The sequence below is a fragment of the Lissotriton vulgaris genome, chromosome 4_1, assembly GCF_964263255.1.
Source record: "Lissotriton vulgaris chromosome 4_1, aLisVul1.2, whole genome shotgun sequence".
Lineage (NCBI taxonomy): Eukaryota > Metazoa > Chordata > Amphibia > Caudata > Salamandridae > Lissotriton > Lissotriton vulgaris.
This window is the reverse complement of record NC_141691.1, coordinates 780,731,724-780,803,812: the sequence shown is the minus strand read 5'-3', so window position 1 is coordinate 780,803,812 and position 72,089 is coordinate 780,731,724.

Genomic DNA, 72,089 nt, shown 5'->3' with positions numbered 1-72,089 from the left:
CACCCTGGAATGCTCATCCTGTTTGGAAGAGGTGTGAACACCTCTGCCCAGGGCAGACTTTGGTCCTAGCCTCCAAGAGCGTTGGCTCTCACATCAGGTCAGAAACCTGTCTAGGGTGGCTTGCTGGTTGAGACCAGTCAGTGAGCACACTAGTAGTTAGTACGGTTTCAGAAGACCCCTCTAATGGGTCCTCTGTTGAATTTATTAATAAATCCAGCACTGGCATCAGTGTGGGTTTATTAAGAAAGGGTGTTTAGTACCAACCGCCTTGGGGTGCAGTGAAGTCATCATGTTGCTGGGTAACTCATTTTGACGAGGTATGCCTTCCCTGTGCACTTGTAATATCTAAAGGTTTTGCTTAGATATTACTGGGATGCATGGGGTATAGTGCACCCTGCTTATAGCACTCAATGTGTTGCTGGCATGGAAGACAGGCGTGTGTGCCATGTTGACTCTTTGATTTTCTCTGCAGCAACACACACAGGCTGCAATGGCACAATGTATGCTGCAGCCTTTAGGGGCCCTCTTTAGGTCCAATGCCCTAGGTTTCAGAGGTACCAGTTACAAGGGACCTGCATGGGGCCTAAAGGGTGGCCATGTCTGAGCTGGGGTGGTGTGGAATGCAAAAAAACCGATGGATTTAGGCCCAGATCTCTGTACTGGGGTGAATGTATGACATTGTTCTGCATTCTGTCCATCACCTGTGGTTTTTGCATTTGTCACCCCGAGTGGGATGGGTATGCTCAGACGTGAGTCCCATGAACTCCACACCACTGGATTCAAGCAAGCCGGGCTGAAGACGGCTGGAATGCCAGAAACCGGTCCTCGGAAGCTTGTTTCCGGTCCAGGGAAGGCATGGCTTGGCAGTTCGGGCTGGACTATTCCCATGAGGCACAGGGTCAGACTGATTTGCATATGGCCATGTCTGAGCTGGGGTGGTGTGGAATGCAAAAAAACGACGGATTTAGGCCCAGATCTCTGTACTAGGGTGAATCTATGACATTGTTCTGCATTCTGTCCATCACCTGTGGTTTTTGCCTAAAGGGTGGTGCCAATTGTGGAGTTAAAGGTACAGTTTAGGAAAATAACACTGGTGCTGGGGACCTGGTTAGCAGGAACCCAGCACACTTTATTCAAAGTTTCACCAGATACCAGGCAAAAAGTGGTGGTGGAGGGTACTGTAACAAAACCCAGTTACCTGCAGAAGGTACCAGAGTGAAAACGACTGATTGAGGCAGCATGTAAGTGTTGCAGTGTGAGTCGTCACTCTAAGTTAGGCATGCTGTATGTGTGAGTTTAGTGAAGAGAAGTTCTGAAGCTTTACTCCTTTATCTAGAATTAGCTGTTTAAAATTTACAAGGGATAGCAGTGTTTGAATCTGAGCAAAGAACATACTGATCATAAATCCCTTACTAGATCAAGGGAGGAAACCCTAACTGTTTCCTTTTAGATCATTTAAAACAAGAACATTGCTTTCTGGAAAGGTTAGAACTTTTAGTGACTGTGGTTCTAAAACTAACTCTACTACAACAGACTTTGAACTGTGGAATGAAATGTTGATGGTAATTTGCAGCTACTGAAGACTCATTGTGTATTAATAATGATGTTCATGTAGTTTTAATGTGATCTATGGTTTTACTTTAATCAAAGTTTAAACAGTAAACCCAAGACATTAAATAAAACTCTCATAGCACAAACATCTCTCTAGTAAGACGAGAGTAGGGGGGGAGCGAATCAAATCCCAATCCTTAAGGTAGGAAAGCCATGGGGGGTTTCTTAACAGGACTTAGCACAATTACAGTATTATGTGAGGGTCAATAGAACAGAAAATAATCAACTGTAACTTGTTTCACAGGTCTCCTTCCTCATAAATCACAATACCATATCCTTCCTTTCACTCGGCCACATTGTTTTGTTTCTTCAGTTTTATATGGTGCAAACTAGATCCGAAGGTATTGGAGAACTTTACCTCAAGCACGTTAAATGGAGCACTTAGCATGAGTGTGTTACATTACAGAAGGACACTTCATTTTTTTAGGCACGGGAAGATACAGTGATTTGCCCAGAATCACAGGATGGTGAGCCGACACTGAGGCCAGAACCTTGTCCCAATGTTCCAAAGTCAACAGCTTCAGCCATTACGCCACATCCTTTCCTGGTTACGTACAGGATTTAGCAAGCTGCACTATTTGAGCTGGGAAGTCGGCTCCTAAGATCATCACTCACTTCCAAGGAAGACGGACGTTCTCAGATCTTCTTGGTAGGTTAACAAAATAATACTGTGCATGGAAATCATTTAAATGTACACCGCAGAGAATGAAAATTATATAGTACGCATATCTAATGGACAATGCAAGTTTCTAAGGCTTTCCCCCTGTTCAGGCGCCTGCTGCAAAGACAATTCCACCCTTGAGGCATATTGATGTTCTGAGTAAATTCTGGGTTCTTAGAAGTAATCTGCCAGGAGAGAGTTCAGTCAATAAGCTTACGGTTTACAGCAAATACACGTTTAATTGAGCAAATATAAGAATATACAAGAAATGTCCAAACTGGACTGTGAGCCTCATCTTTCTTCAAGGCTCTTAGATATGGTAGTATTGTTATGATGTACATGTGGGGTGTATTAAAGCGTTTTAGTGTTTAGAACGTCTTTTACCCTTTGCTGCATTTCTGAAAGGAAATTCGCACTTATATCAGATTTACCATATCTGTATTTTCTGTAAAGGATGAGATTGTGGCTGTTTATGAGTGGGTTGTTCTGCAATCATAGATAAGTACCCACTAACTCTGAATTTGTCGGTATTCACATGGCCTTTGCAGAGTTTCCAAATACGTCAGTCTGGTTCTCTTAAGAGTTGGCTGAGTGCATTTCCTGTATAGTAGAAAACAAAGTCAGGTGTGCAAAAGCATAATTTTGTCACCGTTGCTTACTTTGCAATTTTCCATCCTGTTCTAATTCCACTTGAGTAAATGTTAGGGAATGAAATACTGCTGGAAGTGTACTACTGTTGTACATTTTCTGGATTACTCCATGGATCCATTGCTTGTCACTGCAAACCTGCATATAAAAAAAATGTCTGACTTCTCACCAGAGGACTTAGCTGATCAGCATATGGGCAGCAGGCACACATCTCTAGCCTTCTGTGAGCATCCTGATTTGAGCAGAGACTTTGAGCAGTTCTAATTCCACCTGACAAGTTGAACGAAGTTCACAATTCAGCAATTTAATTACACTGTAAATATGGTACATTTTTACAGACCTTCTCTAATTCATGGAGATATCTTCAAAAAGAAAAGATTTTGCCGGTGATGTTTTTCACAGAAACTTGTTTTCTCTATAAAAAGCTACTGCATTGAGATTTGTCGCAGATTTTTTCCTCGCATTTTTGTTGTCTTCATAAAGACCACAAAGTTGGCAAATTTTGAAGACAAGCTTGTTAAATTGTTTGGAAGCAAAAAAGCCCAACTTATCACTCGTTAGTGTAAGGACAAATTAACATAAGTCGTAAAGTAAACATACCTTCTAGGCTCTTCTTCTGAGTCAGCCAGAGTTATACTCCCGAGGGGAAGGGTTACTGCTTAGTCAGTTCTGAGTGGTCTGTTGTGTCCACACCTCTATCTTCTGGATGCAAGAATAACAGCCATTGTCTTACCAGAAATGCACTTGATAACACCATTTGGGCTCCAGGCCATCTGCATTGTCTTCCCCAGTCCTGGAGCATGCATATAGATTATGCCACACACAAGAGCTGCAATTAAACATATCTTTCTTCTCCAACATTCGTTCATGCTCTTTTTATTATGTTATACTTCACAGAACCACACCGTAATATTTCCGCCCGCATATCAAGTATTTCCTGTTCAGAGTCTGTCCAGAACCACAAGGGTCCTAGTGTGCATGGCATCATTATACTGCAAAAAGTACAGTTGATGGACAGAATACAGACTAATGTCATACATTCACCCCGTTACAGAGATCTGGGCCTTAATCCATCGTTTTTTTGCTCACCATGTTATTCCAGTTTGGACCCAGCCATATGCAAATCAGTCTTGACCCTGTGCCCAATGGGATCAGTCCAGCCCGAACTGCCAGGCCAGGTCCTCCCTGGACTGGAGATAAGCATCCTAGGACTAGCCCTCATCAGCCAGGATGGCTTGACTCCAGTGGCATGGAGAGCACAGGACCCACGTCTGAGCATGCCCGTCCCACTCGGGGTGACAAATGCAAAAAGAACAGTTGATGGAAAGAATGCAGAACAATGTCATACATTCACCCCAGTGCAGAGATCTGGGCCTAAATCCATTGTTTTATTGCTCACCATTCCATTCCTGTTTTGACCCAGCTATATGCAAATCAGTCTTTTTTTTCTTCCTCATTTGCCTCTAACCCCAGCTAACTGGAGATCCAAAGGTGGCCACTGTTACTCACTTAAGAGAAGTAGGTCATTGGGGTAAAACCCCACCAGTCTGTCGCCCGCCTACCAGTAGCAAACTGATTTCCTTCTTGTTACTGACCTCTCGTTGTTTATGAGAGGGTGGTTACGCTCTGTACTGATTCCTGAGAACTGTAAACTGTTGCTGAGAACCCACCTTATATCGCAGTAAACTGGGGCCCCAATGGTAGTAGTGAGGTCCAGCACAGTCTGAGAGCTTCCCGTGAGGCTTAATCTTTGGACAAAAAAGATTTTTACCAGCATGATTTATCAAAACAAAAAACAACAGTAATGGCTGTCTAGGCTGGAATCTTATTTAACAGGCAGTCCCAAGTGGCTCTCTTCTTGTTGTCTTTTAATCTGGCCAGATCAGTCTTAGATGTTTTATACAAGTAGGAAAGCCAGTCCAAATGTGTGGGAGATGAGGACTCGACCCGTCTCTTGCATATTTCCTATTTGGCCAGCAATATAGCAAAAAATAAGAAACCTCTATTGGGGCCTGTGATTTCACCTATTATGCAGAAAATGATTAAACTGAGGGAAATGTGTATTGGGTGTCCCAAGATAGTCATTAAGGTATTCCCGACTTTTTCCCAAAATTCCAAAATGGCAGGGCAAGTCAAGAACATATGTGTAGCAAGGGCGTTTTCCATATCACATTTTTTACATCTAGCAGGTGGACTATTGGACATCCTAGAAAGTCTCGCCGGGGATAGATAGGCCCTGTGTGTGGTGAAGTAATGGTTTCTGCTCAGCCAGGCTGGCTTCACAACTGAGAACAAAGTACTATAAGAAGCTTGCCATAGCTCCACCCAATCGATCTCTAGACTGGGTTCTTCCCACAGCTCACCGGCTAATCTAAAATTTTCATCAATGGCCTCTTCAATTGCCCAGTAAAAAAATGATACCTCCTTCTTCCCTGCTAGCTTTTTTACCAGATCTGTTTCTAGATCATTCCCCAACCCAAATGGTTTTTTAAGATTCTGGGACCAACTCTTGTAAGTTTTTAAATCTGGACATGCCCTCTTCCAGTTTTTTATGAAGTGTTGCCCAAGGTAGGAGAGAGCCATCTACACTACAGCTAAATCTCCCCATGTTGCTAACCCTGCTGTTTTTAAAGGTACAGCCAACATATCTTTCAGGCAACTTGGTGTCCCCGGGCTATCCCACAATGGAGCAAACCTTGAAAGATATTCTAGACCCGTTAATTTTTTAATTCTAGCCCATATTTAAGATACCTCCCATAAAACCTTCAGCCTTACTTTTTTGAAAAAATGTTGCCTCCATATTTGAAAAGAAAGCCTTCATGTGGAATCCCCGCCTGTCCTAACATAGCTGTAAACATCTTCCCTCTACCTGATGAATCTTGAGATTTTACCAACATTCTTGAATGGGATAATTGAAACGCCCACGCATAATACTGAATATCTGGGAGTGCAAGACCACCTTTTCCTCTTCTCCGTCTTAGCTTTTTCAAAGATATCCTAGTTGCTTTATAGGCCCACACAAATGAATTGATAGATTGATGAAATCTGTCAATTATTTGTTTCTCAAAATGTAATGGGATGGTGCTAAAAAGTAATGTTGCTTTTGGAAGAATTATCATCTTTATCAAATTAACTCTACCTAAGATAGTCAGGGGAAGGTGGGACCACGATTTCATTAGTTGTTGGCTCTCTTTTAGAATATTCATACGATACACCTTGGCTATCATCTCTATATTAGGGCCAATTTTAACTCCCAAATCCCTCATGTCGCCCCTTCGGCAGGTTCGAAGTCATAGTCTCAGTCTTATCTGCATTGACTTCATAGCCAGAGACTCAACCAAACTCCCTGGCTAAATTAATAACCTGAGGAAAAGATTACTATCTTCCTCTCCCATGTACCACTCTTAAATGATAAAATAGTGGACTCCTCCCTAAGATGCTGAGTAAATGGCTCTCTATACAGGTCGAAAAAGAGGGGGGAGAGGGGGCAGCCCTGTCTGGTTCCTCTCTTAATACTGAAGGGTTTAGTAAATTTGCTGTTCACCACCAGTCTTGCGGAAGGATCACTATATATCAGGTTGATGGTTCTGCGAAAGTTTGGCCAAAAAATCAATTTCTCAAGCACGGCAGCAAGGTAGTTCCAGTTAACCCTGTTGAAGTCTTATGTTGCGTCCAATGTCATTGCTGCCAAAGGGAGTGTAAAGATGGAGGCGAAGTCAATCGCATCTATGAAATTGTGCGTAAGATCAAAAAGATTTCTACCTTTTAAAAAGCCCTTCTAGTCGGATTGCAGCAAATCTCCAGCAACTGCTCACAACCTGTCGGCCAATATCCTGGTAAATACCTTATAATCTGAGTTTAAAAGCGAGATAGGTCTATATAACCCACAGTTTGTAGATGGTTTGCCTGGTTTTAGGATCAGTGTGATGTTAGCTTCACCCCAAGAGGTAGATGGATTAGCCTCATTGACCAGAATTTTATTTAAAGTAGTGGTCATAAATGGAATTATCTCTTCTCCCAGAATTTGATGCACATCTGCAGGTAGGTCGTCAGGCCCTGCCGCCTTAAATGTAAATGTGGGTGTACTTGTAAAGCGCACTGCGACTCCATGGAGTATACTGGCGCTGAAGACTGCTAGGGAACCCGTCCTGGTTTTCCCTGTGAGATGGTCCCTTTCTGGGTATCTCCAAGGTGAAACCAGGCATCCCCGGCATCTGTGGGGGGCCGTTGTAGAGATGAGGCAAGCTTAATGCCCAGAGTTGCTGAGTGTGTTCCCTGGTTAGAGTAGGCACCGAGGTGAGAATTATCGAATCCGTTTTGACCCTGGTCCACGACCCTGCGGCATCGGGAATTGAACCCTGGTCCCGTACCGTTCTCTGCTTACGGGTCTGCCCCCTCTAACCAGTAAGCCACACCACTTACTAGCCTTACAGGCGCAAAGTGCCTTCCTAACCTCCTGGAGTGATATTTCCACTTCTAGATTTTCTCGTTTGGTGAATTCCAAGACTGGGAGATGGATTGGATTTAACCAATCCCGTGCCGATGAGCTATCTATGTCGTTGTCCTCGTCGTATAGGTCCTTAAAAAAAGTGTGAAAAGCTTCTCCTATCTCTTCTTCTTTGATTGTTGGTATGCAATTCTGAAGCTTATAAAGTGCATGGTTACACTTACAAGTGTGCCCCCGCGCTGAATAAACGACTGAGGAACCCGTCCTGGCCTGTTCCTGTGAGGCGCCCAACTCCTGGGCACCCCCCTGGTGAAGCCAGGCATCCTTAGCAATTAGGGCCGGTGTGGAGACTAAGCAAACTATTGTCCAGAGTTGCAGCGCGGGACCCCATGATTAGAGTAGGCACCGTGCCGAGAATTATCGGGTCCGCGGACATTTGAGCTCAAGACCCTGCTGCAACGGGAATGGAACCCTGGTCCCGGGCCAGACCTCTGCATCAGGGTCTGCTGCTCTAATCAGTGAGCCACACTCCTCCACTAATGTGTGATATCTATTTGTTTTATCAGATTACACACTCTGTCCGATTTGGCCTTCCAGGTTAGTAATCTACCGGCCCCCTCGCCATACTCAAAGTGTGCAAGCTTGCTTACCTCCCACCTATTGGAAATTCTAGTCTGAACTATATTATCCAAAAGGGCTTTCAAAGATTCCTGTTTGGCTGCTAGTGTTTGGATATGGTCTTGATCGGTTTCATTAATAATCTTTTTTTCCACCTCCTTCATTTGACGCTCCGTTGACACAATTTCCTCCCTGTACTGCCTATTTTTATTAGAAGTCCTATTTGTAACTAAACCTCTCAAAATTGACTTCAGAGTGTCCCATACTACCAAAGAATCTGCTGAACCTATGTTAATGTTTAAGAAGGATTTTATCTCCTGGGATAAATAGCCAGTTTCAGCCTCATCTAGGAGGAGTGTACGATCAAATGTCCAGACCCTCTGCTGTTCGTTACCTGTAAAATTAGAAAATCCATCCATACAGCTGCATGGTCCAATAGATGGGGTGTCAGATAATCTATATCTTTGATGTTACCTCTTAAATCATTGCTAATTAATATATAGTCGATCCTAGATTTGTATCTACATTTTTTTATTATAGAAAGACACCCCCAGTTGAGTGCCCAACCTTTCCCTCCAGATATCAGATAACGCATTCTGCCTCATCCTAGTTTTTAGGTAAGTTCTAGATTTAGATAGGACATTGGTTGGGTATTTGTCCAGCCTAGGATTTAATGCTATATTGAAGTCCACAGCTAAGATTGTTGTGCCCGGGAAAGGTTTAAAAAGATTGTTTTCAAAGTTGAGGGGTTGTCCTGATTGGGTCCATAGTATCCAACTACTGTAATGAGTTTCCACAGATATCTTGGCTATGACCCATCCGCCACTTGCATCAGTCATGACATTCAGGAGGCTAGCATTTGCTTGTCTTTTAATTAAAATTGCAACACCCCTAACATTGGCAGATTGACAGGAGCAAAGACAGAGTTCGACCCACCTAAGCTTCCCACATATTCCAGTAATTTCCTGTTTTAGGAGGTGTGTTTCCTGTAAGATAATTATATGTGCTGGTGAATCCTTCAAATACTGGAAAAAAACATTCTCTCTTGCTCTTAACTCGGAGGCCATTGACGTTCCAAGATAAACATTGTAAAGTTCTCATGGAGGGTTGAAAAGCCGCGATTTGACTCTGCCCCGTCCTGCAGAGTAACAACACCCAACCAAAAACAGTGAAAAATAGAACGTAACTGAGTTAAAAGATTAATGAGATGTACTTTTTTCTTCTTTTTTACCCCTCAGCTACCTCACCCGTGCTACCCCAACCCCACCCTTGCACCCCCCCGGAGAACCCTACTTCAGGGGAGATTGGGAGAACATGGAGGCCGTGAGCTGAGCAGTTGCTTTCCGATGCCGGTAGCTCTCCTGCTCTGCCATCACGCAGTATGCTATAAGCATCCATGATGCTGTGGTTAACTTTCCCTACTTTCCTTACTTTCTTAAGAGTTTAGTCAACCTATTTCCTGCGCAATCTACTCAGGGATGTGTGTGGGAATTTTGCCGGACCTTCCGCGCTGTCTTGTGGCTGCCCTGGAACTAAGATGGGTCTGGAGGTCTGCTGCTCGAGGGCTGCTCCGAAAGAGGTCTCTCCAGAGGCTCATCCGGGAGCGTTACAGGCAGAGCAAGCACAGGGAAGGCGGGGGTGGCTCTGCATCCATGCTGGAGAGTGAGACCGGATCCGAGGAGATGGAGAGACTGGAGAGCGACGATTCCACCGCAGAGAACAACGGTTTCTGCCTGACTGAAGACGGCCAAACGAGGGAGGCCGTTAAGGTATTGAGGCCCCAGGAAAGCAGGATCGAGGGCAGTGAAGGCAACAAGGGAAGTCGGGGGACCCCTAAATCGGGTATGTCCTCTGCGCCTTACTGTCTAAGATGGAAGGGGGACTCTGTTTCCGTCAAACTAGCTCAGAACAGCCATAACTCGCAGATGAATAAGCTGAGTGAAATGGGTAAAATAACAACAGCAACAAAAAACCTAAAATTAAGCCAATTAAAAAAGCAGGAAGCATGGGGTAGCACGAGAACCCGAGACACAGGTGTCCACGGCAGGGCGCTCATCCAAAGATTCCAACAAGGTCTAACAAGGCCCCCCCGGAAAATAAAGGATGCTTGTTTCTGGTTCAGGAAAGACCTGGCTTGGCAGTTCAGGCTGGACTGTTCCCATAAGGCACAGGGTCAAGACTGATTTGCATATAGCTGGATCTGAACTGAGATGGCGAAGTGAGCTAAAGAAAATTGATGGCTTCAACCAAGATCTGTGACTGGGGTGAGTGTATGAAAAGTTTCAGCACACCGTCCATAAACTCCTTGTGTTTGCTTTTTTCGCACTACGTTGGCAGGGTATGCCCAGACGTGGGTCCCTTTCTCACTTTGCCACTGGATTCAAGCTAGCTTGGTTGATGAAGGGTGTTACCGAGAAACCGGTCCAAGGATGCTTGTTTCCGGTTCAGGAATGAGCTGGGTTGGCAGTTTCTATGAGGCACAGGGTCAAGACTGATTTGCATATAGCTGGGTCTGAACTGAGGTGGTGAAGTGAGCTAAAGAATGATGATGGATTCAACCTGTTAAAATATAATCGACATGAACATCGCCTGCTCCATCTTGCTTAACAAGAGCCACTGTATGCATGTAAGCGGCACCCATTTTAGGCACTGCTGCCATCTTGTGCTTTGCGAGTCACCTACGATTCACCCCGACCTCGCAATCATCCCCAGCGCCCTGACTCAACATGACAAAACGCACTGAGGTCATAAAACCATGTCCTCGTGACAAAGCCCCGGAGCCACTTTCTGCCCTAAACTTGTTTGTCCTTTCATCCTCCGCACACGAGTAGGCCCTTCTGATAACCCCCTGACAGCACCTGGCCACTCGATCTGGTCCCAGGCACTAAACGAACCCTTGTGGACATAGTTTATTGCCCCCCCCACACGGCAGGACTTGTTGTATGAACAGAAACGCTTGATCTTATCACTAGCATAACCCTTAGATCCAGCCAATCCCACACATTTACAGATCCTGTCGGAATGTCCAGCTGTGAGATATCGATCATTGGTTAAGATCTGGGTGGGGGACGATAACTGTTGGGACTCTGTGAGAACCTGCTGGGGGCGGGAATTCCTAGGATGTTTGACCACCAATAAACCAGCTGTATACTGTATAAAAGACTGAGCAGCGGAGAAGTTTTCAGAACACCTCCTGAAGACATTCTGAGTGTCCGAATTGACGTGTTCTCCTCTAGAGCAATACACCTGTTTTTGCCTTCCAGTTTTCCTGTGCCTGCCTCTTCATTTTGGTAATTATTATAGAAGTGAATTAGAGGCGTCTTGCGCCGAGCAGCTTTGTTATTCATTAGAGATTGGCTGCTTTTCCACAAACCCAGATATTTGACTGAGGGTGAGTGTATGAAAAGTTTCAGCATTCCGTCCATTATCTCCTTGTCTTTGATCAATATACAGAAAGAAGACTGAGTGTAGTTTTCTCCCACCCAACCCCCTCCCACAGCACGGAGGAGTATCTAACTCTCCACCAGCCACAGTAGAGCCTGCTGTGCTTGCCCACATCCTCACAATCACCTACACCCACCTTCTGACCACCACGCCCCCTGCTAAGTTTACCACATGATCATAACAAGTGGTAAATCCGAGCATAAAAGTTTCTTGAGTTGAGAATAACCTGTAGAAATGGAACTGTTAATTCCAGGTCAGTTAGTATATTCCCTATTCTGTGGACTAAAATTTGGAGGGCAGATGTCAGCTGAATCCTAGCCCCAATATCGCAACTCTTTAAGCCCCAGACAATTTGTAATGAAGCCATAATTAGCACTAGGTACTATACTCATGGCTGCTGAAAATATGCAGTAATAGAATTAAGGTGAATGTAGATTCCCCACAGCAACAGTGGGCTTAACATCTGGATTTTATTAAAAACAAGAACGCCAATGTTATGCAGTAAATCCCTTTATTCCCACCACTCAGCATCATCTTTAAAGCTTATAGAACTCAGAATCTTTCAACATTCTAAGACATAACAAAAAAACTAATCAGCCAGTCCTGTTTCTTCTATTATGGACTGCGAAGTTGGACTGTAAAGATATCACCAAAAAAGATCCACAACTCAAACAATAAACTACTTCTTTAAGAAACAATCTTTTCCTCCAAAACAATCCATTGGTACATAATCAAGATCCTAAACTTGTCCTGCAGCAAAAAATAAAGAACAGCAGGGAAGGGTTTATACTGGGAGTGATAATATTATTGTGAGAAAGTCATCATTTTTGCCCCGTTCACCCCATTGTTTGATTGATACTGTTAGTAACTGACTCTAACCAGGCCCAGCCAGTGCTCTAATAAAAAAGGTATATCGTAATAAGGCATAATTACAATTAGCAATGACAGACCCCTGTAAGTTCCTAGCATATAATAAGGCAATGGGGATTCAAACTACCTATAAGTCCCTAGTATATAATAGAGCAATGGGGATTAGAGACCTAGTAGATTTCCTGCACTGGAGTGTGCGCTGCTGTAGGCCTACTGTCTTCTTAAAGGCAGCTCTGCTTAGCTGACTGTCTTTAAAAAGGAAATTATATGCAAATTCAACTTTGGAATTAAAGGTAGTTCCAAAGTGGTAATCTACCTTATTTTTACATATAAGTCACCCCTTAGGTCTCCCCGTGGTGCCCCAGGGTTTGAGTGCCATACAATTATAAGCAGAGACATTGTAAAACATGTTTTAAATGCCCCGGTGAAGGAAAACCTGCCAATTTAATTTTCCCCCATTATAGATTATTAGTTCCATAGGCTAACATTGGAATATGGTATTTCAGTATATCAATTGCAAGAAAGGACTTCAATATGGGCAATGATAAATACAGCAACTTGCCAACTGAATTTATCATAACTAGTACAGAAAATAATGTATTTTTCGGTAAGCCAAAATCCAGCTTTTTATTAGCCTACCCTGATTGGACAGCCTTGTCAGGCATAGCCAGCTGCTTTGATGAGGGGTAAAGTAGCAGCAAAGGGCAAAGGTTATCTGGTGGGGAGAACTCTGCAGCCACAGAGAATAGGTCAGAAAGGGGGCTGGGTTAATCAAACTAGGCTTCAACAAGAGCAGGACAGCGAGGAAAGCCAGCCATGCCTAACCCCTTCATGTACCCCCAAACAGATGACAGGCCCAGGAAAGGAATTTGCAGAAGGTCTAGAGGGGGAGGGTTAATGGAAATGGGCTACCACAGTAGGTTGGTTTAGCCAGGTCTTATTCTTCTGAAGCGAAATCATCCATCTTGAATTTTAAAGTGCAGTGCTTTGTGGGACAAGAATATGCCACAGTTTGGAGGGCGCTGTCATTCTTCTGGGTGGCACCCTGCACCTCATTGGACTGGGGTGCCCCCCTGCTTGTCACCACAGATTAATGAAAAGATTTACGAGAGATGGATAGCAACTTAGTTTGCTACTGTAAACTACAAGCAGAAAGGCTTCCCTACTGGGACCCCAGTCTGCACCCCAGAGGATTGTAATCTAACTTTCTGAAAGCGACAGGTTAATAGAGCTTCGCTGCACCGTCTCCCTCAAGAAGACCACAGCCTTGAGTGTGCCCAGTGTACTTTTAAGGATTTCTCTAGGTGCATTGTAGGAATCGTAGTCCCAAACTTCCAAGGGCCATCTCAGAGCTTCTAGACCCTTGGATTTGTGTTGTGGACATTTTGAACCACCCTCAGGGAGGAACTTTAGGAAGAAGTTCCAGAAGTTTGGAGGAACGTTTGGAAAAAACTCCATAAGTGGACCAACCCAATGTCAAGAGTCAAGCTGACCACCTCCAACCGTGACATGGTCTCGATTTAAGGTTCAACCTGATGAAAGTTCCAGAGCTCAAGACTTCTTGGTGTTGACAGGGAGCTCCAGCTGAACCAAGCTGCGATTCTGGCCTAATGAAGTTTCCTTGCTTGCTGTCAAGAGATTTCCTCCAGTTGAGTTCTTAAGTGTAAAGGTAATACTTTACTGGGGCCTCGCGCTTAGAATATCCGACCAGGGCCCCATCACGGTCAGCCTCAAACTGTGGGGCATATTATCAAGGGGGTTTATCTCCGCTTTTTTGGATTTAAAAGCCAAGAAAGTGGAGATAAAATTATCTCCCTATTACCTAGCTGTTGCTAACACCAGTTAGCGACAGCTAGTAGGAGATAGCGACCATCTTGGGCCCCACTTCGCATGTCAGTGATATTTATCACTAATGATATGCAAAGTGGGCGTGCCAAGATGTTAGAGACTGAAAACAGTCGCTAACATCGCTATCTACTATTACCAACTTTTGGAGATATTTGCGCTAAGCGCGAATATCTCCAAAAGCTAACACCTGCCCTGAGCAGTTCTTAGCCATGTTATCCAATGGGAGGTGGATAACATGGCTAAGAGCATTAGCTCGGTAATGCATGAATATCACTGACTTTTCAGCGATATTCTTGCATTGCGGCGGTTTTTATCGCATTTGCGATAAACCTTGGTAATACCAAGGTTTATTTGCGGTAAAAATCGCCGCAGCTCAGCGGTAAATTTTTGTCTCTAACCAAGCAATAGCGATAATTATCGCTATTGCTTGGTAATATGCCCCTGTGACTTTGTCCCAGTCAAGCGCAACCAGATGTGTCAAGTCAGGCCAATAATATGCAAATTTAAAGGTTATCAACTTGACATCTTGTTGCACTCTCCTCCGGCTTAATATAAAAACACCTAAAAATTGAATCAGATGATCAATCACCACAACGCAAAGTGCCTTGCAAATGTCCACCCACCGTACGAGCCTTTGAAGCAGCTGCACCTCTCACAGAATGTGAACTGAGCATACATCCATCCACACCAGATCTTTGCATTATCTCTTTCACCCATCTAGCCAGAATTGGAGTGGAAACTGCCTTATGAGGATGTCTGAATCAAATAAACAACTATTCCACTCTAATGGGTCTCAGAAAAACCACTCTGCACTCATACTCCTTTACAGACCACCGTACACATAACTTTTGTCTTTCAGTGAAATGTGGACAAAATATTGATGAAGAATCTGTCTTAGTTCCCTGTCTCAAATGAAAACATATACCTCCTAGGGTATATGATATAAAGGATACCTCCTAAGCATGAACATCATGAACCCTACAAAATGACACTAAGCACAACAGCATTGTCAATTTCACAGAAAGATCCCTCAAATAAAAATCTCCATTAATATTTCATCTCTCTAAAAACTTAGAACCTTAGAAACACTCCAAAGAGCTGAATATCTAGAACCTGGAGGTTTAGCAATTCTAATGCTCCTTAATAATCTCTTCACCATTTCATCCTGTCCTACAAATAAATCATTCACCAAAACATGTCCAGCTGCAATTGCTGATCTATAAACGTTTACAGACCTGAATGCCAGATCAAAATCCCTTTCCTCACAACAGCAAACCATTTACCCCATGCCATCCCTTCCTTGTTCCTGCTGCCTACAAATATGATTCATTAATGAGTCTATAAGCCTCTGATGAAAGTCCTGGCTTCTTCCATACTCTCCGGAAGTCTCCATGTCACCAACATTAGCTGACCTGCACAAACTAGACTGTGTATTTCTCTCTGAGGGAATCATAAAAATCTCTGGAAATATCTGTAGCAACACAGGAAGTCAACACTTATCTTCAAGATGAAAGGATGTCACTCGAGAGTTCCACAAATGAGCAACCACTACCAAGGTCTCCTTCCATCTGTGAATAAACCCAGTCGCTCTTCCGATAACCGCAAATTATGGCAATGCATAATGGCATAGACCTCTCTAATCCTGGAGAAAAGCATTTATCCCTGCTGCTTCTGGGTCAGGACACCAGATGAAAAACTTCCCTACCTGAACATTCAGCCTATTCGCAAAGATCCACCCGAAAAGGAGCCCACAAATTGTTACAACTCTTGAATACGTTCCTGTCCGACATCCAGTTGCTGTAGTCGTGGAACTTCCATGAGAACCAATCCACCACTAACCCCGGGTGGAGAACTCTGCTCCGCCTGCGGAGTGTGCAGCGATTTGCATTCTCTGCGTTCCGCGGCGAATGAGGAGAAGGCAAATCTCTGCACACTGCGCACCGGAGCGGAGTTGACCAGCCCCCGCATGCAATCCCCCTATTAACAAGCATTAAACATGAATTAAAAATACATTTAAAAACGCTTACCTGTACTGTGGCATCCCTAGGCTGCCCTCCTACTCTTCCCCGCCATCTGGCTAATCCTTGAGAAAACTATGATTTTCACCATAAATTGCAGGCTCATTCAATGCCTCCATATTTCACAATCACCAAGTAAATTCCTGTCTTGCTTCCTGCTAAAGACAAACTGTCTCTGTGTACTTCAATCCATGTGCATTTCACGCACGACATAACACGTAATGGGGACGCAAAAAGGAGGAAGATGGAAGAAGGGAGACACTGTGGCGAGGAGGAAGGCTGTCAGAAACAAGGTAAGTGGTTTTAAAAAAAGATTTTAAATAAAGTTTTTTGTTGTCCCGGGTGGAGAGGAGCTCCTTGTAGTTCCACAGAGTTTTTATAACTTCATGGAACTACGCGGGGCACCACTATATATACTCTGCCCAGGGTTATAAATATATTGCTTCCAAAACCGTCTACCTGATCCTCTTATAAGATAACTGCTCCTTTTGCAATCAACACCTGTATCTCCAAATCTATCAACTTCATCTGATTCCAATCGAAAACTAGCTTCATTGGTAAACATCTTTGCACTGGTATTCTCACAAACTCTATCTGAAAACCACAACTATCTCTAGAACCCAAGGATCCACTGTAATCTGAAGCCAGCTCTGATAAAACTGGGCAAGTCCGTTGCCCAATTTTAAAAGGTTAACCGAAAGGTCTAATGTTACCTTTCTATCCTCTGTTGCTTTATTCACCACTGGTGTCCCTACTCCAAGCTCTCTGCCTCTGGAGATAGAATAGGCCAATGCAGTAAGACTGATGTCCTCAGTCATTTCCGAAGCCACAAGTTAAGGAGCTTCTGATAGTACCTTGACCATGGCCGGGGAACGAGCCCTGGTTCTCCTGGCCCTCCCAAAAGCCCACTCCTGAAATACCTTTTTAATCTTCTGAGATTTTTGTAGGGAACTAAAAGCACCAAATATCTTTCTTTATCAAGGCATCAACAATTTATAATCCCTTAGCAGACGGGCCCTCTTCCTTACTGGCTAGATCCACCAGTTTCGGATATATCTTTAATCAAATTATCTTTCTTCTCTCATTTGAGATTGCTGTATTGATAGAAATATTGCTCTCTGTATCCATTGGCTTAATTCATCCACATCAATCCTATTCTTATGCAGAACAAATGTCACAAATCTTCAAAAGTAGACCCACTACATCCAAAAGTCTACCTTGAAAGGATCGAAAACTCTTGTCAAGACCCTTCCTAGGATCACGTCCTCCTTCACCAATCAATGCAATAATCTTTGCATCTAGTTTAGGAGTCACTAGCACTCTCTTATTAACATAGGGTGTAGGGCACTCAGACCTCAGTCTAACCCATACATCCTTAGAGATCTCCCTTCAAAGCCAATATTGGATATACTGAACTACATGATCAGAGGGCGACCACTCTGTGGAGAGCGGATGCAGTGGGCCCAATTCACAAAGGTAAACTGAGAAAAAAGTCTTACTTTACTACTCTCTGTGTTCACGAAGGGCAATTATGAATAGTAAAGTTAGACCTTTGTTTTGGTCTTAAATTTAAGTTTTGGTTAAGTTTTACTGCGACCAAAGTTAGACTTTTGTCTCAGTTTATCTTTGTGAATTGGGCCCTTTATAAGCAAGGGGTTGAACATGTCTTGACCAAAACGATCAACAAATGACCCATTCTCCTTAGTCTTATTGCCATACACAGGGAACTTCCCTTTCAATGAAACCTCATCCAAATCCTCCATCTCAAAATCTGACAAGTAACCTAGCTCAGCCACAGCCCGTGCAGGTAAGAGAAGTGGGGCCGGGTGGGGGGGCTCTTACATGCACGGGTCACAGCTGAGTTTGCTCCACCTCAAACCTTCCATAAGATTCGTCACAAATGACAACCTTATGTTTGTGCCCTTTTGATCATTTTTCACTCTCAATATCTAGGCCTTTCCCTAGTAGGCCTCCAGGCCTTGACATAAAATCGGGTTCTATGTGGATAGCATTTTACTGATAATACTATGATAGCTCAATTTGTCACAAAATAGCTGCTATATACCTTATTTTAGTATATGAGTCACTGCAAGGCTCCTCTGCAGCAACATGCTAGGAACTCCTAAAGACAAAATATCCCCCACTGAATCACACACATGCTGAAACAAACGACAGGCACGAATAAACATCACCCAAAAAGACTACAAACTCCATCTACAGCACAGCTATGCTAAAAACATATTGTGGACAATGAAGCTAACAAGGGCATCTGTGGGCATTTTGGAGATATCATAGAATGGTAAAACAGTATTGTATAAGATGTACACAGAATAGCTTTTGCACTCCCAATGTATCAATGGGCGGATGAATTATGGCTCTGCTATGCTTGGCGAATATCTACTGCTGCTTGCCACCACAGACATTTTTCATACAACTGCAGTCTATATTTTACCACTCTGTATTTTGGACCATGCCCAGTAATAGTTTAGTTTGAGACGTAGGAGGGGGATTTGTCACCCAACATGGCTACTCAATGCTAGTTGATTAATGAACAACAAATGTACACAGTTCTAATGCACAAGAGCTGAAGGCCTACTTAGCCTCAAATTAAGATAGAGCTGACTATTCTTGTACATTAGGGGCAGCAGGGATGATTATCCTGCTCAGAATTGCTCAAGCCTCACTCAAGGGTAAAAGGAAAGAGAAACAACACCAATTCTAGAACTGGAGGCCAATGTTTTGGCATTGAATCATGACTATCAGTGTGAGAAAATGCGGTTCCAGCGTGAACTGGACAGGGCTAATCTTAGACAGCTCTATGTGGAGGAGGCACTCCAATGCAGGATTGCTTCCTCTAGAAGAGTGTACGAATGGGGGAATAAATCTGTCAAACTCCTCTCCTGGCTGGCACCTAAAGATATTGCCCCTCTGTTGTTCCTTCATATTGTTGACCGAAGAGGAAGCAAAAATTGTATCCACCATTGCGTGTTTTTACTGCTCCCTATACGTGTTACGAGTGTGCCCATCTCACAAATGTTCCTCTCTTCTTATTGGAATCTCCCACTCATGTGGCTAGACTCCACAGAGAAGATGGAGTTGGAATGTCCACTTATACAAGCAGAAATTAAGGAAGACCTTAAAGATTTGATCTGTGGTGGAAAACCTGTACCAGACTGTTACACCATCAAGTACTACCATAGGTTGCAGTCACTCCTTCTACGTCTGTTACAAGATATGTATGCCGAGGCCATCCAGAAGGGCTGCTTCCAGGGCTGGACAGCCGTAGCGGGCACCAGAAATTAACCTGGTGGGCAACCAGTGTGAGGGCTGGTTTTTGGCCCCGTGGGGCTGTTTTTGTTACAGGGCCATTTTCAGTCTCTGTAAAAAAATCAGCCAAAACTAGCCTTGGCAAAGAGCTCGGCTGCACCACCAACCCCCCGGTTGCCCAGCGAGCACTTTGCCAGGGTTTTAGTTCCCAGTCTGGACCAGGCTGCTTTCCCACCTATCTGGGTCTGCCAATTATTGCTGTGCTTCTTAAACATCTCTTACACAATGCAAGTCCTATTGTTTGATCTCCCACACAATCTCAAGGGTAAATTATATGCCAAGGTCCTGGGAAGTACACTCATCAGAGTGCTCACCAAACTGGTCCATACCGACCAATGTGGTATTATGCACGAGCACAGCACCCACCCTTACATATGCAGGGTAAAACTGATTCTGGCACAAATGCACCATATCAGGGATCACACTATCCTGTTACTTATTGATCTTGAGAAAATGTTTGGTTCTTTGGACTGGGGTTTTCTTGGTATGGTACTGATAAGAATGTACTTTGATCCCAAATTCAACTGTCATGTCTGGGTTTTGTATGCCCAGTCACAAGCATAGCATTGGGTGAATGGCACTCTTTTTTGACCATTCAAAATAGGTAGAGGCACCAAGCAGATATGTCCCTTGTCCCCCCTTTTGCCTACCCATTGAGTCGCTGGCAGTGTGGCTTTGATGTGTTGCCCATTTATGGGCATTTGACTGGGGTATTTGTGGCAAACAAATGATAAAATATTCTCAGGTGACCTGTTTGTTCCTATCCAACCCTTCACTTACATGTCCCCGTTTGGTGCAAATGCTGGATTTATATGAGGCTTCCAACCTCTTTGTTAAATGGTATAATCCTATAGAACTGGTTCAAAGCATGGCTGTCCCAAATCTGGTCGTTTATTTGGGCTGATAACACCCAAGCATAACATATGGTAAGTGCACAAAGTCAACATATGGTGGGGGATGGGAATGGCACACGTACAATTATACTACTGGAAATTCTAAACACTGGTACTGAACAATTGGCAGTGCAAGTGCTGGTCTGATCTGTCATTTTGGCTGTAGGTGACTCTAGTGGGTAGCAATATGATTATTGATATGCTGTACGCGTCTTCTGTGGTCTTCCTTAAATGTCTAAGGTGGTCCTCTAGGCATGGCCGTCGACACTCAGGTTGACTTGGTGTGAGCGAAGGGTCACAATTGGGATTCCTCAGTGACAGGGTCACTGACTGCAACACTACTTAAAGCTTGAAGGATTTCACAAATGGGACCTCATTGATATAGCACAGGTGGGGAAAGTTTGAATGGGCTCACAAATTAAGTCTTTTTCAAGACCTCTAAACAGAATTTGAGCTTCACAAATCACAGTACTATAAATATCTACAAATACATCATGCTCTTACATAACATTTGGATTCCCTGTTACAAGTACCTGAATACAGCTCACCCATTACCTCTATCCAGCCCTGAACCATACCTTAGTACTAGATACTTACTTAATTTGTCATAAATACATGCATTGTAAAAGAATGTGATATATACAACCATGCACTGCAGAAAATGCATGGTGACTGTATGTTGTGGTAAGGGATGTTTTGTAGTGATAACATAATAAATTATTTGCTTGTGGATTAGCAAAGTTTTAAACTATTTCCTGTACTTAAATACCAAGCTTTTAGGTGGCAGATTTATTAGGTGTTTGCACCGGTGCAATGTTACAGGTAAACAGCCTGTACAGCGAAACTTTTACAATGCACTACCATTACGACGCAACCATTACAACGCAAACCATTTCAACGCATTGCGCTGGGAAGGCGCTCTAGGATAAGGAATAGATTTAATTTACTATCCAACACCTTCCCTACTATCCACGGGGACTGGAGTTGGAATAGTAAATCAAACTATTCACTATCCAGCACCCCAAAGCGCTATGTGTTGTAATGGTATGCGTTGTAAAAACTGTGTTGTAACGGCATGCGTGGTAAAAGCATGCGTTGTAATGTCATACATCCAATGTTACAAAGTGTAATGCAAACCAGCTCAATGTCTTGATAAACTATTTATTTCCAGTGCAAAACCTTTTTGAGCTGGAAAGGTGTCTAAAAGTAACTCAAATAGTGATTTGCCCTATGTTGAGTTACTTTGCATAACTGGACGTGCTTGTTGACAAAACGCCTTATCTCGTGAAACTTTGTTGACAGGGCTTTGGATCCATAAATATTCCTCCTTTTGCCAGCTGAAAAGTAGAAAAAAGTTTCTTTCTCCAAACTTTGCATGGATCCTGTACTATAAAGCACACTTACAAAGTGGCAACATTTGTAAAGTAAGTCAGAACATAGTAGTTTGTACTGGAAGGGTACCCTTGCAGTTCTAAACCTATGCTAGACATTATGCACACACCTTTGCACAATCGTACATATACATATGTGTGCAATGTCACCTGAAAGTGTGCCAGTGCTTGGAAAGACAGCAGCAGACATATGGCACTGACCTTCTAACTAGCATTTTAAGGAAAATAGTAAATGTTCGATCTGTCAGCCTTAGGACAGTCTTCCCCCAAACCTTTCACCTTCACCCCTCCTATTTTTGCTGATCTTGTTTTGATGGCCTTAGGACTGTGTGTACTTTACCACTGCTAACCAGTACTAGAGTTATTGTGTTCTTTCCCCTAAACATGGTAGAATTAGCTTGTGCCCTCTTGGCACATTTAATTTACTTGTAAGTCCCAGATAAAGTGATAACTCCTGTACCCAGGGCCTGTAATTTAAATGCTACTAGTGGACCTGCACCACAGATTTTGCCACCCATTTACGTAGTAAAACATTACTCAGGCCATTGACCTGGCAAAATATACCCTTTTCCAGCCCTAAACCTTGCTTTAATATATACATGTCATCACTAGAGTAGCCCCTTAATAGCTCATATGGCAAGGTGCAATGTATCTAAAAAGTGCTGATACACCCCCACATGTTGACCCAAGTTTAACTACTAGATGCTGGTTTATGGCTCAGGCACTGCTCTGAAGTCTGCTAACCAGGTGCCAGTGCTCTATCCATGACACTGATATGTGTGAATTGGTAACCCGAATTGGCAAAGACTTTAACCCCCTAATAAGTCCCTATTATATGGTACCAGTGGTATCCTGGGGATGAATGTTAAAAGCGTCACCAAGGCCTGAAGCACTGTTTGCGCCACCCTGAGTGACCCGCGTAAATTACTGACAGCAAGCGTGCCATTGTAGACTGCAGGATCCATGCAAACTGGTCGAACTCAACTTTGCCCTCGCCTTATGTGGCAAAGTCAATGCACTATTTTTAATATATGCCAGTCACCCACAAAGAAGGCCTCATGAGTCCAGGAGGCAAGGTGCAATATATGAAAGGTGTGGCCACGTAAGTGGAAGCGTATATGTACATACAGAGGCCATTATCATTAAAGGTTACTATAAGTGATAGAGCTGGCACTCAGGCAAAGCCAAGGTTGGCAGCTCCTTTATTCTACCACCTGAATATGTCTTGCTTGAATCATATAATGTGCCTCATCATCTCTGATATAAATTACGTGTCGAGGACAATGTGGTATGCACCTAGGTGACAACCTTAGAGGTTGCCCACCTGGTTGCTCCAGCCTTTCTTTTGATCTGGCTGCCAGCCCTCAGCAGCTGACGTCAAGACAGAAATCTGATCCCCTGCCAGGAGGTGGGAATTTTCTCAGTAGTCAGAAACAATGGCCTGGATGGGAAGGAGGACACATCTCCCTACCTGACAAGATGGCTAGTGAAGATGCACAGCTTGGAGGTACGCTTCAAATGCTGCACCATCTGTGATATGCAACCAGGCTGCCTCCCAAAGGAGGAAACCACCTTCCCCCTACCCCTAGGCAGATTGTACCCAGGAAGGTGAGAATATTTGGTATTCAGGAGGTGCACATTCCCAGACAGCTACCTGGTCTGCCATTTTTAAAAATGATCGAATAGTGGGCTCTGGGTAGTAAAGGTCACCTTTAACCCCCAATGTGATCACCTTATGGGTGGATTAGCTGTTGGGGTTAGTAGCCCATTAGCCACTTACAGCCAGACACCTAACACCACTAAATCTAAAATTTAGGGGCTACCCCTGACATCAGAACCTCAGTTCTAATCTGACTTGCAACAAAGGACACAAGAAGAGACATAAGTCTGCGACAACAGGAGCTGCACAACCCAAAGGCATTGTACTTTGCACCTGTGGCAAACTTCCTGGAAATTCATGACTGCAACTCATCCTGGACCAAAGCTCATTTCCCAAGAGACTGGGACCCTTTGAGTGCCAAAGGCATCATTAGACTTTCCTAGAATAGTAGCACAGGTCCCTTGCAATTACAGGTAAAAACAACATACCACAACCAAAGAATCAAAGCCCATCGGGCCCTCTGAGGGATCACCTTGAAGTAGATGGTCCAGTGCATTGTGGTAAATGTAGTCCTGACCTCCATGAACATTCAAGCAGCTTCCTTGTTTCACTGGACTTCGAATTACCTTTCTGCTGTGCTTACCGCTGCCAAAGCTTATTGGTCACTAGTCCGGCAACCACCCCCTGTACCATTGGATCCTGTTCCCCGTTAGCATGCCCCTGTCAATAGAGGGCAGGGATGGACCCTATGATGAAGCATGCCACCAAGGGGCAACCCTGGTGGGTGAGGGTTTTTTTTAAAGAAAATATATTTTTTTCTCTTCAAGTTCCTGCAAGGGTAATTTTTCTTCTTACTCTGATACGGAAGGGACCCTTTTTTGGTTATTGACTTTTAAATGCAGCATATTTTCGTTAAAGGAAAGCAGGTTGTGTTTAGAAGTAAAAAAATGTAATGTTTCATTGCTATGTTTTTAGAGTAGGCAGTGGGACCACTGCTTGATTTTCAAAAATATTTTTGCAAACATACTCAGAGGAGAAGAGGTGCCAAAGGGACCCCAATCCATTTGCAAATGGATTATCACTTTGAGCTTATGGTAACGTCCAAATGTTTTGCAACCAAATTTTGATCACAAAACATTAGTATATTCCAATATGATTTGGAATTCGTAAGGGATGCCATAAACATGCCCCTTCCAAATACTGAAGCTTTATTAGGTCGTAAATCCAAATCGTGATTAGGTATTGTGTTACCAAATTAAAAGTTGGCTATGATACATTAGAAAAGTCTTCTTGTATTTTCAAATCTGGCCTTTTGGGACTGCAAAAAATCTTCGTACAACTAGCTAGGGCCAGACTTGGAACCGTAAACGGCCCTGGTAAACTGCTCTACCAGCTCACTTGCGGGAGGCCCGAGCTGTTTACTAGGGCCCGTTTTGGCCAATTTTAATACAGCGGGCCGATATTGATGGCTCCTGGTAACAAATCCAGCTCCCCAGGAGCCAAAAAACGCCCCTTCCTTGCGGCCCACTGGGAAAATGCCTGGTGCCCTCAACGGCCAGTCCGGCCCTGCATCTAGCTCCTCTCCTCTAGTTCTGTTGCTAAGACTCAACTTTAGAGAGATACCACTGATTTGCCAACAAAAGGGGGACGTGTTGATACCACCTCTGCCACTTTTTGGTAGACTTTATTACTTTAAATATGCCCCCACAGTTTACAGTTATATATTCCTTGTTGTCTGAGGCTCAGTGAACCTAATATGATGTGAATATTCTCTCTGCACGATATTTCCTAATGAGCTAAGCAGACTCGCCTTTATTTGTCATAATCTATGAAACTATGGAGCCTATGATGTTAACTATAAGTTAACACAACTTGATAACTAAATATTTAACAAATATATTGCAGTAAGTAATATTTTATATATATTTTATAAGACATTTACTGTCTCATTAAGTGGCATCCGAAAATAAGACAGAAAGCAGCGCTCCATTATTTGTGACTGAAAAGCAGGGAGCGCGTGAAAAGGAAAGCATCACAGGATCTACTCAGTCATCACACTGACATTTTCTGGCCTCGGTTCACAACTTTTTAAGAGTCCTCAGTCACTGACTAAACGGTGATTATTTTAGAAGTCGGCCACCTCAATATTTTATAACCCAAGTGACTCTTTCATTAACAATACACTTAACATTCCCTGACATTGAGCAAAATGATCATTACAACTCTCCTTTAAAGCATCTGCCCAAGTGTAAATGCTGAACTGCAGCCAGCACAGTATTAAATATACACTGCCACATGGAAACAAAAAAAATCAATAATTTCTCTCAGGAAGGTATGCATTAGGTTATCATATTATTATTATTCTCTGTAATATAGAACAACCGTTATGACAATTATTTGTACTTCGTTTCCTAAAAGCGAGTTTTTTGGTCATAGGACTACGCGCAAATATTAGCTCCTCAAAGATGCTTTGATTTTGGTCGAGTAAAAATTGATAAAAAATTCTTCCTTTTACGGCGTGCTTTTCAGTAGAAATAAGTGCTGTTTTGAAATTGTGACAGCGTCCGTGTGCAAAGAATGGATACCCATAGAAGCCTGCACTGCTGCTGGCGACCAGACAGCAGCTGAAATTGTGTGTTAAAAAAACAGAATACCAGACTGTCTACTTTATAGCTTCAATTTAGATATAAATTGAACTCAGATATACATCGAATAGCATATGTTGAAATTCCGGTGTAGCACATTTTCGAACATTTATTAAAAGCTCAGTCGTGTGTTCCAGGAGAGATTCAAGAATCATGTCTAGGTTGTCTCTTAGCAAGAAAAAGGAGAAAAAAGCAAGTATTAGCAGAGCCAATAACTCAATCATTTTACATGCCCTTGAAAAGTTCCAATTACATGTAGGCTCGCTACTATGGCCAAGGACTACCGAACAGCCCCCTCCCCCGCCTTGTGTTTTAACCAACATTTATTAAAGATGGACATGAGAGGGATTTCTTTGGAGGCGGGGGTCCTACAACCCCCGGCCGTATTTATTAAAACATAAAATCAAATAAAAAGTTAAATAAACAATATTTACACATTTTTACGCAGAAAACGCAGCATGACATTTGATTACAATTAATATGTACAGATATCAGATGGCTAACCTCTAACCTTAACATACTTCTAGTACAAGGTATTTCCTATCCGAATCTAAAATCTAAACAATATCATACATCAATTCCTTTTTTGCATATCCTATTTGGGCCTACGGCAAGGTCGCTAACTGGTTTCAGATCCTTATCACTTAAACCATGCCCTCCTGTCGGAGTGCACATGCGCAGAGAGCCCATTTACCGTGAGGGTAATTCCCCCCCCCCCCAGTTACCCCTGTATGCCCTATTAACCATACCCTTCAGTCGATGTGCGCTCTAATAACTCCATTAAAGGGGGGCCCTTGCATCTCTGCGCCATTTACTGGCGTCATTGTGCACGTGTGGGGTGGCCAACCAGCCTAGAGAAAGCATGACTCCCCCCTCCTCCGCACCCATGTAGCCAACATGCTGTAACTGCCCCTGGAGTTCTAGAAGAGACCACTTGTCCCCCCCCTTGGGTGACCCCATTCAAGAATGGCGCGGCCCTCTAAGGATCTTAAATTTACTGCTCACAATCATGACCTTACCGCCTGACCAAGGAATAGCAATAAATACGACAATTGATAAGTAACACAATAATCATACGGCACACCTGTCATCCATTTTTTAATGCGAAACACATATGAGCAACCTTAATAACACACTACAAATACCTGCTTTAGGGGATGGTGGGTGGGAAAAAAGATTACAGCCTCCTAGAGACTGGGTGGGGCAGACCTGGGAGTGCGGGCAACCAAGGCCCACTACCGCGCTCCCTGTCCTTTAAACCCCCCTCCTGGCCAGGCCGGTTCTAACCGGCCTGACCACTGCCCCCCAGTGACCTGGAAGTGATCCAATTGCTTCCCGGTCACTTTGGGGCCCTTAAGGCCAATCCCTGATGAGGCGTGCCCACCGCGTCATAATGATGTGGTGGAGGCGCGCCCCACTACGGAGAGCAGGTGGGGGGAAGGGGGGTCCAGTGCCCTGCCATACCTGCGGCGGGGCCGATGCCAGCCCACCTCTCTCTATGGCCAGGGACTACCGAACAACCCCGTCCCCCACCTTGTGTTTTAACCAACATTTAATAATGATGGACATGAGAGGGATTTCTTTGGAGGCGGAGGTCGTACAACCCCCAGCCGTATTTATTAAAACATAAAATCAAATAAAAATTGAAATAAACAGTATTTACACATTTTTACACAGAAAACGTAGCATGACGATGGCACCTGCAAGCACAGGCACCGTTAAGGCAGAATAATATTCCCTGACAAGGGGTGCTGAGGTTTTGTATACACATGTTACCACTAATGTTGTTCAAGCTGGCAAGGCATATACCTGTGAAGCGGCGTACTGGTAAATCAAAACAGTTGGCACAACAAATTGTTAACACACCTATGCACAACCAATATATAGAGCTGGCATCTCTTGAGCCCTTTATTGATCACCCATCCTACTTGCTGCCATCACTTGCCACTCATGTTCCGGATCTACCGGTCCCCCTTGGCTGATGACTCCTTGCAGTTGTTGTGGTGTGAAGCACTCCCAGGTATCAGCCATGAATCCATTCCTACATAAAAGTAAACAAAACACAAATGATTACTGTTTTTTTGTTTTTAGACAAAAGATACAGTTCACATACCAGCCCTACTTCATGATTCTGATCCCCCCTTTGTCACCTGCACCCCCAGCCTAGGATGCATAGGTACTGTTGTGATGACACAACCCAGACATCTATTGTCGGACAACAGAGGCAACCAATTTCCCCAAGGCCCACGGGGAATAGGTACCGTGCAAGAAAACCCAGAAGTAGGATGCTCAGTCGTACCGGCCCCAGAACGTCTGTAGTGTGCGACCCCATGCAACATCACACTAAATAAGTGTTCCAGCACAGAGTGCATAACCATCGTGTGACAGAGCACAGGCAAAGAATGCTCCCTTGTTCAAGCAAAAAAACGGGGGGTGCAACGGTACCAGGTGATGGCAAATGGCTAATGACTGTCAGGTGCCCAACATTGGTTCAGAGGTACTGTGTGGCACAATGCATTCTTGTGCCTACGGATATGCGCACAAGGGTGTATAGATACGGTGTGACAAACCACCAGTATACTGCGCATGCAGGTATAAGCGGACTGGTGCTATAGCACTGCGTGACATAACGCCCTTCTGAAACACATGTGTACCAATAATTGGTGCATCAGTGCTTTTAACACAGACCCCTAATCCATGTGTGCAACCGCACATACCCGCGGAGTTGCTCTTGCAGGTGTGATAACCTCACCTGGGATGTACTGCTATGACATCGTAAGTGTTGGTAATCTACTTGAGTACACTTGGAATCTATTGTTGTAATATGCTACGCATAACTCCCCCAGTCGGTATTAATAGTATATAGTTCATGTTTCTTGTGAACCGGTCCAACTTAATTTAACCGTGACTGGTCCCTGCCCTAATGTTTTAATGTGAGAGGCTACATAACATCAGTTGTATTATATAAAGATCATTTAAGTCCGTCCTTCAATGAGAGCATCTGGCATAGCACTAGATGCAGTACCATCCGACTATCAACTGAAAGCGCTTAGCACAGCATCAGATGTATTACCTGGGGACCAATTACATTATTGTACAGTGAGGGGACCTAGCATAGCCCCATTTGTATACGTGGGGCCTCTTCCTCTTCCCGAATGTCCGCAGGGGACCAAATGCTTACCCAAGCATCACTTGTGTCGGTGTCATTGATACAACCCAATAAATGAAGCTTTTGAAAAGGGGAAAGGACAGTACCATATCCCATCTTGGACCCCTTTTGAGAAATGTTGCCAACAAAGTGAAATGCCCATGGCTGACCCCCTGCGCCTGACTAGAGGGGAATGCAAGCCATTACTCTCATTGGAGAACGGTCTAATATTTAACAGCATACTATGTACCATGTACCCGCCCCCCCGAAGGTGTACTCCACATTTTCAAGTGCCCCATTATTTAAAGAATGGAAGTATACAGTGGAATATAGTATCGCGTTCCTAGCTACTTACGGAGGGTACCGGGTACAGAGTGGAGAGCAACAGCGAACCCATGGTTATTTAAGGAATGCTGATGCCATGCTCGAAATGCACATTACTTGCCAAACTGGGCTATTGGCATTGCCAAATCCTGTTCATAATAAATGCATCTAAACCCACCCGAAATTTCCTAAGGCTTCGTCCTAATCAAGGCAAAAGTCAGAGATGATGGGTTACCTTGTGCTTGGAACACATGGGGGCCCTCCTGTCCCCAGTGTAACACATCCAGGGTGCGCACAAATGGACCGGGGTATTGGCATTGCCAAATCCTGTTCATAATAAATGCATCTAAAACCAACACCAAATTTCCTAAGGCTTCGTCTTAATCAAAGCAAAAGTCAGACAAGATGGGTTACCTTGTGCTTGCAACACATGGGGGCCTTCTTGTTCCCAGTGTAACACCTCCAGAGTGCGCACACACGTACTACGTATGTTCTTGTACCCTCAGTGCCCCCTACCGACTCTACAAAGGGTTGTAATACATTCTATGTTGTTCCTCACATTCAGTTTGTGCTCCTGCACAGTGTAAACAATGCAGCTGTACTATCTCATAAACCTAGGGACACACCCACCCCACTGTAAGCCTGGCAGTGATTGCCTTGAGTGTTTAGTGCATATGCCATCTGTTTAGTACACCCACGTTCGTTCCGGAGACCTGACGTATTTAGGTCATACACCTCATATCCTTGCTTTGACATATATGGACACTTGTCAACTCTACCCCCAATCATCAGGTGTTTCGTATTCACAGACATTAAACAGGGAGGTATGCCTAACCTGGGCTTAAAACATGCCTGCCACTATCAGCCTTACACATGTTATTATGTGCTTGCTGCCCTGTCTCACACACACACACAGAGTACTATGTCCAATGGGTTTAAGCGAATCCTTTGTCAAAAACATGTTTACACCTCTTATGCAATACATACATTTTTCTAAATAACAAATGTACCATACTACCTTTTAGTAATTCTTACTGAATGCAGAAGCTAAAAGCGTTTGGTCAACACCAATACGGGACCTATAAAAATGATCGGTTACCCAGAGCATGTTTCCTACCACCACTCAAATCGTTTTTATACTTTGCTATATTAATTCAACACTAATCCTTCAGGTGTCGTGCTGTTCGCTCTTTCACTCTCAATCCCTCCTAGCTAAGGCATATTCATTGTGAACTTGCTCTTTTGAAATGAGCTAGTCTTTCCCAAATTCCATGTACTACAGCAGGCAACATACCACAACTATACAGATTCACAAGTCATCTCTTCCACCTAACTTCTCACAATGGCATCTGTGTACATTTTCCTGACAGCCATGAACTCACAACTGTCTGCCTGTCTTACTGCTACAGGGCCAGCCTGCTAGATAATACAAACAAATTCACTTTCAAAGACATGTGACTTTACACTTTCAGCAGGGCACTAGCTTCGACAGCCATTATTTCCAGCTAGCTCAGAGTAAAGATTGGAGTCTGTGTACAGTGTGTGACTAACTGACCCAACATGTCAGGGAGCCTGGCACCGCTGTATGGCCAAGCTAATATCTTTTAAACATGTGTAACATTGTGCCCACCGATTAGCACACGATGGGCCCCCCGACTCCCCAGCACAGTGTCCTGCTATGCTCAGTAAGTAACACATAGTAAGTAAGTAATACCTCATGGTTTTAAGTCTCTCCAGTTTTGACCTCCCTGAAAGGAATAATAAATGGAGTCTGTACCGTGCGTGACTGTCTGCACCCCCATCTCGAATCAGGGAGCCAGACACTGATGTATGTCCAAATAATGTATTTTAAAAAAAAACCCTGATATTGCCTTATGGATTTAAACTGCGCCAGTTTCAGACGTCCCCTATTTTCTGTGAAAGGCATAACACGAAGAAGTTTATTTTTGAGAGGTGCAGGGAGATTAAGGATTTGCTCAGAATTACAGGAGGCTGAGCCAAGGCTCACAACTTTTCCTCTGTGCGACGGGCAGAATTGGAGAGCCAAAAACGTGCAACATGCCCGGGAAACTCTATGCTGCACGCTGCTTGTGCTTCCCAGTGTGAACTGTGACCCCAACAGCTGCTACCTACATTTGCTTTCTGTGTCATGATGCATTCAGGTCTCTGTCACCCATTGGACCACTCTACGGTCCTAAAAAACTTTTAAATAAGCAATGACCTTTGGACATCAACGGTGCGACTATATCCCTAGAGGGCAAGTGGCATGTCGATGATAACCATTCTAGAGCTCTTGGCCCCGGGAGGGGCTAATTTGAACAGAGCCGTTATTTAATAACAAAAAACAATAGAATAGTGTTTAGAAAACCCCCTTAAAAAAACGGGAACGAGGCTGCTATACTGCTCTCTCTGCCCACTCCCCATCTGTTCCAATCCTCAATGAGGCCCCTTGTTGGTAAGAAAAGAAGACGTAAGCAGGTATGCGCTCCTGCATGTTTTCAGAAAGTGGCCCTGCTGCATCTACAACTAATGCACGATTCCTGCCTCGGGGTATATTCGCCAGTTCTGCCTGACCTGCATCATCTGCTTCCACCATGCACCAGACAAGCGCATGCCACTAGCAGGGAGGCGGATGAGCGCAGCGCACGCCCCCAGCCTACCCCTACTCATACCGCTCCTATTACAGGGACACACATAGTACACACGTCCCCCGCTCACCTTGACTGGAAAGGCCATTGCCTCAAAATTTGGTGACGAATCCACCTAGCTCCCCCGCTCCCCCGCTCCCTTCGATGGCTCGCTGTCCCTGCTTGGTGTACACCGCTGACTCCTCGCGGCGCCCATCTTGCTTAACGGCTCTTGCTGCCAAATGCCCTGCAGAGGAGAGAAAAAACAGAAATTCTCCCACAGGGATTCCTCTGCGTTTTTTGGACCGCCCCTCCTGACGCGTTGGCCCCTCAAAGTCGATTCTCCTACCGGAAGCTCATCCTGCACCAAACACGCACACCTGCAGCAGGAGAAAAACAGAGAGAAAAAGATTGCAGCCTCCTAGAGGCTGGGTGGGGCAGACCTGGGAGTGCGGACAACAGAGGCAGCCTCCTGTGCTCCCTGGCCTTTTAAACCCCCCTCCTGGCCAGTCCAGTTCTAAGCGGCCTGACCACTGCCCCCCAGTGAGCCGGAAGCGATTCATTCGCTTCCGGGTATCTTTGGGGCCCTTAAGGCCAATCCCTGATGAGGCGCGCCCACCGTGTCATAATGATGCGGCGGGGGTGCGCCCCACTACGAAGAGCAGGTGGGGGAAGGGGGGAGGTGCCCTGCCATACCTGCGGCGGGACCAAGGCCCCGCCTCTCTCTTTGGGCTATTCCTAGAGGTCCCTTTGGTTAGACACAAGTGCTTGCTGTACGGGCTACTGTGCCGTAAGCTGTTACCAGAGGTCATGTGGCAGTCGCGTCCGGCATGACTCTCAGGTGGGGGGAGGCAGTGGTTGCGGGGATGGTGGTTAATTTTCATTAAAAAAAAGAGTAAATTACCTTTGCTGGTCCAGTCCGGTCCTGTGTCGTCCCGCGTTGTCTCACAGGAAGCAGGCAGCCTCCCTCCCCTCCCCTATGCCAAACAGCTTTCACCCATGGCTACTCACAGGTACTGCAACACCCTCCAATAGAGAATACCAAAGGATGGGACTTATAATAAAATCTTATAGGAAAGAATATTAAATTAAATGTTAGGCGTATTTTTTTTTTAGATGGGTACACATCATGCCCAAAACCCCTCCCTAACCCTCCAGTAACAACTCCTCACTTCTCCATTCATCCTTTCCCTTTAGTAGTAAGTGTTCCTTAAATTTCAGACACTCCTCCTTGTCTCTCATTTAGTAAAAAAACATATACTTATATGTGTGGGGACGCTGCAATTAGAGCGGAGATCTCTCACAGAAAAAGATAGTATGCATGTAGATTTGTGAATAGTAGATAGTAGGTTTGTAATGCATTATTAGTACTAATGTAGTAATACTAAACATGCTATAAAATGCAGTTTGTGACCAGGCCCATCTGAACTGTTGTGGTTATCATGACACACAAAAACCAAGTATCATTGAATGCTGGACCTAAGAATAAATGCATATAGTATGCAACATATTGGAAGGCTGCAATACATATGATGAGCACGACAGGGGAGCTTGAGAGACCCCGAATAGGGAGAGAAAGAAGGGTTGGGCAGTTAAGGTAAGTGAGGACAGTCAAATAGAGAACGAGACAGACAGAGGGGGAGAGAGAAATAGAGAGACAGAGAGAGAGATAACTGAATGGGGGGATGGTAAGCAAGTTGAGTGGTGTCAACCGGAGGGAGCCTGCAATGGGAGCTGTGATGGAAAGAAGGTTAGTCAATGTAGCAGAAGAGTGGGACTGGGGGTATCCAGAGATCCCATCTGTGGCTAAATAGATGTGTTTGTGAGGCAGATTCTAAATGATGGGGGAATCAGGAAAAGAAAGTTAAAGAGACTGAGTGAGGGATGAGAAGCAAGGTCAGAGGACTTAATGGAGCAGCAGAGTGAACAATAATAATCTGAGTGAGAAAAATATCCAGTGAGGAGCAAGGTGAGGGATGTCAATGATGGGAACCAACAAGGGAGATTGGGTAGGGAAATAGGGTGTTAAGTTTAACTGAATCAGAGCAGACAGATGAGAAGCAGTGACAAAGGAAAGACCAGATGAGCATGAGCAACCACAGGGACAAAGAGGTGTTGATACAGGGGGGACAACAGAAGAACGAAGGAGAGGTAAAAGAGAACATCAATATGAAGACATTTAAGCGGAAAGAGTAAGGACCAACACAAGAATAAAATATGATGGCTGTTATTCCTCTAGGCTCAGTCACTAAGTCAAAGCAATATTTTTAAACCCCAATATGTTTCATTGTTATCATTTCTACTACTCTCAAGTATGCATTAAAGATGGTGACAAAATGTTTTACGGCACACTTTTCTCTTAGTTTACCACCATTTGTAATAAAGCACTTCAATACTTAACAGCAATCAACCAACACAAGAATAGAATATGATGGCTGTTATTCCTCTAGGCTCAGTCACTAAGTCAATGCAATATTTCTAAACCCCAATATGCTATGCTTCATTGTTATCATTTCTACTACTCTCAAGTATGCATTGAAGATGGCGACAAAATGTTTTACGGCACACTTTGCTCTTAGTTTACCACTATTTGTAATAAAATACTTCAATCCTTCACAGCAATCACAAGGAAAGATTTTTTAGGCCGCATTTATTATATTTGAAAATAAAGAATCACTGTGGCAAGGTTATTGTCCGCCCAAACCTATAGTGTTCCCAAATTAGTCACAAAAAGTATATTACTCCAAAGGGAAAAGAGTGGCTAACAACACCCCATCTTAGATTAGGATAATTCTCAATTTAAATGAATTAATGTGACCCTTGAGCAACCCAATGTACAGAATGACAGTCCATTAGTGCCGTAGCGTTTCTTTGTTCTTCGTCTTTTTATTTTCCTTCTTCTTCTCATTGTCTAAGATGTTCTTAATACATTCTGTAAAAAACTCTGATAATTCCAGTAGCCAACACGTGTTTCATCATTAGGTACATGAAACTTCATCAGGGCTACAAAGATAAATGTACGCCATAAGCTTAAGAAATAATTAGAGGTGTAACCCTACATACCTAAGTACCCAGGTGCTCCTTTATCTGATATCTGTGAAGAGATACCCAAGGATTCCATATCAAATTGCTTGTAATTAGGATCCTCAGTGATTTAGTGGGCTAGATCATGTGCCTTTCTATATATTTATTTATTTATTTATTTATTTTATGCAATTTTTAGAGCGCACAAATACCCGTACAGGTGTCTCGGCGCTATTGTTACAGATACTCACTTCTGTATTGGGGTCTATGTACTCCCAAGAATAAACATGTGAGGATTAAGAACATAAGCATAGGTTCTCAATTCAATCATATAATGATCGACATTATAAACGTTGTCAAAACGTTTTATTTCTTGCGGCCAAATAAATCCAGCAAAAGTGAGGTGAGCAAAAAAACAGAGGGCCCGATTCATAAAAGAAAGCTGAGACAAAATCCTAACTTTATGACTTTCAGTATTCACAGAAGGCATTTAGGAGTAGTAAAGTTAGGATTCCTAACTTTACTACTCATAAATTGAGACACTATCCTAAATTAACGACTTTCCGTATTCACAAAAGGCATTTAGGAGTAGTAAAGTTAGAAATCATAACTTTACTACTCCTAATAGCCTTTTTGCGAATACCAAAAGTCATAAAGTCAGGTTTTTGTCACACCTATGATGTAGATCTACCATCTATAGGCTAAGGTATGGGGGTCTGCTTCCAAAGCCCAGAGATCTTCTAATATATCATAATACTTCTTCTTAGCAAGGGGAGGGAGGTTAGGCACTGTAGTCCTTTCTCTATTGTCTTTCTATGCTGACATCTCCTTTTATGATATATATACTAGCTGCTATGCTGACAATACTTGTACTATGCATTTTCGTGCTTGTGATGGAACATATACTGCATGTTAGGGCATGTTAGTTAAAATAAATATTTTAAACTATTTTATGTCTCTGTCAGATCTTATTGTGGACAAGTACAAGAGAGTGTGCGAAATGGTGTGACAATTCCTGAGAGATCTGGGAGATTTGTGTTTTGGGGTGTCTGATCATTTGCTTCTCAGTGTAGTGAGTAGGAGAGCAAGAGAGACACTATAACTAGTCGGTCCTGGGTTTGTGGGTACTAAGTTGGTAGGAAGACCCAGTACCTATACACTAAGGTCTCATAATTCTCAGCATAGTTCTGTGTTTGTGCAGAATCCCTGCAACAGGGCCAAACAGGCAGAGCTTTATCTGATTTGATGCTTTTCCATACTATGCAGCAGTTAAAAGGGTGAACCGTGGACTGTATATTTCTTAAAGTGGAGGGAGGCTGCGTTTATTATGGCCTGAGGACCCCACCCCCCAGGTAAGTTTTTTAAAAAAAGGGAATGGTGCCACATACCCCACACTTCCTGCGCCTCATTAGGCCCTGAGGAACCCACCCCGATGCCATATCTTCTTTTAAAACAGGAGGGGACAGTGTCGCATAGTGATATTCTGCCCCCTTATACCACTTGTTTTTAGACTTCAGAACAGGGGACTACATACCAAAGTCTTGTAATGGTTGGAACCAACATCTTTCTCATGTTGCTGGCACAGACTTAGAGTGTTCCCTCTCACAAGAGCCTGATGGAGCTGCAGCAAATTGTCGTAAATGAAATAAAGATCCCTGTGCCAATCAGAATGCTCTATTATTTAACTGACTCACCGCATGAGTATCTCGAGCCTCCTGAAAACCCAGCGGTCCAAATATGAAAATGTGTTTGACCCTTAACTTTCAAATTACTAACAAGTGGATTAACACTAAGTCACATAAAGTGCAGTCTAGCTTACGACCACATTTTGTGTAATTCTATTAATTAGTTTTTACATTGGCATTTCTTAAAGAAGCGTATGGAAAATGCATGGGAAGTCTGCGCTTTGGGAACCCCTGTTTTTTCCTTAGACTCCATTCAACAGATCACTACATACATTTTATGCACAAACTGGTTAAACAGTCACTCCTACACACATACACACATATATATATATAAATGTATATTAATGTTTTGCAAATTAATCGCATGGTGTCTGAATAACAACTTCTTCTTATTTAACAAAGAACACTGGAAACAGGAGAGTGGTGTGGCTATGGGATCCTGCTTCTTCCCCAGCTACGTGTGGTTGCACGTAGGCTGGTGGGAGAAGCAGGTCCTTGAGAAAAGCCCCAAAAGACAAAGGGTAAAACATTGGCTCCACTTTATAGACAATGTTTTTGCTATTTGGGACGGATATGTGGAAAGTGCCAAGGAGTTTGAAAAGGAGTTAAATGTTAATACATGCAATTTGCATTTTACATCGAAGATTAGCGAAACCACAGTGGAATTTTTAGATGTACATGTTACTGTTTCTGACTACACACTAGCAACTACTTTATTCAGAAAAGAAACTGCTGGCAACAGTATCCTGCATGCCAGCAGCAACCATCCTCGGCATTTGATTGAGAGCATTCCACTGGGTGAACTGCTAAGATTAAAACGAATTTGCAGTTCACCGGATGACTTTGATAGCTGTGCCACTGAAATTATGGTATGGTTCAAAAGTCGGGGATACTCGGATGATATTCTCTCCAGAGCTATGATAAGGGCTGGGGAACGACCACGCAACTATTAAGCCCAAAAACAGCTGAGGTCGCAGACGAGAATGAGACCCCCCGCCTAATAACCACTTTCAGTAGGCAAGAAAGGAAAATCAAGGCTATAATACATAAAAACTGGCCTACAGTACTCATGGATGGGGTACTAGCCAGCAGACTTGATCAGTCACCCACCATTACATTCAGGACGACTAAATCTATGCGGGACGATCTGGTCGGGTCGAGCCCAGAAATTAAAACTGCAGGGACATGGCTAACACAAAGAATGTTTTTTTTAAATGTTCCACATGCAGGGCCTGTAAATTCGGTATAAATACAACCCACTATACATACATTTCAGGATTACTGCTGTTAAGGTAGGTTGGTCTGGTGTTGTAGAGTAGTTTGTAAGTGTGGGTGAAGAGTTTGAAGGCGGTCCTCTTGTTGACGTGAAGCCACAGTAGATCTGTCAGGTGGTGGGTGATGTGGCTGCGGAGGGAGATATTGATGATCAGTTGGGCGGTAGTGTTTTGGACTCGTTGTAGTCTTTGTAGGTGTTTGTACGAGTTGAGATTTAGAGAGTTGATCCTTATGCAGTTGGTAACGTCTTTCGGTGGTATGTGGCTCCTTGGTGAGGGAGAAGATGAGTTGGGTGTCATTGTCTTAGCAGATAATGTTCAGGTTGTGATGGCGGGCCACTTGTGTGAGGGTGCCATGTAGATGTTGAATAGCGGCAAGTTGAGAGATGAGCCCTGGGGGACGTTGCAAATGATGTTGTTCGTTTTGGATCAGAAACGTGGGAGGCGGATGCTGAGGATTAGTATTAAAGAACTTCTGAACTAAGAATTTGAGATGTACTATTTGGCCATAAGGAAAAGTATGTAAAACCATTAAGGACTATTTGTTGTATATTTTGTCAGCATATACTTGTAAGTAACTTTATTTGCAGTGTATGAAAATTAGTTATAGTGTTTTGGTATTGTAAGATTCTTTGAGATATCTCATAGTTATGTGAAAAATTGCTGTTAGAAAAAAACATTTAACATGTGTTTTATTTCTATTTTTTAGATTGTTATTGAGAATGTTGAATGTTTTTTTAAGATAATCTTATTGTCTTTTTTTTGCCCGCTGTTATGTGATGAGTACTATTGAACTCACTGTTTCTAATGAAATTCAATATATTCTGAGAACAGCAAAAAAGGCAAATGGAATGCTTTACACATTATTTTGTGTTGTAAAAGATATATTGTAACTGTATTTTTTTGTCTTCTACAGACAGTAATTTTATAATATAATTTTTTTTATTATTTATTATTTTTAAGGTAAGTATAAGTAACTGTTAAAAATAGTGGATGGGATGTGCTTCTACAGAGCTGAAGTAACAAAAAATGGATGGAGTACATAAGTGTGTAAAGATGGTTTGTATCTTTTAAAGACATTTGAAACAATTAAAATATATATACTGAGTGTACCAGTATTCTTTGCATTTTACTACAACACATCTACTAGTTTGGAACAGGTAAAGTGAATAGACATATTGTACTTTTTTAGTACTGCATTTTATTATAACAGCCTTAGTTTGTTCCTATAGTGATAAGGAGTGACTGGTTTGAAAATGTAAATTTTTTTTAAAACTGAACATTCATATACATAATTATATGTATATAATCTTATAAAGTAGTTGAGAATGGTATTTGTATAATATTTTTTAAAGGGAAAAATATTTGATAAAGCTAGTTTTTTGTTATTTAATGGGGAAAATTATAAAATTAAGGGGCAGATTTATGAGGCCCTTGCGCCACGTTTACGCCGCTGTTGCGTCACGCAAGGCGGCGTAAACGTGGCGCATCCCTACGAACGATTTACAACGTGACGCATCTAGGCAGATGCGTCACGTTGTAAAGCCGTGCGCCGCTTGTGGGCGTTCCGGCGCAGGGTGGGCGTTCCGGGGCAGGTGCGCCTCGCAAAAGTGGCTGAGTGAAATCTATGAGATTTCACTCAGTCACTTTTAAGCCAATGCTGCGTCAAAAGCCTGCGCCTGCTTGAAGCAGGCGTAGGTCTTGACGCAGCATTGTTAAAATGGGGCACCCCCGAGCCTTGCTGGAGCTGCGTCGCGCTTGCGACGCAACTCCAGCAATGCGCCACATTTCCGGCAGAGATGCGTCACGCATCTGTGCCGTTTTTGCACCATGGTGCGCCGCATTATAAATGCGGCGCATCATGGCTGGCGGAGCTGTGGCGCACTGTGGCGCATGTTAACTGACGCATCCCTGGGGATGCGCCAGTTAACATAAATCTGCCCCTAAGTGTTTATATTTTTGTACAAGGACCTACAACATAATAAATTCACTATGGAAAAACAACAGAGCAATATGGAAGATGGTTTCGAAATTAGTAACTCTCTCATAGAAGAGCTAAACATACCTTTCCTGGGCAGCGAGAATGAAGAGGAAGAAATTAATGCTGCAGATATCAGCTGTGATTTTCTAGACAAAACCTTGGATGCTGATTTTGTGGAAGCATTAGATGACATCGAGTTTGATCATATGACTTTTGAAATTGATAACCAGGAAAATGAAATACCTGATGAAATTATTTTAGAAGCTCTATAAAATTATGAGATGTTACAAGAATAAATATATTATTATGTAATAGTAATGGTTTGAGACACTCTTCTTGCAGAATTGTAATCATTCAGCTAGTATCCAAGTACTCATGGTGCAAAGTGGGCCTTAGGGCATGGACTGCTTCAAACCCCTATAGACTATGCAAGCACTCTTCTATGCACCGGTAAACTTGTCTTTTATAGCTTCTATTTCCCAGTCTATATCCTTACACTTCAAGCAAACTCTCTGTGATTGCTGATTCAGTATTGTACTGAGCTATTAAGCAGAATGTCCTTATCTATGCACTGTGCTAAAAATGAAGCTCTTTTAAAGTAAGTCAGACCCTCTCCTTGTTGAACTGTAATTATCCAGTCAGTACCCAAGTAATCATGGAGCAAAGTAGGCCTTAGGCCATGAACTGCTTTAAACCCTATAGACTGTGCATGTAGTCTTCTATGTACCTGCAAACTTGTTTTTTTAAACCTTCCATTCCCCAGTCTGTATCATTAGACTTTCACCAATCACGCTCACACTACTGTTTCAATATTGTAGTGAGCCACTCAGTGGTATTTCCTTATATATGTACTGTGGTAAAATGGAAGCTGTTATAAATTCAGTCAGGCACTTTCTTTGCAGAACTGCAATCATCCAGTCAGTACCTAAGTACTCATGCATTAAAATAGGCCTTAGGTCATACACTGCTACAAACTCCTATAAACTTTGCATGCAGTCTTTTATGCACCAGTAAACTTGTCTTTTATACCTTCTATTCCCCAGTCGGTTTCCTTACACTTCCAGCAAACACTATCGCATTACTGTTTCAGTATTATATTGAGCCATACAGCAGTATGTGCTTATCTATACACTGTTCTAAAAGTGAAGCTGCTATACATTCAGCCAGACAGTCTCCTTGCAGAATTGTAATCATTTAGCCAGTACCCAAGTAGTCATGGGGCAAAGTGGGCCTTTGGGCACGGACTGCTTAAAAGCCCTATAGACTATTCATGCACTGTTCTATGCACCGGCAAACTTGTGTTTTATACCTTCAATTCCCCAGTCTCTATCCTTACACTTCCAGCAAACACTCTGTGATTGCTGATTCAGTATTGTACTGAGGTATTCAGCAGAATGTCCTTATCTATGCACTGTGCTAAAAATGAAGCTCTTTTAAATTCAGTCATGCACTCTCTTTGCAGAACTGTAATCATGCAGTCAGTACCCAAGTAATTATGGAGCAAAGTAGGCCTTAGGCCATGGACTGCTTTAAACCCCTATAGACTATGCTTGCAGTCTTCTATGCATCTGCAAACTTGCCTTTTTTATCTTCTATTCCCCAGTCTGTATCCTTATACTTTGAGCAAACACTCTGTCACTGTTGATTCAGTATTGTACTGAGCTATTCAACAGAATGTCCTTATCTATGCAGTGTGCTAAAACTGAAGCTCTTATAAATTTAGTTAGTCACTCTCCTTGCAGAACTGTAATCATCCAGTCAGTACCCAACTACTCATGGAGCAAAGTAGGCTTTAGGACATGGACTTCTTTAAACCCCTATAGACTATGCTTGCAGTCTGCTATACACCTGCAAACTTGCCTTTTATACCTTCAATTTCCCAGTCTGTATCGTTACACTTTCACCAAGCACTCTCATACTACTGTTTCAGTATTGTAGTGAACTATACAGCAGTATGTGCCTATCTATACACTGTTCTAAAAGCGAAGCAGTTACACATTCAGCTTGACACTGCTTGCAGAACTCTTATCATCCAGTCAGTACCCAAATATTCATTTAGTAAAGTAGGCCTTAGTATATGGGCTGCTTCAAACTCCTATTTACTATGCATGTACTCTTCTATGCACCTGGAAATTTGTCTTTTAAATCCTTAATTACCCAGTCTCTATCCTTATACTCCCTCCAAACACTTTGCCACTACTGTTTAAATATTGTAGTGAGCCATATAGCATATATATGCTTATGTATACACTGTACAAAAAGTGTAGCAGTTATACATTCATCACTACACTCTCCTTGTAGAAGTGTAATCATTCTGCCACTACCCAAGTAGTCATGCAGCAAAGTAGGTCTAAGGGCACGGACTGCTTCAAACACCTATAGATAATAAATGCACTTTTCTCAACACCTGCAAACATGGCTTTTAAACTTTGAATTGCAGAGTCTGTACCTGACACTTCCTCCAAACATTTTGCTACTGCTATTTTAGTATTGTAGTGAGTTTTACATCCTTATGTTCTTATGCATGCACTGTTCTAAAGGTGAAGGTGCTATATATTCAGCTAGACAATCTCTTTGTAGAAGTGTAAGTATTCAGTCGGTTTCCAAGTAGTTATGCATCAAAGTAGGCCTTAGGGCATGGGCTGCTTCAAATCCCTATTGACTATGCATTTACTGTTCTATACACCAGTAAACCTGCCTTTTATACCTTCAATTCCCCAGTCTGTATTGTTACACTTTCACCAAACACTCTCACACTACTGTTTCAGAATTGTAGTGAACCATACAGCAGTATGTGCTTATCTATACACTGTTGTAAAAATAAAACTGCTATACATTCAGCCGCACACTGTCCTTGAAGAATTGTAATCATTCAGCCAGTACCCAAGTACTCATGGTGCAAAGTGGGCCTTAGGGCATGGACTGCTTCAAACTCCTAAAGACTATGCATGCACTGTTCTATGCACCTGCAAATTTACCTTTTATATATTCAATTCCCCAGTCTCCATCCTTACACTTCCACCAAACACTCTGTCACTCCTGTTATAGTTTTGTAGTGACTCATGATCAGTGTGTAGTAATCCATTCACTACATTCAAACACTAATCAGCAGATGTACAATAAGTGGTACAGCCCCAGAGATATGCCAGTCATTGTGCACTGTGACATCACCACCATGGATTCACTGTATTTACAATGTGGTGTATTATGGGGCAAAAATGGCACAGATATGTGATGTATTTGTGTTGTGAAGGTGGCGCATTGCTTGACTTGCGTTGCAAGCACAACGCAGCTCCAGCAATGCTCTTGGGGCCCTATGCTCAAAATGCTGTGTCAATCCTTACACCTGTTTCAAGCAGGTGCAGGGGTTTTACACAGCATAAGCCCAAAAGTGACTGATTGTAATCTTATAGATTTCACTCAGTCACTTTTAGGAGGCGTTCCTGCGCGAGAACACCCCCCCCCCCCCCCCCCGAGCAGGAAAGCCTCCTTCTGGCCCAGGGCTTTACAATGTCATGCACTTTCCATATGCGTCACATTGTAAATACCACACACCATGGCACATCTCTTGCACCACCGCTTTGTGACAAAAGTGATGCAACAGCTGTGTAAAAGAGGCACAAGGGGGTTGTATATCCGCTCCTAACACATACAAAGTCACCCAGGCAGTTTCACCAGCAGTGCAAATTGAAGCATAGACTTGTAACATATTTATGTGCATATGTTACATTCAAGTGCTTCAGAGTTACTACAGTATACTATAGGTAAACACCTTATAGATTTATGATGTAGCACTTCCATATAGTTCTGCACTTCAACATTCACCATACACTAGTAATGTATTAATTCATTCATTTATAAACTACACATTCATTCTGACAAACTTTTACAAACTAATACAATATAGTTATTTCTTTGACCAGTGAAGGTAGTTCTGAAAAGCACTGTTTTTTTGTCTTTTTATTTTTTTTTGTATGTTTTCAACAAGTTTGTAGTTTTTTTTGTATTTTATACCAAAAAAATACAACTGGAAACATAAAAACTGTGGAACAGGAACAACAAAGTTTAAAAAAAATTATTGTCTTGGACTACGGTGCTCTTCTTTCCTCTTCACAATGAGGTCAACAGACTGCTCACCGTAACAAAGTAGTTCTTTGCAAATTTTACAATGTATTGTGAGATCCGAAAACTGTGTGCACTGCTCAGATGAGGTGGTGGTGCAGTTGAGGTAGAAGGAACTGCAGGTTGAAGATTCTCCTGCAACCTTTGTATTGCCATCCTTGCATAGTTATTTGGATGCAAATTTTTGACAGAGCAAACCATGCTGGCTGTCCCGAAAGAGTACTTTTTAGTGGGGTCACCCCTGGAAAGAGTAACCTCACTGATCTTGCAAGTTACTTTCGGCGCATTCACCTTTTTCTGTCCCTCAGGATATGTAAAAAACTTCCAAATCAAAGCTGCTTCTCTCTTTTTCAGAGGTTGCTCAGCAACAAATCCTTCCTCAGAGGAATGTTCTGATGAATTCTAAAAAAGAGCAGCCATTGTACAGTTTGCTTCTAAAGGATTACAGCTCCACAGAATAGATGTTTCTCCTGGGAAAGTCCACGTAGAATAATCAAAATGGGAGGGGTCTTTCAACAGTTAATAGGAAGTAGTATGAACCAATGAAAACTCTCCTTTTATGGTCACATGGCTTTGCTTACGCTTATGGTGCGCTCACGGTGCTCTTACGCTGCAAGTACGTACGACGTACCATACCGATTTTTGTAATTGTTTTCAAAAGTAATATACGCTTATTAAAAGTTAAAAAAACTATTTTCATGATTATCCCAGATAATGTCTACCCTTAGTATGTACATTAAATACATAAATATATGTTTTTAAACAATTAGTAACTTTGCACCGTACGGGGCGCCGTACATGACGTCACACGAAAGCATTGATGCGAAACGTAATGACAAAGCGCATTCGTAGCGTATGCGTCGGTACCGCAAGCGTATGATTTGCCGTACAAAGTATGGTGCGATCATCGTACACGTACAATACGATTATCCCCCCAAAAAAACTATGAAAAAGGAATTATATAGAATTTAATTTTAATATATTGAAAAAAAGATACTATTATTAAAAAAGATATTTTTGAATTTAGTTTTTATTTTACATTAAAAATATGAAATATAACTTAAAAAATAAAATAAATATAAATATTTATAATAAAAATGTAGGGAATGGTATAAAAAGAAAGAAATATAATAATAATACATTTAAAAATGATCATTTACAAAAACTTAAAAATTCACTGAAAAAAACAGGTTTTACACACGTTAAAGTTAGGAATTAGCATTTAAAAAACCTTGCAAATTCACTGAAAAAACCATAGGTTTCAGCCACGTTATAGTTAGGAATTAGCATTTAAAAAACCTTGCAAATTCACTGAAAAAACCATAGGTTTCAGCCACGTTATAGTTAGGAATTAGCATTTAAAAACCATAGAAATTCAGTGAAAAGCCCATAGGTTTCTCACATGTTATATTTAGCTGGACATTTCACTCATACAAAACCATTGAACTTCCCCTGTTATTGTTAGTTCAGCTAACTATAACTCGCACGCCCGCAATGCACTGCTGATGACGTCAAATATTACATCACTCATGACATAGTCAGTGACGTCACTCATGACATCACTGATGACATCTCAAATGACATCACTGATGACATCACTGATGACATCATCCTTGTGAAAGAATGGCAGACCTCCTCTCACCCTAATATAACCTTTAATACACACATTCAAATATAGAAAATAAAAATTTCAAAAAAATGGAGATACCAATACCAGTTACAACAACCTATTCAGTAATTCCAACATCTACATACACATCCACTCATTCACCAACAGTTCTATATAGTCACTCATACATGTACTCACTCATCATATGTACTCATACACCTACACATCCTGTTGTACACCGATACTCATCCATACAGTTACTCACACACATACTTACACATGCAAATAAACATCCATTTACTTGCATATACAGCTATACACACACCACTACACTTACTTCTACAGAAACGTACACATACCTACTCTCTTAAACAATCACTTATAGAAACACATACTTATTTATACAGGAACTCTTCCAATCTCTCACTCTCACATATACTCACTTATATACATCAATACTCACATATACTAGTTTAAAACATATGTAGTTACTCATAAAGACACTATTCAGACAGTCATTCACTCACTAACACACCCATACACACACTCATACACCCATACAGTTCTGCACACATTCTGTCTTGAAAACACATACAAACAGTGAGTCAGTCATTCATGCATCTGTGCGCTAAGTAATACCCCCCACCAAACCATACAGACACTTATTCTGATACTCAAAAAAACAACTAATAACCCATATAGACACTCATGTAGCTACTCACCAACCCATGCAGCCACTTATACACAAAGTGAGACACTGATACAGATAGTTACATATTTAAACATTACTCGCTAATACATGTATTCACTAAGATATACTTAAAAAGTCAGTTATACGATCAATTTAAAAAAAACACATCAATTTAGACACTAATTTACCTATTTATTCTTCCATCGACCTTTAGATATACATATATAAAAATATTTATTTTTCAGAAAGACACACATTCACTGGATGATGTCATCAGTGATGTCATTTGAGATGTCATCAGTGATGTCATGAGTGATGTCACTGACCATGTCATGAGTGATGTAATAGGTGATGTCATCAGCAGTGCATTGCGGGTGCGCGAGTTATAGTTAGCTGAACTAACTATAACGGGGGAATTTCAATAGTTTTGTATGAGTGAAATGTCCAGCTAACTATAACATGTGTGAAACCTATGGTTTTTTCAGTGAATTTCTAATGTTTTTTAAATGCTAAATCCTAACTATAACGTGGCTGAAACCTATGTTTTTTTCATTGAATATATATATGGACAGTAATATGTGACAAACACAAGCATTAGCAAAGTGAATAGGTCTGTCTTTAATGAACTGACACATCCAGGCTACATTTGCTCATGCCTGAACTTGCCTGTATTAACTTATTACAGCCAGATCTGTTGGCCTTTGTAGCAATGGTGATGTTGGTCTTGAAAATGGTGGTCGCAATGCATGTAATAAATGTGGTTGTGATAATGGTGGTGATAATGATTGTTTCAATTGTGATAAGAGTGTTTGTAATAATGATGTCAGTGATATGAAGGGTGGTGATGCTAATAGTGTTGGTAGTTGGAATAGATGCCGAAGAAATAATGGTAGAAGTCAAAATTGTATTGATGGCAATGTTTTTGCAAATTGTGGGAGTGTTTGTGATAACGGTAGGTAGTGATGTGGTGATGTTAATAATGCTGGTGATGATGGAGGTGACGGTTAAGCTGGTATTGTTGTTGGTGGTAATAATAACAATGGTTCTGTAAATGCTGATGATGATAATGGTGCTGTGGTAATGCAGTTTTTTATTTTATAATTTTTTTTATACAGGACAATGGTCCGTAGACAAGTGGAATTTTTGAAAGATAAATATAGACTAAATAGGCACTATATTCTTTGTCCAGCCGGACAGTTTTTATTTTAATAATAAGCAATTTCACAAAAAATCTACTGTAATGACAGCAGGATAGCAGCCGATGTCCGAATAACACACTTCAGAAGAGGACAAACAAAGAGTTTGAAGGCAATATGAACAGTCTGTGTAGTACAATTCACAGTCAGATAATATTAATTGCACACTATTGCTGGCATCAAATAGCACAGTTCATACACGGATCACTGAAATAATATCGAGCCCATTAATATCGACTTGCAAAAATATAGATGAGAAAATATCGAGGGACAAAATATCGAGTTTCTATCTTTATACAGGTAAGTACAAAAATATTGACTCTAAAATATCGACTGTAAATAATATAGACTGTCAAAATATCGTTTTTTTTATGTCTTTAAATTAAGTTAAAACTAATATAAAAATCAATATATTTAATATAAACTTAGTTAAAATGATTAAATAAATGTAATATTAATAAATAATTAATGTAAAAAAAACATTAATAAATATATATATATATATATATATATATATATATATATATATAAATACATATTATTACCTAAACATATATAATATTTTTACCGTAGCATAGCAAATTGGTTAAATTTTATTGTAACAACTATAGTGAATTCAACAGTAGAAAAATGCAGGATAGCGTAGGGGTAAAAATTACTATTCCCACTCCAGTGGGTGCAACAGTAGGGAAAACATTGGATAGCGTAAGGGTTAAAATTACTATTCCCACTCCAGTGGGTGCAACAGTAGAGAAAGCGTTGTGGAGAAGTGTGGCTCAGGGGTTAGAGGCGGCAGACCCGTAAGCTGAGATCGGCCCTGGACCAGGGTTCAATTCCCCGCCTCGGCGGGTCTTGGGCTCAAAAATTCCACGGACTCAATAATTCTCGCTCCGGTGCCTTCTCGACTCACGGGTTCACACTCTGCGACTCTGGGCAATAGCTTGCTTAATCTCCACAACGGCCCCTCGCGGCGGGATGCCTGGCTTTCACCTTGTGGATACCCTGCCGGGGTTATCTCACAGGGGAATACCAGGACGGGTTCCCTAAGCAAGTGCCGGGAAACCCTTTGTGGGTAGCTGTGCGCTATATAAGCTCAAATACATTTACATTTACATAGCGTAGGGGTAAAAATTACTATTTCCACTCCAGTGGGTGCAACAGTAGGGAAAGCATTGGATATCGTAGGGGTTAAAATTACTATTCCCACTCCAATGGGTGCAACAGTAGGGAAAGCGTTGGATAGCGTAGGGGTTAAAATTACTATTCCCACTCCAGTGGGTGCAACAGTAGGGAAAGCGTTGGATAGCGTAGGGGTAAAAATTAGTATTCCCACTCCAGTGTGTGCAACAGTAGGGAAAGCGTTGGATAGCGTAGGGGTTAAAATTACTATTCCCACTCCAGTGGGTGCAACAGTAGGGAAAGCGTTGGATAGCGTAGAGGTTAAAATTACTATTCCCACTCCAGTGGGTGCAACAGTAGGGAAATCGCTGGATAGCGTAGGGGTTAAAATGACTATTAATTAATTAACAATTAACAATTTTAATTAATTTACATAATTAATTAATTATTATTAATTAACTTCCCACCCTATCCCCCTATAAACTCACAACCCACTACAGAAAAAAAAATACTAAATAATAATTATTTATCAATTAAATATTTATAATTTAATACCAATTATATTTTAATTAATTACCAGTTAATAATTATTTAACAATTATTATTAATTTACATATTTAATTAATTATAAAATTACTTCCCACCCTATTCCCCTATAAACCCACAACCCGCTACAGAAAATAATGTACTAAAAATTAATTATTAATTATGTATTATTTTTTACCAAGTATATTTTAATTATTTACCAATTAATAATTATTTAACAATTATTATTAATTTACATAATTAATTAATTATAATAAAATTACTTCCCACCCTATTCCCCTACAACCCGCTACAGAAAATAATGTACTAAAAATTAATTATTAAATATTTATTATTTTTTACCAATTATATTGTAATTATTTACCAATTAATAATTAATTAACAATTAATAATAATTTACATAATTAATTAGTTATACTTAAATTACTTCCCACCCTATTCCCCTATAAATCCACAACCCGCTACAGATTTATATTACACAATTATTAAAAATTATTAATAAATACCTTATTTTCGATTTTTTTTGTGTCTATATTCTATCTAGTCGATATTATGTCTAGTCTACATTTTTGATTCGATATTTTGGCTATTAATATCGATATTACTCGATATTTTTGTAGTCTATATTATGTCTGGTCGATATTTTGGCTAGTCTATATTTTTTACTCGATATTTTGTCCAAACGATATTTTGGAATCGATATTATGTCTGTTTACCTTCATACACATATAGTGTGACACGGTCGACGACGTTTCGAACCTATGACATATTAAAGGTTCATCTTCAGGACATCAAATATATGCCTTCTCATTATATCAAAAAAGTCACAGTTGACTTTTTAGCCCGTACTATGGGCACTATTGCCATGACACATTAAATACAGCAAGTAAAGGATTCAAAAGGTGAGAAAAACAAAACAGAATACACAGATTAGGGCATTTCTTCAAGAAACTGTTGATCACACACACATGGTATACATTTAGTTTACTCCACCAATTATTACCCGTTGCGGACCGAACAAAAACATTCAATTGTAGCAAAATCATTCATTTATAGTTCGACCATGTGATATAAACAGTCATGTCAATTGACCATTAGTGCGACAAGTGACATAGTAACGTGAGTTAACACCGTGAAGTTAGGTTGTCATAACGCAGTGCATGAATCGGAGGATGACAGTGACCAGCAAGAGAGATTAAGGAGGGCCAAACCAGAATTCAACCTTCACCTTAGACGGACACCTAACCTGTGAATACCAAGGAACGTGGTTGTACCTGCAGGACTGGTATGAATTTAACGTCCTCATAAAGAAATTCTTTACCGTCTACACTGGTGTTACACATAGAACAATTCCCACATTTGACACATGGCCTGTCACACTGGGGAGGCCCCATAGGTCATCCAGTGTGTTGATGCTGTTAGTGGGAGGTAGAGCAGCCCTCACTAAATGGTCCCTAATATTCTTAGATTTTCTGAAGGCAAACAATGGTTTATCCACACTGAGTACTTCTGCATTTACAACTGGCCAGTGTTTCTTAACACTTTTAGTGATGAAGTTTGATGCTGGGGGAAAAGGTGGTGACACATACTAGTCGCTTTTCAGTGGTCTTAGATTTAGGCTCTAGTAAGGTGTCCCTGGGGCAATACCAAGCTCTTTTAAGGGAGCTCCGAATAAGTTTAGGAGGATAGCCTCTTGCTTTAAGTTTCATGCTGAGATAGTTTGCTTCACGGAAATAGTCCTCTTTCATATAACAATTCCTGCGTAACCGCAGGAACTGTGAATATGGAAGAGTGTTGCGTAATGCACACGGATGATGACTCTGATAACTTAACAGAGTGTTGCGCTCCGTGGGTTTTCGATACAATCCTGTGATAAGTCTGCCTTCATAGGACTGGATATTAAGATCCAAGAATGCAATTGACGAATGGCTGGTGGATAGAGTGTAAGTAAGACCACTGCAGTTGCTGTTAAGCCAATGTAAGAATTGACCAAGAAGAATTTCTGAATCCTGCCAAATTAGAAAAATGTCATCAATATACCTCTTCCATAGGGCAATGCCACTATGGAAGGGGTTAGTTGAAGACATAATCCGGCCATATTTAAGATGGTCCATATACAAAATGGCCAGGTTGGGGGCAAAAATTTGCCCCCATAGAAGAACCCTTAATCTGGCCATAGTATTGATCATCAAAAAGGAAAAATATTTTTGTTAAACAAATTTCGAGTAACTGCAAAATAAAAAGGGTGGGAACCTGATGAGGCCGAGGACGTTGATCAAGGACTTCTTGGATGACCAGAATCGAGTCATTCTGAGTAATGTTGGTATATAATGACTCCACATCCAGAGTACAAAGTACTCTGGATGTAGGGTCATATGGAAGTTCCTCGATTATATTAATCATGTGCATGCTGTCACGAACATAACACTCAGTGACAGGCACGAAATCCTTAATGAAGCAGTTGACGTAGAGGCCGAGGAGCTCTAGGACCGAGCCGCAGCCAGATACTATAGGCCGTCGGGGGGGTCTTGCAGTGTCTTTATGAATTTTCGGTAAGGTGTAAATTACCGGTATTCTAGGGTTTTTCTTGTTCAGAAACTGATATTCATTACGACTAAGGAAACCGAGTGCAAGGCCCTCATCAGTAACTTGAGTTATCAGTTGTTGGATATCTTTGGTGGGATTTTTAGATAGTTTACAGTAATGTTCCTGATTGTATAATTGGCGGAAGACCTTGCTCTTATACAACTCAATACTCTGCAGAACAATCCCACCGCCTTTATCGGACGGTTTGATTACCAATTTGTAGTTGGTTTTCAGACTGGCTATGGCATTCTTCTTATCCAATGTGATGTTAAAAGGGATAAAGGCTCTGCGATTTTCTAAATCAGAAATATCTTTTAACACCAATTTCTCAAAAGTTAAAATTTCTGAAGGGACCATATTAGCAGAGGGCAGAAAGGTCGCTGTTGGCCTGAAGTGAGTGTTAGATGGAATTGATGGCTTTGGATTGAGTGAGAAAAAGGCATGTAATCTAAGCTTACGAAAGAATCTCAATAGTTCAGTTTGAATCTCCCAAAAATTGGGGCGAACAGTAGGGACAAAGGACAACCCTTTACTCAGTAAAGACAGTTCACTGCTAGATAATAAATGATCAGTGAGGTTAAAGATTGGGAGAGTATTGTTGGTCGCCAAAGATTCAGGCAAGACAACTATACTATCAACCATGATGTTACTCAGAATTACCACTGATAAAGTTGGCGGCGGATGTTGCGCTCGCCCGGAGGATAGGGCCATCGCTGTGGTTGTTTGGCCTTGCCTCGCTTGGCCGGTTCTTGTTGGCCTCGGGGTAAAAAAGGAGTCCTATTTGAGGGCCCGGGTGTGTCACTTTGGTCAGAGCTGTCAGACGACTCTGCCGAAGTGTCAGAAAAACCTACCAATGTCTGTCGCTTATTATAGCGGCCCCACGGTCTTTGATTTTCATTTTGATTATAGCCACCGTAGGCCTTATTTGTGTAAAAGTCTTTCACAAGATATGGATAAGTCTTTTCTTGCGAGTAATTCTTAATGTCCTTTTTTACCTTGATCGATTTCTTATTCTGTTCAATCCTATGAAAATCTTCAACTGTTTTGTTGATTTTTTCAAGACGTTTTTTGCAATCAGGGACTACACCCTTGTCATTAATCAATTTCTCTAAATCAATAATTTCAACTTCAAGCTTTTTAATTTCCTATGATGCGATATCAATACCTAGCACCATCCAATGTCTTGATGCTGTGGTACTGATATAGCTGAATCCATTCAAGTATTTGGGGTTATCGGTGAACACACCGGGCACATTACGAATCTGAAGCCCCAATGGAATGATATTTGCTTTTAAATAGGCTGTAAGCAAAAGTTTCATCAATTCAAGCCTAACAACTTTCTTTTTTGTTTTTTCTAATTGGTCACCAAGACTGGTGCTTTGTGCAGCTGGGGTATCAGCGGTATCTCTCAATAAGGATGGGCCCTCACACAGTTTATTTATATAGTCCTCAGTGTACAGGGGTGTGTGATCAGACATGCCCGGAAAACCTATGTAAATGATAAGAAAAAAGTGGAAATTATTAAGTGTCCCAGAGGGACAAGGGGAGGGACCCATTCGGAAAGAGGGATAGGGGTGCTAGACCCTTGTAATCAAGCGATTGCGCTACATATCATTTTTGTTACACAAGGGAACCCAAGGAAGCAATATGCTAGGGACCTTAGGGAATTGTATCTTTATGCAGGACAATGGTCCCTAGACAAGTGGAATTTTTGAAAAATAAATATAGACTAAATAGGTATTATATTCTTTGTCCAGCCGGACAGTTTTTATTTTAATAATAATCAATTTCACAAAAAATCTACTGTAATGACAGCAGGACACCAGCCGATGTCCGACTAACACACTTAGGAAGAGGACAAACAAAGAGTTTGAAGGCAATATGAACAGTCTGTGTAGTACAATTCACAGTCAGACAATATTAATTGCACACTATTGCTGACATCAAATAGCACAGTTCATACACATATAGTGTGACACGGTCGACGACGTTTCGAACCTATGACATATTAAAGGTTCATCTTCAGGACATCAAATATATGCCTTCTCTTTATATCAAAAAAGTCACCGTTAACTTTTTAGCCCGTACTATGGGCACTATTGCCATGACACCTATTAAATACAGCAAGGAAAGGATTCAAAAGGGGAGAAAAACAAAACAGTATACACAGATTAGGGCATTTCTTCAAAAAACTGTTGATCACAGACACAAGGTATACACTTAGTTTACTCCACCAATTATTACCCGTTGCTGACCGAACAAAAACATTCAATAGTAGCAAAATCATTCATTTAAAGTTCGACCAGGTGATAAAAACAGTCGTGTCAATTGACCATTAGTGCGACAAGTGACATAGTAACGTGAGTTAACACCGTGAAATTAGGTTGTCATAATGCAGTGCACGAACCGGAGGGTGACAGTGACCAGCAAGAGAGATTAAGGAGGGCCAAACCAGAATTCAACCTTCACCTTAGACGGACACCTAACCTGTGAATACCAAGGGACGTGGGTGTACCTGCAGGACTGGTATGAGAATCACTAGCCTGAGTATTAAAGAATGCCTAAACCACAAAAAATAGTGATGCTGGTAACAACTAAACATTAATTACGGCATTGCTCTCCTTTCAGTGCTCTTCCTATCAGAGGATGGTTTTTGTTGTTGAAAATCCAGTAAGCTGATAATGGCTTATAAAAATCTTGGTAGCTATGTGGCCATTGCCTTATACCATGTTTACCGTACTAATCACTATTTTTTGTGGTTTAGGCATTCTTTAATACTCAGTGTATACCTTGTGTGTGTGATCAACAGTTTTTTTAAGAAATGCCCTAATCTGTGTATTCTGTTTTGTTTTTCTCCCCTTTTGAATCCTTTCCTTGCTGTATTTAATATGTGTCATGGCAATAGTGCCCATAGTACTGGCTAAAAAGTTAACTGTGACTTATTTTATATAAAGAGAAGGCATATATTTGATGTCCTGAAGATGAACCTTTAATATGTTATAGGTTCGAAACATCGTCGACCGTGTCACACTATATGTGTATGAACTGTGCTATTTGATGCCAGCAATAGTGTGCAATTAATATTGTCTGACTGTGAATTGTACTACACAGACTGTTCATATTGCCTTCAAACTCTTTGTTTGTCCTCTTCCTAAGTGTGTTAGTCGGACATCGGCTGGTGTCCTGCTGTCATTACAGTAGATTTTTGTGAAATTGCTTATTATTAAAATAAAAACTGTCCGGCTGGACAAAGAATATAGGGCCTATTTAGTCTATACTAGCAGCCCGTCCCGACGTTGTCCGGGTAGGCTTTGCAAGGTGAAAGGTACTCACCAGCATTGCGCACCCCGGACACGGGCAGCTCCTTTCTCTTTCTTACCAGTCACCCCTTTTTGCCCACTTCCCCTCAAACTACCTGGCCTTCTGTTCTGAGAGCCTCAGCTTCACCTGTCCCGGCCATCCAATTTGCCGTCATGGTTTCTTTTCGGCTGCAGTTTCTGTGAAATGTTAATCTGTTTGTTTACCGGACGGCTCTCACCAGAGAAGCAGTGTCCCCCTCTCTCCCCCCATCACACTCCCCTTCCCCATCATCTGTAGCGGGAGGCGCGCCAAGGCACATACATACCTGCCATTCCTCCCACAGGGAAGTCAGGGTGGAGGGAGAGTCCTGAAAACAAATGTGGCTGGCTGCAGCTTGTTTTCATTTGAGGAAGCAGTTTACCCCCCCACCTCGACGCTCCACGGGAGAGCGAGTGAACTGGGCCACTCCCCTTGCATGCACTCTACTCGCCTGCTATGCATAATATATACCCCAAAGTCCACACCATTTCCACAGTTTCCCCCAGCTCCACAGCCCTTAGCTTCTGCCCCGCCGTGCCCCCACCCTACCTGCAGCACATGGGAGCTGGGTCCAGCCGCAGGATGTCTGGCCTAACTGGGGCGGGACGTCTGCGGTTGGGAAACAGAGCTTAGTTGTTTGGGCTGCGAGCATGCATGCGGGCTTACAGCGAAGCTGTCAGGCGCGACTTACGTTCACCGACAGGGTTGGCGAACGCCGCGTTACTTTTCCTCCCCACGGCTCCACTGTCGCCGCCGCTCTCTTCACCATGATGGTGGCGGATATTGCACTGAACCGGGTGTCGGTTCCGCGCTCCTCCCCGTGCTCCTGTCCGGACGCTGAGCGCCGTGTTTAAGTAACGCCACGCCCACACGCCATTGCGCCTCTCGCAAGCGTTGTATACGCTGCGTTCATATCACTGTATGCATACGCCCAAGGACTACTTTTCCCCTAACGTTCTTCCCCCCCCTAATGTATATGGTGTGGTGGTGTATAGCCTATGTCCATCTCCTGGACCTCCCCTTTCCAATGATGTATTGGGTGTTGTTATTGGTGCTGTACTTCCAGAGTTTACCCGGCTCAAAGGTTCACAGTTTTCTCTTTATAATAGTAGTATATATTTATCTTTCAAAAATTCCACTGGTCTAGGGACCATTGTCCTGTATAAAGATACAATTCCCCAAGGTCCCTAGCATATTGCTTCCTTGGGTTCCCTTGTGTAACAAAAATGTGGTAATGCTGGTGGCAATGGCAATGGTAGTGGTTATGATGATGATAATGGTGGTGTTTTCAATGATGGTAGGAATGGTTATGATATTTGTAATGGTAGTGGTGGTAATGATGATAGTAATGGTGTTGGTAATGGTCATAGTGGTGTTGGTAATGATAACAGTATTGATGGTCTTGATAATGGTTATGGTGGCAGTGGTAATGACGGTGATGCTCCTGGTGGAGAGTGATGTTAATTGTGGTGGCAGTAGTGTGACATAAGTAGTATGGATTACAGTGATAGTTGCAGTGTTATTTTGTTGATGGTCATAGGGTTGGTACAAGAAGTAATAGTGTTGATGGTAATAGTATTCGTAATGTTGTCTGTAATGGTAATGGTGGTGGTTATAGTGGTGATAGTAAAATGGTGGAGGTATAGGTTGTGATGTTATTCGTCGTTTTGGTCATGTTGGAAATTTCAAATGCCGTGATGATGACATTGTGGTGAGCGTAATGGTGTTAGTGGAACATTTGTGGTCACAATGTTGGTGGTAAATTTGGTGCTGGAAATAGCAATGTAAGTGATGGTGGTGGTAGTAATTTTTTAGTGGTAAACCTGATGGTAATGGGGGTGTTCAGAATAGGAACAGTGTTGGTTGTAGTAACAATAATATCAGTAAAGCTCAATGAAGAAGCCCAATGGTGCAGCGTCATGGTAACTGCTGGGTTCACTGAAAGTGTAGGTCGAGTGTCCGACAGCAGAAGAGCCAACTTTGCAAAGCGAAGAGGGGCTAATCTGCAGCTGAGCGCACAATGTGACAGGCTCAAGTGAGCTACCAGAAGGAGGCATTTAATAAGTCAGCTGTTCAGATACAGTGATTTACACAAGCACCCAGTGGGTATTCAGTTGGGAGCAGGATAGGACACACAGCTGCTAGGTAAACTGAAAGTGTAGGCAGTGGTCTAGCTACAAAAAACCTTGGGAAAAGGAGGGCAGGGCTGACCTAAAGGTGGGAGTTGGCAAGAGGGATCAGGTATTTTGGTGTTAGACCTTCCAATATTGTGGACAAAAAGTAATTTTTAAGGTCAAGTTCACACTCAAGTTCTGATAAGATTATGTTATGAAAAACATACTTCTATAAAAAGTATTTAGTTCAGTATGCAAAGTCTGTATGACAAAAGTAATATGATAATTGAGTTTATTTTTCAGATCTAAAACAATTACCCTTCAATGCAGGCAGACCTCAGTAGAAAGAACAATGCTCCAGTGAATAGTGTGAGGTGAGTGAGCACTTGTCCTCTGAACAGGTCAAAAGCCCATTTTTTTTGAGGAGCAACAATGTAAATGATGATATTTCAAAGGTCTAGTAATGGCTGAATTAGCTTTGCCCACTAATATTTGGATATTTGTTTCTACGACTAACTGCATGATTTATTCAAAACTCATAAACCTTGACAGGTGCAAGGTTGTTTTAATTTTGTAGGTTTGCCAAAGTACAACATACATAGGGACGGGGTCCCAGACAAAAACCAAATGATTCAAACTTATATCTTAATATACAATTAATTCAAGGAGCAAAGCTATTGAATGCAAAAGAGTTTAATTCAGATTTGCATGTATTTCCTTTCATTGGTTAGAACTCATAATACATTTTATTATATACATGACAAATTGTAATAAATGTGCGTGCCCACATTCACAACGGGGAGGGGTGAAGTGAAGGAAGTGTCAAGGATAGGGTAGGGTAAAGGGATAGTCTGATTCATTCAGTGGCAAGTATTATTCTCAATTTAGAGACTGAGTACATGTGGTCCCTTTAGCCAAAGGCCACAACATAGGGCTCATAGAGAGTCCAAAATACAACTGATGAACAAAGCCAAACTCCGCTACAGCCGTTAAGGTCTTGCTTGGGGTAGGAGATTGGTCGTGGTTGTGTAGTCAACGTTTCAACCCGGATTATAAGTAGGAGAGTGGTCCTTACAGAGCGGGTCTTCTTCAGGACAAAGAAGTTGTGGGTGGGCAACCTCCTAGGGAGTAATTAAAAAGAGATCAATTAGCACACCCCCACCCTGTTACTTATTACAAGGAGGGCGGATTTTGAGAGAACAATTTAATAGTTAAAAATGTGTTGTCAAATTGTGTCACAGACACAATACATATAGTGTGAGATAAAGAAATACACAGGGTCTGTTAATAGCTCACCTAGCGCGAGGGGCGAGAGAAGCAGGGTCAACAGAAGATGAAATCACCCCGGCCAGATTATAGGTTTTTGACTGAAAATAATAAAGAAAGGGCTTATTTATCTACAAAATCATTTGCATTGCGGGTCTTTTTACACATATCGGATACGCAAAAAACCTATTGAGTCATTTCTCTTGATTGTGTGGGGCCAAGGGTTGTGTCTATACTCCACAGCACAGATGAAAGTCGTTTAATCACTAGTATCGTGAAAACGATGTGCCCCGAGTGTATTGGCATGTTGTCCAAGATTTAATGCACATTATATAACACCACCCTGTGACCTAGGTCTCACCAATCCCAGATAGGATTATAAGGTTTAGATCGGTCCAAGGTACTCATTGGCAGTGGTAGATTCCATACTTAGGAACCAACTGTATGTGGAGGGCAAATTTACTTAAGCTGCTATTGGTGGCCTATATTTACACAATTTTGTAAGGGCCGACCCGTAAACTCGGTGAAAAGCATACCTCTAAATTCTGAAGGTTCTCAGGGCGTCTTGCCAGTGGAATAAAATGTCCTTTGCGGTTGTTGATTCAGTCACCTTAGAATTGGGGGACGGCATTTATCATTGACGCATTGTTACATAGTATCTTAAATGTGGAATATAGTTAATTGCATGAGGCTTACCACTATTATTCAATTCATTGGCAGAATGGTTGGATCCTATGCATACAGCACACAATCAAGTGCTTCAGTAAATCGTACTACCCAGTTCAAATTATTAAAAACGGATGAAATATGCCTGTGCATGGGGGACACAAAATGGAAATAGATTTGAATATTAGTGCCTGGGGTCCAAAAAGGCACAGTTTAAGAAAGTGCCTGGCTGTGGATTTATTCTAGAAGGACATACCTCTGATCAAATGAAGGATTCTGAGGGCATCTACCGGTACGATTTCTTGTGTGATTCCTTACATTATTTGCTTTAAAAATAAGGAGAAGGGCATTGGTTAGATGTTAGTGCTGTGTTTCCCCACATTACATAAAAAGCAATTAACATCTGATAAGTGAGGCTTACCGCCAGTATTTCAAATTATCTGGAGGGAGAGTTGATCGTGTGTACTCGGCACAGCCCCCTGTAAGACAGTAAAGGAGCCACTAGGTTCATGACGTTGGCTATTACGTGCCGCGTTTGCTTGCTAAATAACACAAAAGAACGGGAAGAACTATTTACCTTAGACGTGTTACGAAAATACCGGAATCTATTCCATACGTTAAAGCGCTCCACGCTCAGCCACAAACAGCGTAGCCGCGTTCACTTCCTGGTTGGTTTTAAGGGGGTGGGGCTAACGCCCAGATCTTAACGGAAGTAAAAAAAAGACTAGCCCCACACGGATCAAGGTAGTCCGAGTGGAATCATATTTTCAACTTATTACACCAGAAAAAAATATATATTATTCGTATGCCTATTTTTAAGAACTAACACGGACATTAATTACAGATTTACAGAAATTGTAAAATTAATTCAAGCATGTTCAGAAATATACAAGGGTGCATCAGGGGACCAAGTGGGAATAAGCCTCCTGTAGAGGTTACGGGCGAATTCGTATCTGAGGACTATTGGATCAGAGGGAGTAATTATATTGATCAAGTCATTTGTGTGCGTCGCGCCCCTTCTTGTTGGATCATATTCCAACACACTTAATTATTATCCAAATGGCATGTAAGACTACATTAAAAGGAGATACATTGAAGTTTATGCTATTTCTTCATCAATCAAAAGGACCAAGTTCCCAAACTAAAAAAGTATTGTTATACAGAAAAATAGCCAAACAATAAACATTCAACTACTACGATGTTAAACATCTAGACATTTTACAGATTTTTCATGGCAAGTACATGTCGTATCCAAAGGGTAGAGTGCACTTATCTCATAGGATAGTGTAACTCTTCCGATTCGTAATTTAAATAAAACTAAATGTTATACACCTAAACATTTCCTAGGTTTATCATCACAGAAGCATGTCGTATCAAGGGAGTGGAGTGCACTTATCTCGTAGGATAGTGTAACTCTATCCCGATTCACAGTTTATTCATAGTGTCATTGCAAATCTAGGAATGCAACGTTTTCCACTAGCAAATCATATAGATTATGAAACAAATTGCCCTATTGAGACAAATAAATAAAAATAGGTCAGCTGTGCAATACTGTTTTACGATTTTTTGGATAACTTTGATTGTCTCATATGTTATACTGAGGACAAAAATCAAATATTAGCTAATTGTGCGAAACTGCTTTCAGATTCATTTAAACCCTCAACTGCAGAGTTGAAGATATGGATCCACTTCAGCTCTCTGACATTTAGAATGCTGGATAAATCGCCGCCCATTGGATCTAGTGTTACATGCTCCAAAACCACCCATTTCAATGTTACGGGCATGTGGTTGGGTTTTGCACAATGCTCGACAAGGGGTGCTCCAGGTACCTTACATCTAATTCTGCTACAGTGTGATAGGAATCTTGCTTTTACACGCTGCTGAGTCTGACCTACATAAATGAGATCGCATGGGCAGATTATGCCATAGATCACATTCCTGGTGTTGCAATTTGTGTGGCTTTTGTGTGTATATTGATGGTTTTTGAAAACAAAGTCCTTGGATTGGATAGTTGAAGGGCAAGCTTTGCAGTTCCCGCATCTAAAATGTCCAACTACAGGTGGTGGTTTCCAGCATGAAGCCAAAGTCGGTTCAGATGGGCACGCTAAGAAGGATGAGACTACATAGTCTTTCACATTCCTGGCTTCAGCAAGGCCCTCCGATGCAGTGGGACAACGATGGCGGCAGAGGTCGCGGGATGAAACAGGTTCGATTTCAACCGGAGGAACACGGGGAACGCTCAACCAGGCGCAAGAACTACAGGTGGTAAAAACATTCCACAAACCAGTCATCAATCTGTCATCTCAACAATTCAATGAAGATGAGCTAAGGGTTTTGAGTAAGGGCTTGTCCTTTGTCCCAACAACTCCTCCAAATTGCTTCAATACACTAATGGAACTTTCAAAATTTTTCCGAAAAATAAGATTGCGATTCTTCTTCAAGAACAGACCACCACCGAAGAATATATCTGTAACCGGATTTAGGGTACCATCCACTTTTGTACCTCCAACTAACACAATGAGCCACCGAATACTGGCGTATGAAAGCATCATCACTGGAGAAGTCAAAAAGATCTTGAGTGAGAAGACCTATGTGAAATACAATATTCGCAAGACTGAAAGAACAGCCCTGGAAACTTTAAAAGCCAATCACAATGTCGTGGTGAAGCCAGCCGACAAGGGTGGGGCAATCATAATCATTATGATGGCCCCACCCTTGTCGGCTGGCTTCACCACGACATTGTGATTGGATTTTAAAGTTTCCAGGGCTGTTCTTTCAGTCTTGCGAATATTGTATTTCACATAGGTCTTCTCACTCAAGATCTTTTTGACTTCTCCAGTGATGATGCTTTCATACGCCAGTATTCGGTGGCTCATTGTGTTAGTTGGAGGTACAAAAGTGAATGGTACCCTAAATCCGGTTACAGATATATTCTTGGGTGGTGGTCTGTTCTTGAAGAAGAATCGCAATCTTATTTTTCGGAAAAATTTTGAAAGTTCCATTAGTGTATTGAAGCAATTTGGAGGAGTTGTTGGGACAAAGGACAAGCCCTTACTCAAAACCCTTAGCTCATCTTCATTGACTTGTTGAGATGACAGATTGATGACTAGTGTGTCAATTGTTTTTACCACCTGTAGTTCTTGCGCCTGGTTGAGTGTTCCCCGTGTTTCTCCGGTTGGAATCAAACCTGTTTCATCCCATGACCTCTGCCGCCATCGTTGTCCCACTGCATCGGAGGGCCTTGCTGACCCCGTCCTGTCCCTCAGTTCCAGTTGTTGCCTCGTCCACGGGGCGGTCTCCATGTCCCCTGCTCTAAAAAAGAATTGGATTGGTATTGGGGACGATATGTATCCTGATAACCGTAGGAGTTGCTGGTGCCCGCTTGTTCAGAGTCTTCTCCAGAACTGTAGGAAGAATCTGAAAATGTGGTGAATCGTCCTCTCGATCTACCGCCTCTGTAGCCACAATTTCTAAAACGTCCCTGTTGGTCCTGTCGGAAATAGTCGTCGGCTAGGCAGGGATACGTTTTCTTTTTATCATAGAACTTGAGATCTCTAGCTAGTTTGTCAAGCTTCTTCTTGATGGTTGTGGTTTCGAAATCTTGGAGGGTAGCGACAAGTTTAGCTAGTGCCTCTTTGGAATTGGTGAGGGTACTGTCACCTGAGATGCTTGCCTTCAATTCAGATATCTGTTTGTTCAGGGCCACGACCTGTTCTGCCGCGGTCTCTATCCCCAACACCATCCAGTGTCTGGAACAATTATTCGCAACAAAACTGAACCCCTCACAAAATTTTGGAATGTCTACAAAGATGGCAGGTTCAACTCTGACTTGCAGGCCTGTAGGTATGATGTTGTTTTGAAGGCACTGTGCGAGAAAATGACCGTGTAATTTTGTGCGAAGCAATTTCTTCTCTAGTCTCTCTAGCTGGGAGATTTTATAATTGAGGGTAATGTCAATAATAGGTGTACCAACTGACAAGAAATTATTGGTGGGATCATGCAATAGTTTATCTATGTAGTCTTCTGTATAGGTAAGAATTTCCTTATCTACCATGTTTGTAAATCATAAACGGATTAGAAAAAAATTCAGAGATATGAAAACCCGTAGGGGCCTCCAAAATGGAGGTAGCTTAACCTCACAGGCGTGCGCCTGTACTGAATAGGTTATGGGAAACAGGGTTATACCCACTAGAGTCAAAGGGACCTGGGTAGTTATCAGTACATAGGGAAGGGGTCCCAGACAAAAACCAAATGATTCAAACTTATATCTTCATTTACAATTAATTCAAGGAGCAAAGCTATTGAATGCAAAAGAGTTTAATTCAGATTTGCATGTATTTCCTTTCATTGGCTAGAATTCATAATACATTTTATTATATACATGACAAATTGTAATAAATGTGCGTGCCCACATTCACAACGGGGAGGGGTGAAGTGAAGGAAGTGTCAAGGATAGGGTAGGGTAATGGGATAGCCTGATTCATTCAGTGGCAAGTATTATTCTCAATTTAGAGACTGAGTACATGTGGTCCCTTTAGCCAAAGGCCACAACATAGGGCACATAGAGAGTCCAAAATACAACTGATGAACAAAGCCAAACTCCGCTACAGCCGTTAAGGTCTTGCTTGGGGTAGGAGATTGGTCGTGGTTGTGTAGTCAACGTTTCGACCCAGATTATAAGTAGGAGAGTGGTCCTTACAGAGCGGGTCTTCTTCAGGACAAAGAAGTTGTGGGTGGGCAACCTCCTAGGGAGTAATTAAAAAGAGATCAATTAGCACACACCCATCCTGTTAATTATGACAAGGAGGACGGATTTTGAGAGAACAATTTAACAGTTAAAAACGTGTTGTCAAATTGTGTCACAGACACAATACATATAGTGTGAGATAAAGAAATACACAGGGTCTGTTAATAGCTCACCTAGCGCGAGGGGCGAGAGAAGCAGGGTCAACAGAAGATTAAATCACCCCGGCCAGATTATAGGTTTTTGACTGAAAATAATAAAGAAAGGGCTTATTTATCTACAAAATCATTTGCATTGCGGGTCTTTTTACACATATCGGATACGCAAAAAACCTATTGAGTCATTTCTCTTGATTGTCTGGGGCAAAGGGTTGTGTCTATACTCCACAGCACAGATGAAAGTCGTTTAATCACTAGTATCGTGAAAACGATGTGCCCCCAGTGTATTGGCATGTTGTCCAAGATTTAATGCACATTATATAACACCACCCTGTGACCTAGGTCTCACCAGTCCCAGATAGGATTATAAGGTTTAGATCGGTCCAAGGTACTCATTGGCAGTGGTAGATTCCATACTTAGGAACCAACTGTATGTGGAGGACAAATTTACATAAGCTGCTATTGGTGGCCTATATTTACACAATTTTGTACGGGCCGACCCGTAAACTCGGTGAAAAGCATACCTCTAAATTCTGAAGGTTCTCAAGGCGTCTTGCCAGTGGAATAAAATGTCCTTTGCGGTTGTTGATTCAGTCACCTTAGAATTGGGGGACGGCGTTTATCATTGACGCATTGTCACATAGTATCTTAAATGTGGAATATAGTTAATTGCATGAGGCTTACCACTATTATTCAATTCATTGGCAGAATGGTTGGATCCTATGCATACAGCACACAATCAAGTGCTTCGGTAAATCGTACTACCCAGTTCAAATTATTAAAAACGGATGAAATATGCCTGTGCATGGGGGACACAAAATGGAAATAGATTTGAATATTAGTGCCTGGGGTCCAAAAAGGCACAGTTTAAGAAAGTGCCTGGCTGTGGATTTATTCTAGAAAGACATACCTCTGATCAAATGAAGGATTCTGAGGGCATCTACCGGTAGGATTTCTTGTGTGATTCCTTACATTATTTGCTTTAAAAATAAGGAAAAGGGCATTGGTTAGATGTTAGTGCCGCGTTTCCCCACATTCCATAAAAAGCAATTACCATCTGATAAGTGAGGCTTACCGCCAGTATTTCAAATTATCTGGAGGGAGAGTTGATCGTGTGTACTCGGCACAGCCCCCTGTAAGACAGTAAAGGAGCCACTAGGTTCATGACGCTGGCTATTACGTGCTGCGTTTGCTTGCTAAATAACACAAAAGAACGAGAAGAACTATTTACCTTAGACGTGTTACGAAAATACCGGAAACTATCCCTTACGTTAAAGCGCTCCACGCTCAGCCACAAACAGCGTAGCCGCGTTCACTTCCTGGTTGGTTTTAAGGGGGTGGGGCTAACGCCCAGATCTTAATGGAAGTCGAAAAAAGACTAGCCCCACACGGATCGAGGTAGCTCAAGTGGAATTATATTTTCAACTTATTCCACCAGAAAAAAATATATATTATTCATATGCCTATTTTTAAGAACTAACACGGACATTAATTACAGATTTACAGAAATTGTAAAATTTATTCGAGCATGTTCAGAAATATTCAAGGGTGCATCGGGGGACCAAGTGGGAATAAGCCTCATGTAGATGTTACGGGCGAAGTCGTATCTGAGGACTATTGGATCAGAGGGAGTAATTATATTGATCAAGTCATTTGTGTGCGTCGCGCCCCTTCTTGTTGGATCATATTCCAACACACTTAATTATTATCCAAATGGCATGTAAGACTACATTAAAAGGAGATACATTGAAGTATATGCTATTGCTTCATCAATCAAAAGGACCAAGTTCCCAAACTAAAAAAGTATTGTTATACAGAAAAATAGCCAAACAATAAACATTCAACTACTACGATGTTAAACATCTAGACATTTTACAGATTTTTCATGGCAAGTACATGTCGTATCCAAAGGGTAGAGTGCACTTATCTCATAGGATAGTGTAACTCTTCCGATTCGTAATTTAAATAAAACTAAATGTTATACACCTAAACATTTCCTAGGTTTATCATCACAGAAGCATGTCGTATCAAGGGAGTGGAGTGCACTTATCTCGTAGGATAGTGCAACTCTATCCCGATTCACAGTTTATTCATAGTGTCATTGCAAATCTAGGAATGAAACGTTTTCCACTAGCAAATCATATAGATTGTGAAACAAATTGCCCTATTGAGACAAATAAATAAAAATAGGTCAGCTGTGCAATACGGTTTTACGATTTTTTGGATAACTTTGATTGTCCCATAGGTTATACTGAGGACAAAAATCAAAGAATAACTAATTGTGCGAAACTGCTTTCAGATTCATTTAAACCCTCAACTACAGAGTTGAATTTATGGATCCACTTCAGCTCTCTGACATTTAGAATGCTGGATAAATCGCCGCCCCTTGGACCTAGTGTTACATGCTCCAAAACCACCCATTTCAATGTTTCGGGCATGTGGTTGTGTTTTGCGCAATGCTCGACAAGGGGTGCCTCAGGTACCTTACATCTAATTCTGCTACAGTGTGATAGGAATCTTGCTTTTACACGCTGCTGAGTCTGACCTACATAAATGAGATCGCATGGGCAGATTATGCCATAGATCACATTCCTGGTGTTGCATCTCGTGTGGCTTTTGTGTGTATGTTGATGGTTTTTGAAAACAAAGTCCTTGGATTGGATAGTTGACGGGCAAGCTTTGCAGTTCCCGCATCTAAAATGTCCAACTACAGGTGGTTGTTTCCAGCATGAAGCCAAAGTCTGTTCAGATGGGCTTTCTAAGAAGGATGAGACTACATAGTCTTTCACATTCCTGGCTTTTTTGAAGGCATGCATGGGTACGTTTGTAATCTCCAAATCATCCGCAATAAGCCCCCAGTATTTGTTTATTGTCTTTTTTATGGCATGGCTCTTAGTTGAGAAGGTCGTTACGCAAATCATGCGTTCTTCTGATTGACAAATACGTGAGGTAGGTTCCAAGAGTGTTTCACGGTGACGAAACCATGCCCTCTTCCTGGAGCGCTTGATTAACCGTTTGGGGTAGCCTCTCTCTATTAAACGTTCCATCATTATGTCTGATTGTCGCATATAGTCTTCTTTCTTACTGCAGTTCCTTCGAACACGAAGGAACTGACCATAAGGCAAGTTGTCTCGAAGGCTGCGTGGGTGGTGACTTGAATATTGCAATAATGAGTTTCGTTCCGCAGGCCTTCTGAATAGAGTGGTATATAGTGTGCCTTCCTCTGCTGCTATTGTGATGTCTAGGAAGTCAATCTTGTTGTTGCTGGCCTGCATCGTAAATTGAATGTCTGGAGATTGCAGGTTCAGCCAGGAATGGAAACGTTCAAGTTCACTGTTGTTACCCTTCCAGATCACCAGCACATCATCAATATAACGCACCCAAAGTTGTATTTGGTGCCAAAATGGGTTGTGATCACAAATGACAAAAGTCTTTTCATAAAAAGCCATGAACAATATTGCCAGGTCCGGGGCAAAGGCTGCCCCCATTGCCACGCCCTTCGTTTGTAGGTAGAATACATTTTGGAGCATAAAGAAATTCCTCATCATGGCGATCTTCAGTTTTTCTTTCTCAAACCCCTAGCGGAGGCCACCTCTACTTATTTGAGAGATACCACACACACCATAACTTTGGTAGATGGGAAACCATTCAATCCTGATGAGGAACTATTAGTAACCTGCGACATTGTGTCGCTCTATACAAGTATCCTCCAGGAGGAGGCCCTAATGGAGGCCACTTTAGCCCTTGACAGTCGGGAAGCCCCGGTACAAGTACCTACTTCATTTATAATTCTTTTACTGAAGATCGCCATGATGAGGAATTTCTTTATGTTCCAAAATGTATTCTACCTACAAATGAAGGGCGTGGCAATGGGGGCAGCCTTTGCCCCGGACCTGGCAATTTTGTTCATGGCTTTTTATGAAAAGACTTTTGTCATTTGTGATCACAACCCATTTCGGCACCAAATACAACTTTGGGTGCGTTATATTGATGATGTGCTGGTGATCTGGAAGGGTAACAACAGTGAACTTGAACGTTTCCATTCCTGGCTGAACCTGCAATCTCCAGACATTCAATTTACGATGCAGGCCAGCAACAACAAGATTGACTTCCTAGATATCACGATAGCAGCAGAGGAAGGCACACTATATACCACTCAATTCAGAAAGCCTGCGGAACTAAACTCATTATTGCAATATTCAAGTCACCACCCACGCAGCCTTCGAGACAACTTGCCTTATGGTCAGTTCCTTCGTGTTCGAAGGAACTGCAGTAACAAAGAAGACTATATGCGACAATCAGACATAATGATGGAACGTTTAATAGAGAGAGGCTACCCCAAACGGTTAATCAAGCGCTCCAGGAAGAGGGCATGGTTTTGTCACCGTGAAACACTCTTGGAACCTACCTCACGTATTTGTCAATCAGAAGAACGCATGATTTGCGTAACGACCTTCTCAACTAAGAGCCATGCCATAAAAAAGACAATAAACAAATACTGGGGGCTTATTGCGGATGATTTGGAGATTACAAACGTACCCATACATGCCTTCAAAAAAGCCAGGAATGTGAAAGACTATGTAGTCTCATCCTTCTTAGAGTGCCCATCTGAACCGACTTTGGCTTCATGCTGGAAACAACCACCTGTAGTTGGACATTTTAGATGCGGGAACTGCAAAGCTTGCCCTTCAACTATCCAATCCAAGGACTTTGTTTTCAAAAACCATCAACATACACACAAAAGCCACACGAATTGCAACACCAGGAATGTGATCTATGGCATGATCTGCCAATGCGATCTCATTTATGTAGGTCAGACTCAGCAGCATGTAAAAGCAAGATTCCTATCACACTGTAGCAGAATTAGATGTAAGGTACCTGGGGCACCCCTTGTCGAGCATTGCCCAAAACACAACCACATGCCCGAAACATTGAAATGGGTGGTTTTGGAGCATGTAACACTAGGTCCAAGGGGCGGCGATTTATCCAGCATTCTAAATGTCAGAGAGCTGAAGTGGATCCATAAATTCAATTCTGTAGTTGAGGGTTTAAATGAATCTGAAAGCAGTTTCGCACAATTAGTTATTCTTTGATTTTTGTCCTCAGTATAACCTATGGGACAATCAAAGTTATCCCAAAAATCGTAAAACAGTATTGCACAGTTGACCTATTTTTATTTATTTGTCTCAATGGGGCAATTTGTTTCACAATCTTTATGATTTGCTAGTGGAAAACGTTTCATTCCTAGATTTGCATTGACACTATGAATAAACTGTGTATCGGGATAGAGTTACACTATCCTACGAGATAATTGCACTCCACTCCCTTGATATGACATGCTTCTGTGATGATAAACCTAGGAAATGTTTAGGTGTATAACATTTAGTTTTATTTAAATTACGAATCGGAAGAGTTACACTATCCTATGAGATAAGTGCACTCTACCCTTTGGATACGACATGTACTTGCCGTGAAAAATCTGTAAAATGTCTAGATGTTTAACATCGTAGTAGTTGAATGTTTATTGTTTGGCTATTTTTCTGTATAACAATACTTTTTTAGTTTGGGAACTTGGTCCTTTTGATTGATGAAGCAATAGCATAAACTTCAATGTATCTCCTTTCAATGTAGTCTTACATGCCATTTGGATAATAATTAAGAGTGTTGGAATATGATCCAGCAAGAAGGGGCGCGACGCACACAAATGACTTGATCAATATAATTACTCCCTCTGATCCAATAGTCCTCAGATACGACTTCGCCCGTAACATCTACATGAGGCTTATTCCCACTTGGTCCCCCGATGCACCCTTGTATATTTCTGAACATGCTCGAATTATTTTACAATTTCTGTAAATCTGTAATTAATGTCCGTGTTAGTTCTTAAAAATAGGCATACGAATAATATATATTTTTTTCTGGTGTAATAAGTTGAAAATATGATTCCACTCGGACTACCTCGATCCGTGTGGGGCTATTTTTTTTTCGACTTCCATTAAGATCTGGGCGTTAGCCCCACCCCCTTAAAAAAACCAACCAGGAAGTGAACGCGGCTACGCTGTTTGTGGCTGAGCGTGGAGCGCTTTAACGTATGGGATAGATTCCGGTATTTTCGTAACACGTCTAAGGTAAATAGTTCTTCCCGTTCTTTTGTGTTATTTAGCAAGCAAACGCGGCACGTAATATCCAGCGTCATGAACCTAGTGGCTCCTTTACTGTCTTGCAGGGGGCTGTGCCGAGTACACACGATCAACTCTCCCTCCAGATAATTTGAAATACTGGCGGTAAGCCTCACTTATCAGATCGTAATTGCTGTTTATGGAATGTGGGGAAACGCGGCACTAACATCTAACCAATGCCCTTCTCCTTATTTTTAAAGCAAATAATGTAAGGAATCACACAAGAAATCCTACCGGTAGATGCCCTCAGAATCCTTCATTTGATCAGAGGTATGTCCTTCTAGAATAAATCCACAGCCAGGCACTTTCTTAAACTGTGCCTTTTTGGACCCCAGGCACTAATATTCAAATCTATTTCCATTTTGTGTCCCCCATGCACAGGCATATTTCATCCGTTTTTAATAATTTGAACTGGGTAGTACGATTTACCGAAGCACTTGATTGTGTGCTGTATGCATAGGATCCAACCATTCTGCCAATGAATTGAATAATAGTGGTAAGCCTCATGCAATTAACTATATTCCACATTTAAGATACTATGTAACAATGCGTCAATGATAAATGCCGTCCCCCAATTCTAAGGTGACTGAATCAACAACCACAAAGGACATTTTATTCCACTGGCAAGACGCCCTGAGAACCTTCAGAATTTAGAGGTATGCTTTTCACCGAGTTTACGGGTCGGCCCTTACAAAATTGTGTAAATATAGGCCACCAATAGCAGCTTATGTAAATTTGTCCTCCACATACAGTTGGTTCCTAAGTATGGAATCTACCACTGCCAATGAGTACCTTGGACCGATCTAAACCTTATAATCCTATCTGGGACTGGTAAGACCTAGGTCAAAGGGTGGTGTTATATAATGTGCATTAAATCTTGGACAACATGCCAATACACTGGGGGCACATCGTTTTCACGATACTAGTGATTAAACGACTTTCATCTGTGCTGTGGAGTATAGACACAACCCTTTGCCCCAGACAATCAAGAGAAATGACTCAATAGGTTTTTTGCGTATCCGATATGTGTAAAAAGACCCGCAATGCAAATGATTTTGTAGATAAATAAGCCCTTTCTTTATTATTTTCAGTCAAAAACCTATAATCTGGCCGGGGTGATTTCATCTTCTGTTGACCCTGCTTCTCTCGCCCCTCGCGCTAGGTGAGCTATTAACAGACCCTGTGTATTTCTTTATCTCACACTATATGTATTGTGTCTGTGACACAATTTGACAACACGTTTTTAACTGTTAAATTGTTCTCTCAAAATCCGCCCTCCTTGTAATAATTAACAGGATGGGTGTGTGCTAATTGATCTCTTTTTAATTACTCCCTAGGAGGTTGCCTCCCACAACTTCTTTGTCCTGAAGAAGACCCGCTCTGTAAGGACCACTCTCCTACTTATAATCCGGGTCGAAACGTTGACTACACAACCACGACCAATCTCCTACCCCAAGCAAGACCTTAACGGCTGTAGCTGAGTTAGTTCATCAGTTGTATTTTGGACTCTCTATGAGCCCTATGTTGTGGCCTTTGGCTAAAGGGACCACATGTACTCAGTCTCTAAATTGAGAATAATACTTGCCACTGAATGAATCAGACTATCCCTTTACCCTACCCTATCCTTGACATTTCCTTCACTTCACCCCTCCCCGTTGTGAATTTGGGCA